The 72089-nt window shown below is 42.8% G+C and overlaps 1 protein-coding gene across 1 annotated transcript; it reads right to left on the bottom strand.

Moving 5' to 3' along the window:
* Positions 1 to 60075: 60075 nt before the first annotated feature.
* On the bottom strand, positions 60076 to 64394 carry LOC110625099. Its single transcript, XM_021770635.2, has 2 exons — positions 64115 to 64394; positions 60076 to 61960 (listed from the first exon to the last, which is right to left on the bottom strand). Exon 2 carries the CDS (start codon positions 61922 to 61924, stop codon positions 60329 to 60331), a length of 1596 nt encoding a protein of 531 aa, XP_021626327.1. The 5' UTR covers positions 61925 to 61960; positions 64115 to 64394; the 3' UTR covers positions 60076 to 60328.
* Positions 64395 to 72089: the final 7695 nt, after the last annotated feature.

The following is a 72089-nucleotide window of genomic DNA, read 5'->3' as shown; positions in this document are numbered from 1 at the left end:
TCCCTCTTCATAGATGGCATCCAATATACTTTCTTCAGATCTTGATACATTTTAGTGGCTCCAAGATGAGCATTGTACCTAGCATTATGAGCCTCTCTCATAATGTCTCCATTCAAGCCTATGTCATCTGATACACATAATCTATTCCCGTTACGAAGAATCCCTTTGTTGTCGAATTTAAAATCACCATGCTTGTCTTTCTGAACAGCTCTCGCTATTTTCACCAACTCGGGGTCCTCGTGCTGTTTATGTGCCACTTGCTCCAGAAACACGAGTGTCACCTTCATCTGTGCTACTAATGCGCCTGTACCAAACAACTCTAGCTGCAAACCTTCGTTAACAAGCCTGTAAAATTCTTTCACCACCGGTCTTCTCTCTACTGAGATGTGGGATAAATTGCCAAGTGATTTATAGCTAAGGGCATCTGCCACCACATTTGCTTTACCCAGATGATTTTGGATTTTACAATCATAAACGTTGAGCAGTTCTAACCATCTCCTCTGCCTCAAGTTTAACTCTTCCTGACTCAAGATGTATTGCAAACTCTTATGATCTGTAAAGATCTCACATTTTACCCCATACAGGTAATGCCTCCATATCTTGAGTGCAAAAATCACAGCTACCATCTCTAGATCATGCGTGGGTTAATTTAATTCATGCTTCTTCAACTGTCTAAAAGCATAAGCAATTACCCTTTCCTTCTGCATCAACACACAACCTAGTCCCACTCGGGATGCATCACAAAACACTGTGAAATCCTCATTACTTATAGGCAAAGCTAACACTGGTGCTGACGTCAGTCTTCTCTTTAGCTCTTCAAAACTTTTCTCACACTGGTGCTGACGTCACTGTAGTGGGTCTGGACTAGTTAGCCACAACTTCTAATTTCTTAGGGTCCACCTCGATTCCTTTTTCTGACACTACATGCCCCAAGAAAGAGATACTCCTCAACCAGAACTCACATTTAGAGAACTTGGCGTACAAACCGTGTTCTCTCAAGGTCTACAACACTCTCCTCATATGGTGGGCATGCTCGTCTGCGTTTCTGGAATACATCAAGATATCGTCAATGAAAACAATAACAAAGTGATCCAGAAACTGACTAAAAACTCTATTCATGAGATCCATGAATGTTGCAGGGGCATTGGTCAGCCCGAATGGCATCACTAGGAACTCATAATGCCCATATCTAGTCCTGAAATCTTAGGCACGTCTTCTTCTCTGACTCTTAACTGATGATACCTGGATCTCAAATCTATCTTGGAAAAAAATGGCTCCTGCTAGCTGGTCAAACAGATCATCAATCCTAGGAAACGAATACTTATTCTTGGTAGTGACTTTGTTCAACTGCCTGTAGTCAATACAAACTCTTAGAGATTGACTCGCGGTTGTCGAAGTCGGTCAAAAATAACCTTTTCGATTATCAACAATATTACTACTGTAGATAGTGGCAAAGGATCGTATCCACAGAGAATTGAAAACTTATCTATTTTTCTCAACAAGACCAAGAGACTTAACCGAATGAGAAACTGAAAGCAAGTAACTGAAAGCAGAATAAAAATAAAGTGCAATAAAAGTAAAATGGGGGGTTTTGAGATTGATTTGATTAAGCAACTACTGAAAGCAATTAAATAAGCGAATAATGAAAATAAAAGGGAAATCAAATATGAGAAAGGTCTAGTTGAAGAGTTGGATCCACTTCAGTTGTTTGGATTAATCATTGAAACTTATGTTCTTTTGATTGATTCAATAGATTAGTTATGGAGATGGAAAACGCTTCTCACCACCATGTCTCTCCTTATGATTAAACCAATTAGGGAACGTCCTCTAATTAATTACTAATTAACAAATTGCCAAGGAACGTCCTTGGGCCTTAGGCACCAAAAAAATCGTTAATTGCATGAAGAAATAGAGAGATCCAATCCTAGCTACTCAAACGCATGAGATGTTGCTAGATCATACAATTTCTTAGTTGTTACACCAAGTGTTCTTATGTTTGAACAATTCAAGTAATTACGGACTTAAAATTATTCAAACTAACAATTTACTACCTTGCAATCAAGAATCAAGTGGCCAATTTGATCAAAACAACAAAGTAATAATAGATTCAAGCATCAAATTGTATGAATATTGAACAAACAAAAGATAAACAGTTTATGTTCAGATCTCACAATCCATTAAACAACTTTAGTTTCAACCAATCTTCAACTAGAATAAAAGGTTTCAGCCACTCATGGCTGAACCCAAACCAAAAATAAAAGAAAATAAGAAAGGTAGACGAAGAAGGAGAGGTGGAGCGTCAGCTTTGTGCAAAGTGAGGCATGAAGATGTTCTAAAGATCGAAGAAGTGTCATTCGGTTGGTCAAGAGCTTCTTAAATAGGATTAGAGGCTGACCTTACTGCCCTAGAGGTACTTGCTGCCCAAGTTGTGTCTGAAAAGAAAAGAATCGCGTTGCAAATTATTCAGAAGGAAAGAGACACGCGGCATGCACTGCAGAAGGAAGCTGGCGCGCGCGGATGCTCTTTAGAGGGAAAGTGAGGCGCGCATGGATGCTCTACAGAGGAAAGATATCTGTCTAGTATTTCCTTTTTAGGTGGAGCCTTCGTTTGAATTTCGAATGCTGAATGCAGAAGAGGCAAGTACGTCTTCTTGAAATCTTGCTGCCTAAATAGGAAGATATGACTGCTGCAGTGTGTGCATATCATTGAACAAGGAAAGAAAGATTTGCATTTTGAATTTCAAATAATCTTTTGACTGAGCTTTCCTTATTTGCTTTTGCTTCTGCACTTTCCTTGTTTGAAAACTTTCCTTTTTTGGCACTTTCCATATTTAACACTTTTTGGCAGTTTTAAGAGCATTTTCTCCAGATTGTCTCTTTACACCTAATATCTGCAAAACATGATTAAAACCACAAAATTAGGCAGAAAAGATGTAAATAAACATCAATAAAATAATGATAAAATGGACTAAAATATGCTCTATCAAATACCCCCACACCTAGCCTTTTGCTTGTCCTCAAATAAATAAACATAGTCAAACAAGCTTTCTTTGCTACTTGATCCTTATTTCCACTTAAGCTCTTACTCAAGATACCTATTTTGAATCATTGCAGTGAAGAATATATGCATGAAGATTACTCACATTCTTTCCTTGTTTCCCCTCACATACCATGGCTAGGATTTGTTTTACTCAAGAGAGAGATTATACATGCACATGTTCTGTTCAGCTAAGACTTTTTCCTAGCTTTCAGAGTGACTTGCTCTTACCTTGAAGTACTATATTCAGCCTTTTGTACTTAAGTTTTGCTTGAAAAATTCACCAATCTTTTGATGTGAAGGTACATATTTGTGATACCTACCCCCAGTTACTCAGTTGGTCACCTGTCCAAGTGGCTACTAGCTCTGTTCATAGTCTTTCAACCATTAGAACAGTTTTCAATTTGTGCTCATGAAGTCTAAGCCTTTGCTGAATTTCTTTAATCAATGCATTGGGCAAATCAACACCAATTGCTAAAACAAGTCATGTTAAGTTCATTCACACAAATTTTAATTCATTCCCTCTAATGAGTGTCATCACTATATTTTTCACCATGGCAAGCTTAAAGATTCAATTCAAAAGATAATTCTCAAACATGAATATAACTCGCTGTAATTGATTCAACATAAGTTTAAAGAGTCATCACATCAATGGAGTCATGGAAAGAAAAATTCATTCAACATAGTCTATCAATTTGAGTAGAGCAAATAAAAAAGAAGAAGATTGTGGTTGTGTGTGTTATTGAAAGCATAAATGAAAACAAACTGAAAGGAAAAAAATCGCATAAATTGAAAGGAAAAAGAAAGAAAAATCGCAATTATGAAAGAAAAAATTTTCGCAAAAACTGAAAGGAAAAATTCACAGAACTGAAAGGAAAAGAAGAAGAAGAAGAAGAAGAAGAAGAAGAAGAGATTCAGAGATATGCACCCCCACACCTAATTCATGCATTGTCCTCAATGTATAAGAAACATAAAAGAGCAAAGGAAACTGAGTACTCCCCTGGGGTGTGGTGTGCATGGTGTGATCCACTTAAGCTGAATAAGTGACGAACAAATGTTTGTCTAGGAAGTCCTCCTTGATTGGACATGGCGCAGAGCTAGATGGAAGCTGGCTCAAATGATCAGCCACTAGATTCTCCTTTCCTTTATTGTCCCTTATTTCCATATCGAATTCTTGTAACAATAGAATCCACCGAATGAGTCTCGGTTTGGCCTCCTTTTTCTTGATCAGATATCACAAGGCTGCATGGTCAGAATAGATGATGACTTTAGTCCCCAGGAGGTATGGTCTGAACTTCTCTAAGGCAAATACAACAGCCAAGAGCTCCTTCTCTGTTGTTGAGTAGTTGCTTTGGGCAGCATTGTAACAGCCCGGCCCTTTCACCGGCACTGTTACCGTTCACGGCCCAGGGCTATCCCTCGCCTGGCCTCTTGCCACCTCGGGCTTTCCACTGGCGTCGTGAACAGCTCTTAACATCCATTCACCTTCACGGGTTCCTGGCAGGATTTGTCCCCTTGGGTTCTCGCATCGCATCCTTCCCCAAGTGGATTTGGCCCAAATTTCCCTTTGGAAATTAGGTCGCCTCCCCCACTACTCGAACCCTTGACCTCCCACTTTAAGGGAATAGTTTGGTGAGAGTCAGTACCAATTGTTCCATCTGGTACAGGTGCTTTGGTAGCCCAGATGAGAGTGGCACCTGTGTTTCTGGAGCAGGTGGCTCAGAAACAGCATGAGGACCCAGAGTTAGTGAAGATAATAAAAAGGCGCCTTTTTATGTAACAGCCCGGCCCTTTCACCGGCACTGTTACCGTTCACGGCCCAGGGCTATCCCTCGCCTGGCCTCTTGCCACCTCGGGCTTTCCACTGGCGTCGTGAACAGCTCTTAACATCCATTCACCCTCACGGGTTCCTGGCAGGATTTGTCCCCTTGGGTTCTCGCATCGCATCCTTCCCCAAGTGGATTTGGCCCAAATTTCTCTTTGGAAATTAGGTCGCCTCCCCCACTACTCGAACCCTTGACCTCCCACTTTAAGGGAATAGTCTGGTGAGAGTGAGTACCAATTGTTCCATTGGTACTCACTCTCACCAGACTATTCCCTTAAAGTGGGAGGTCAAGGGTTTGAGTAGTGGGGGAGGCGACCTAATTTCCAAAGGGAAATTTGGGCCAAATCCACTTGGGGAAGGATGCGATGCGAGAACCCAAGGGGACAAATCCTGCCAGGAACCCGTGAGGGTGAACATCCTATTCACCCTCACGGGTTCCTGGCAGGATTTGTCCCCTTGGGTTCTCGCATCGCATCCTTCCCCAAGTGGATTTGGCCCAAATTTCCCTTTGGAAATTAGGTCGCCTCCCCCACTACTCGAACCCTTGACCTCCCACTTTAAGGGAATAGTCTGGTGAGAGTGAGTACCAATGTTCATGACACCAGTGGAAAGCTCGAGGTGGCAAGAGGCCAGGCGAGGGATAGCCCTGGGCCGTGAATGGTAACAGTGCCGGTGAAAGGGCCGGGCTGTTACAAGCATCCAGTGTGCGAGATGCATAGTGGATCATATGGGGTGAGTTTCCCAGACGTTGCCCCAAGACTGCCCCCACTGCATAGTTGCTTGCATCACACATGATTTCAAAGGGCAAGTTCCAATTAGGTGTCTGAATGATTGGGGCAGTCACAAGTAATTCCTTTATCAGATCAAATGCTGTTTTGCAACCTGCATCAAAATTAAATGTCACATCTTGTTGGAGCAATTTACATAATGGCTGTGTGATTTTGGAGAAATCTTTTATGAATCTCCTGTAGAATCCTGCATGACCAAGGAAAGAACGGATTTCTTTAACATTTGTAGGATAAGGTAGATTTTTTATTGTGTCTACCTTAGCCTTGTCCACTTCAATTTCTTTAGCTGAAACTACATGCCCTAAAACCATACCTTGATTAACCATAAAATGACATTTTTCATAATTAAGTACAAGATTAGACTCAAGGCATCTCTGTTGGATCTTTTCCAAGTTGGCAAGGCATTCTTCAAAGGAGTTACCATGCACTGTGAAGTCATCCATGAACACTTCAATGGTTTTCCCCATATAGTCAGAGAATATGCTCATCATGCATCGTTGAAAGTTGGCAGGTGCATTGCATAGACCAAATGACATTCTTCTAAATGCAAAAGTGCCAAAAGGACAAGTGAAGGTGGTCTTCTCTTGGTCTTCTGGGGCTACTGGAATTTGGTAAAAACCTGAAAAACCATCAAGACAACAATAATGGGACTTACCTGCAAGCCTTTCCAGCATCTGATCAATGAAAGGTAGTGGGAAGTGGTCCTTCCTTGTGGCTGCATTCAGCTTCCTATAGTCCATACATACTCTCCACCCATTCTGAACTCTAATGGGAACAAGTTCTCCTTCAGCATTTGGAATAATGGTGATCCCAGTCTTTTTGGGAACTATATGCACAGGACTTACCCATTTGCTATCAGAGATTGGGTAGATGATACCTGCATCCAGAAGCTTGACTATCTCTTTCTTCACTATCTCCATCATAGGTGGATTCAGTCTTCTTTGAGCATCTCTGACTGGCTTGCATTCCTCTTCCATGTGTATTCTATGCATGCATGTGGAAGGTGAGATACCTTTTATGTCAACTATGGTCCATCCTATGGCTCCCTTGTGCTTCTTCAGTACTCTCAGGAGGCTTTCTTCTTCATGTTGGCTCAATTCATTAGACACTATTACTAGTAGTGTCTTGTAAGCTCCCAAGTACATGTATTTCAGATGACCTGGAAGAGGCTTTAGATTTGATTCTGAAATTTTCTGATCTGCAGTTTGCGATTTAGACGAGCAAGGAGGTGTCTGTGTTGACTGTCTCGCAGAACTGGATTCAGGGGCCTTCTTCTACGCAAGATCTGACTAGAAGGGGGGACTGGTCTGCGTTGGAAGCTGAAGAGGCATGCCTGAAAGACTTTCAGGTCCTCCTTCCTGCGCAGGAGTGGTCTGCGCACCATTCTGAAGTGGTGCGGTTGATTCCTGTTCTTTCTGCGGTTGTCGATAGTTCACCTGTTGGATGCTGCAGACTGTTTCCTTCAATTCTGTCTCTTTTTGGCTCTCCACAATTACCTGGTCAGTCTCCCTGCAAAGATCATAGGTTAGCATTTCATTTTGATCCTCATCAAAGATATCCTGACTCAAGCAATCAATAATATCAAGACCATAAACATGGGACATATCATGTGGATATTTCATAGCATCATAGACATTGAATTTGATTACTTCCCCTTCAAACTCCATAGTCAAGGTGCCATCATGCACATCAATCTTAGTGTTGGCAGTGCTCAAGAAAGGACGTCCAAGAAGGATGTCAGAAGAAGTGTTGCAACTGTCTTCCTTTGTATCAATCACATAAAAGTCTGCAGGAAAGACAAGTTCATCTACTTGAACTAGAACATCTTTTAGGACACCTATGGGGTAAACCACAGATCTATCAGCTAGTTGTATCACAACTCTTGTGTCTTTTAGTGTACCTGCATTCAAAGAATTATAAATGGCAAGGGGCATAACATTTATGGATGCACCAAGATCACACATAGCTTTCTTAATCCCAACATTCCCAATCTTACAAGAAATTGCAAACATGCCTTTTTCTTTGCACTTAGTAGGGAGTTCTCTTTTAATAACAGCAGTAACTACTTCACCTACACTTACTTTCTCTCTCTCAGCAAGCTTTCTTCTATTGGTACAAAGTTCTTTCAGAAATTTTGCATACCTGGGAATTTGCTTAACAGCATCTAGCAGAGGTATGTTGATTTCTACTTTCCTGAAAGACTCAAGGATCTCCTTTTCTTCTTTTTCTTTCTGTGTTCTTTCAAATCTTTTTGGAAAAGGAGGTGGAATTTGGAAACGTACCTGTTGATCAGCTTTTTGCGTAGGAATGGTGTCCGATGGAGTTCGGCCAGCTAGCTCAGGGAGGTGGTGTGCAGGAATGGTTTCAGTTTGCACAGGCTCCTGTGCAACTTGCTTCTCTTCCTCATATCTAGCATCTTGAAGCTCTTTTGCACTTCTCAAAGTAATAGCACTCACATTCTGTCTAGGATTAGTTTCAGTTTGAGAAGGGAGCTTACCTTGGTATTCAGACTTGTTCATGGATGCGGTCAGCTGTCCTAGGTGCTATTGGATGCTTTGCATGGAACTTACCATTGTCTCCATCATCTTCTCAAGGTGCTGGTTGGGACTTGGAGGTGCTGGTTGGGACTTGGAGGTGCTGGTTGGGCTTGATTTCTTTGGTAATTTTGGTAGTTCTGGTTGTGGTTAGCCCTTCCATAGCTGAAATTGGGGTGGTCTCTCCAACCTGGGTTATAAGTGTTAGAAAATGGATCATGTCTTACCTGGTTGTTGTATCCTCTAATGGCATTCACTTGCTGGCTGTCTTCTTGAAGAGTAGGACATTGATCAGTTGGACGTCCTACATATGCACAGATCCCACATGGCCTAGGTGGCTGGGATGCTTGAACCTGTTGAACTAGTCCTATGGCAAAATCTTTCATAAAAGATATCAGTTTAGAAAGTTGAGAAGAAATAGGAGGTGAACTTACCTCATTAACTCCTCTCTGCAGTTGCTTTTCTTCTCCATATTGCCTAGATGAGGCTACAAGTGTTGAGATCAACTCTCTCATCTCCCTAGGTGTCTTGTTTGCAATGGATCCTCCACAGGCTACATCAATGAATCTTCTTTCTGATGAAAGAAGTTCTCCATAGAAGAATTCTATGAGTGCCTTATCTGAAATATCATGTTGAGGACAACCTGTACACAACCTTTTAAACCTTTCCCAATAATCATATAAATCTTCAGTTGGTTTCTGTTTAATGCTACTGATTTCTCTTCTTATGCCAATGGCCTTAGAAGTTGGAAAATATTTGTTTAAGAAGGTTATTACCATGTCATCCCAAGAAGTGATAGATCCAGGTGGTAAGTAAAACAGTCAATCCTTAGCATAATCATAAAGTGAAAAAGGAAAAGCTCTTAACTTAACTGATCTTCGGATATACCTTGAGGTCTCATAGATGAATAGACAATATTGAACTCTTTCAAGTGCTTGTGTGGATTTTCATTTTCTAATCCTCTAAATTTAGGAAGAAGATGGATCAAACCTGTTTTCAGTTCAAAGGGAACTGTCAAAGGTGGATAGGTGATGCAAAGAGGTGCTTGATCACCTACAGGTGTTGCCAATTCTCTCATGGTACTTTCTCTTGGCATTAGGGCTCTCATGGCTGGATTTTGATGTATGATTTCCCTATGGACAGCATGTTGATTGTGGACAGCAGGTTGTGCCACGTTTTCTGCCATTTCAGGAGCTTGGTGGTGTGATGGAGGTGTTTCAGATGAAGCTTCTGCGCAAGGATGGTCTTCAGGCGCAGGTTCGGCTTCGGTTGGCTCTTCAGGCCGAATGGCTTGCTTCCCTAGTCTCTTGATGGTGCGTTCATGTAATACCCGGCTAGATTCAGACATCGGATCTGGTGGAATGCGAGGATGTCAGAGGTTTCTAGAAGGGTAAGAGAAAGGTTTTCTAAAATGTTTTCGAGTGTTTTAAAGGTTTAGAATGAAAATGGATTGAGTTTTGAAGAGAAAAGGCTAAGGAGGCATTTTGCCATGTTCGGCCGCCGAAGGTAATGTTCGGCCGCCGAAAGTGCCCGAGATTCGGCCCCCGAAAGTTTGAGTTCGGCCGCTGAATGTTGCATGGTTTTGCATGCGATTCGGCTGCCGAAGCTGAGGCGGTTGATCATCTATAAAGGGCACCGAGTCTAGAAAAAAGGAGGAGGATTCTTCTCTCTTTCTGGCCTAGGTGAGTTCTTGATCTCCTTGGATTGTTTTCATGGTTTTTCATTAAATCTTTCAAAGTTAAACAAGTTTTAAGTAAGTTTTATGTGTTTTTGAAGAGTTTGAAAGCTTGGAGGAGTTTGGAGCTTGGATCTCTATATCTTCGAGTTTGGATCACACCAGCTTTTGTTTTTCAAGAGGTAAGTGTTGAGCTATGGTTTTTATGATGTTTTAGATGAGTTTTATGAAGGGGAAAGCGAGTTTGCATGATTGTGCATCTTAGGGTTTATGTACCCTTTGTGCATGTTTGATGTGTATGTGGTTAGTTTTGGGGGTTTGGGCTTGTTTTCAGCCCCTATGAGCTAGTAGAAGTGTTTATGCATGATTTGGCGAGGTTAGATGCATGTGGTGAGAGCGTAGCAGGGGTTGGAGGGTCTGGAAGGCGTCCTTGTGCACGAAGCTGAGTTCTGGATGAACTCAGGTTCGGCAGCTGAAGGAGGATTCGGCCGCCGAACATGCCCGACTTTCGTCTCTGGAGGAGACATTCGGCCGCCGAAGGTGCTGGCGAAGGTGCCCTGTCCAACCTTCCTTTGCTTGTTTTGCATGCATGTCTTGAGGTGTTCTAGAGGGGTTTTAGGGAGTTGTTTGTCAGTTGCATAGAGTATGTTTGGTGCCTCATTTGAGTCCTCCATTGTAGGATTGGACCCGAGGAACCGAGGTGTGTAGCAGTAGTAGCTGCTTCCGAGTGAGAGGTAGCCCAGAGTTAGCCAAGCAGTGGCTACAGGTGAGTGGAACTAAACTTCATATTTTACTTGAGAAATGACACGTTTCTTGCATGATTCATGCATCATAAAATGCCATGTTATGTATTAGGTTGTATTGCATTAGAATTCACGAATATGATGCATTGCATAAGATGATATTTGTATGGATGAATGTTGTATGATCCTTAGCCCTTGATATATGCAGAGATACGATGAGATCAGATGAGATGTGGCATGAGGTAGCCATACCAGGTCGCTCCTGGATAGTCCAGGTCGCTCCTAGTACTATGAGTCAGACAGTCAGCCTGTCAGGTCAGACAGAGAAGTCCAGGTGAGGCCTAATCGCCCCTGGCACAGTTGGACATGTTATGATATGAGTCAGTTAAGAGAAGTCCAGGTGAGGCCTAATCGCCCCTAGCGCAGTTGGACATACTACTATGTATGTAGAGGGCTATGGTGACAAATTCATCCTTGAGATGATATGTTTATGATGTAACGCATTTCATGAAAGCATGTAATTAATGAACTGTTTTATTGTTCCTCCTCACTGGGCTGTAGTAGCTCATCCCACTCCCTTAACCCCAGTTTTGCAGATTCCGAGGTAGCTATGGGAAGTCAGAAGTCAGAGTCAGCAAGAGTAAAGAGGAAAGATATGCATGAATGTATGTTTGTCATAGAATAGTGGACATGATGTAATTAATGTATTAGTTGTAATGTAATGTATAGATATGTACTATCAGATCATGGATAGAATTGTGCTTTACCCTAGTGTCTTTGCCTTAGTATGGTGTATGATTCATCCCTTTGTACATGGATCCTGTTTTATGTTTCTTGAGGAGAAATGTGTGGAACCAAGGCTGACTTGTGATATGCTGACCCTATGAGAATGGGTTCTATGTTTTTAGACATAGTGCATGCAGGTCGAGCGTGGTAACGCTGAGGAGAGTTTACAGGATTGTTGAGTATTGTTGAATCATGTATGGGATTTATCAGGTACACAGAGAGTACAGTCGGCTTGCTACGGGTCCCGGCGGCCGTAAGCCGCTCTGGATCCTAGTGCCAGTGATGGTTCAGACCATTACAGAGGGGTACTGGTTTCCGGGCTGTTACAGATTGGTATCAGAGCATAGGGCCTCCTGAGTACGATGTGCTGAGTAAGTAGGCTCAGTGATTAGAGAGATCTCACATCGGAAAGAGGTTAAGATAGTAGAGCATAGAGCCTCAAGAGTACGGAGTGTTGAGCATCTTTGTTCACGGACTAGAGAAATCCCACATCGGAAAGAGGTGATGTCTTGTATAGGAAGGGTAAGCACAATAGGCAAAATCATGTCCACTAGGATAGGATGTGGAGTCCTGTCTTGCATGATGATGTGAAATGCCATGATGAGATGCATGTGCATTATTGATATGTGATATCTATATGTTGTGGCTTCATGTGTTCTCACATGGATCATTTGATGTTTTGTGTGATGTTGTGCTTTTCAGAGGCAGGATGAGAGGAACTCGTCGATCTGTTAGATTGACTGGAGCTCCGCCGGAGAATGAGGACATGGATGCCCATCACCCCGTTTTGCAAAGGGCAACATCAGATAGATTAAGCAGAGAAGGTACATCAAGGGACCCTAGAAGGTCTGTTGATGAGAGTAGAAGGGGAGTCGTTCAGAGTGGTGTGTCAGTGGATATGAGGGAATCAGAGGAGGATGAACAGAGGAGAGAAGATAGTTTGGGCATGAGTATGACAGGCGAGGATATGGGAGAGTTTCACGTAGACACCCAGGCCTCGGGTTTTGTTCCACCTCAGTATCCACCCTACCCGTGGGGGTCAGGGTACCCGATGAGTGGTACAGCGGGTTTCCCTAGGTATATCCCATATCCCACCTTTATGCCCTATCCTTCCTTTTACCCGCCATATCCACCGCCATATCCACAATATACCATGTTTCCACCCTTCTTTGGTTATCCAAGTTCAGCAAACCCTAACCTAGGGAATGTTGCACCTCCTCCACCACCAGTAGAACCAGTAGCCCCAGTTGTTCAAACACCTAAGCCTAGCTCATCTGGAGAAAGTAAGGTAAAGATAACAGACTATTTGAGGTTGGATGTTCCCAAGTTTGAGACTGGTGATGACCCTTTTGAGTATCTCAGAACGGTCAAGATGATAACTGATGAGTTGGGAGCCAGTGAGAGTAGAGCTATTCAGATGGCAGGGTTCACACTGAAATGTGAGAAGGCAAGGGAATGGTTTAAACATTATGTGGACCTGAGGATGGAAAGCTTATCCTGGGAGCAGTTTGCTCATGAGTTTGTAGGATGGGTTTTTCCAGACAGGTCAAGGGAGAGGTTCCATGATATAGTAGAGATGGCATAGAAGATGGAGGCTAGTGCCAAACTTGCAGGGACAAGTGATGTTAATCTCTCCCCTCTGCATGAGGCTGGTACAAAGAGTAAGAAGGGAGGCAAAGGCCGCAGAAAAGCAAAGAAGAACAAGTTCTGGAAGCAAATAAAGTCTGGTCTGGGAATAGGTGAGGGATCGAGCTCTGGTTTGAACAACTCCAAATGTCCGAGGTGCGGTAGGCCGCACAAGGGAGTCTGTCTAGTAGGGACAACAGCATGTTTCAGGTGTGGACAGGAGGGGCACATAGCACGTGAGTGTTCCACCGCGACTTTGATAATACAGTCCCAGCAGACAGCCTCAGACAGAGTGGCTCAGCCAGGAGCTCTACCCATGGCGTTGGGCAGAGGCAGAGGGAGTGAGATCACTCCTTCTTCCACAGGTTCCCCAGGTGAAGGTCCATCAGTACCAGCACGGATCTTTGCTTTGATGCAGCAGGAGGCTCACACATCGGACCTGGCGGTGACAGGTACTTTTCACTTCCATATGTTTTGATGTGTCTGCTATTAGAGGCTTTGATGTTTCGCTTTCCTTAGTGCGTTGAGAGCCATAGTGAGTAGGGGTTTGATAGGTTTTGGGATTAGAATGTCCTCTTTGGGTCAATAGACCCAAGTGTGATCCATCAGCGGCAGAGTCAATCTGCCAGTTGAGTTCAGTGCTAGTTATGAGTAGGTGCCTTCCAGCTGACCTAGTGGTTCTAGAGTGATGGTTTGATGTCATTCTAGGGGTGGATGGGCTAGCTACTCATAGTACTGCCTTAGATAGTAGAGATAGAGTAGTCAGGCTTAGAGATCAGGATGGATCATAGGTAGTTTGTTGAGGGGACAGTGTAGAGATGCTTGGAGTTTGATATCAGCCCTATAGGCTCTTAAGCTGGTCAGGCGAGATTATCCGAGGTTTCTTGCTTGTGTCAGAGAGCATAGCAGTTAGTCAGATCAGGAGGGGAACCAGTTTTAGTGCCCGCAGCTAGAGAAAAGTTTTAGATACTGACCCAGACAAGTCATTAGGTTTACCACCTGCTAAGAGAATGGGATATAGGAATGGTGTCTAGACCCAGAATCATTCCTAGTCTTCTCTGCAGGATGGCACCAGTAGAGTAAGAGAGATAGTAAAAGCCAAACGAGTAGTAGCTAGAGGTTAGTGAGCCAGGAAAGATGCTCGAAAGTGTTGCTATGAGAGGCTATGGCCTTGGATTTTATCCAGGTATAGGGAGAGTGATCTCTCATCTCTGAATGCAGTGAGAACAGAGTAAAAAGTATAAGAGTAAAAGTAAGTAAGATAGAGCAGGATAAGAGTAAGATAAAAGTAAGTAAACTAGAGCAGAATAGAGAAAGAAAAGAGTAAGAGAAAGAAAAGAGTACGAGAAGTGTAAGTTCAGGAGGAGACTTCAGTTTGGTCTGGGATTTGGTGGTGGTTGAGGCAGAGGAATGGGTTAGCCTTTTCTTTAGATTCCCGAGGGAAGTTTCGTTAGCCTTAGCTCGGATCTTCATCCTGACTCAGTAGAAGGCTATCACATCGAACACGGTGACGTCAGATACGTTCACGTAGAAGTGTTCGGATGTGTATGCTATTTGTGTTGAACCCGAGTGTTTCTCTTTCCTTGTTGCTTAGTGAGCTGTTGATAGAATGGGTTTGATGACTTCTAGGCTTAGAGTGTTTTCTCTGGGTTAGTGGACCCGAGTATGATCCATCTGAGGCAGAGTCAGTCAGTCAGATCAGGTTAGAGTTTGTAGTGAGTAGATGCTATCCCGCTGACCTTATGGTTCTAGAATTGACTACTTGACGTCATTCTAGGGCGGATTGGCTAATTACTCGTCTGCAGAGACAAGGTAGGAGAGTTCAGAGTGCTGGATGGATCAGAGATAGTCCTTGGAAGGGACAGAGTATAGGTGCCTAGAAGTTTGATGTCAACCCAGCAGGCTCCTAGTTTACACAGGAAAGGTTGTCAGAGGGTTCTAGCTCTTGTGAGCGAGTTTAGGAGTCAGATCAGGGAATCAGCCTCAATGCCTGTAACTAGTGAGTTCTAGCTATTTTTCCCAGACGAGCTGTCAGATTTACCATCTGTCAGGGAATTTGAGTTTGGAATAGGAGTGGTGTCTGGACGCGGAACCATTTCTTTCCTTCTACCCTACAGGATGGCACCTGCAGAGAGAGCATAGTCAGAGTAAGATAGAGAAGCTTGGTAGATAAAGGTTATATCCGACCTAGTACCTCACCCTGGAATGTTCCAGTGTCGGTGTGAGAAACGAAGGATGAAACCTTGAGATTTTGTAACGACTGTGAACAGTTGAACAAAATCACTACCAAGGACAGGTGTTCCCATGCAGACTGGATGATCTATAGGAATAGCTAGTAGAAGCTAGTTGTTTTCCAAGCTAGATCTGAAATCTGAGTGCTAGCTGTTGAGAGCTAGAGTTAGTCCAGTGTAGTAGGAAGGGATCAAAAGAGAAAAAAGCCAGTATAGTAAAGAAGAAGAAAGGCGGGTAAAGAGCAGAGTGCGCAGCAAAAGCGTAGGCATGCCCATTATCTACTAAGTGTTCTAGAGGCCAAGTTCTGTAATATGAGTTCAATTTCGGGGCATGTCTGTGTAAATCGTGATGTGTCACAATACGATTTCTAAAGTAAGTAGAGAGTTGAAGCTATAGGCAAAGCATCTAGCATTTTCTTAGAGTTATTGCTCTTTTGACCGGGTCGAGTAAAGAAAAGTAAAGGTTAGTGTAACCAGAGTAGTATGAATAAAACTGAGAAGAGCCAAAGAGAAAGGAAAGTCAGTAGTCAGATGAAAGAATCAAGTCAGTTGTGTACTGGCAGAAGTGATATACAGTCAGCGTAGAGTGTGGACACAAATTAAGCAGTTAAGAATCAGCAGAGTCAGGGAATGATTATATACGACTTAGGAGTGTTTACTCCAGTAATATCTGTGTCTCTTCTCTGAGGAAGGTGTTAGGCTTTCCTTAATTGCTTGTTTGCATGTTTGTTTGTTGTGTGAACATTCGAGGACGAATGTTCTTAAAGGGGGGAAGAATGTAATACCCAGCTAGATTCAGACATCGGATCCGGTGGAATGCGAGGATGTCAGAGGTTTCTAGAAGGGTAAGAGAAAGGTTTTCTAAAATGTTTTCGAGTGTTTTAAAGGTTTAGAATGAAAATGGATTGAGTTTTGAAGAGAAAAGGCCAAGCAGGCATTTTGCCATGTTCGGCCGCCGAAGGTAATGTTCGGCCGCCGAAAGTGCCCGAGATTCGGCCCCCGAAAGTCTGAGTTCGGCCGTCGAATGTTGCATAGTTTTGCATGCGATTCGGTTGCCGAAGCTGAGGCAGTTGATCATCTATAAAGGGCACCGAGTCCAGAAAAAAGGAGGAGGATTCTTCTCTCTTTCTGGCCTAGGTGAGTTCTTGATCTCCTTGGATTGTTTTCATGGTTTTTCATTAAATCTTTCAAAGTTAAACAAGTTTTAAGTAAGTTTTATGTGTTTTTGAAGAGTTTGAAAGCTTGGAGGAGTTTGGAGCTTGGATCTCCATATCTTCGAGTTTGGATCACACCAGCTTTTGTTTTTCAAGAGGTAAGTGTTGAGCTATGGTTTTTATGATGTTTTAGATGAGTTTTATGAAGGGGAAAGGGAGGTTGCATGATTGTGCATCTTAGGGTTTATGTACCCTTTGTGCATGTTTGATGTGTATGTGGTTAGTTTTGGGGGTTTGAGCTTGTTTTCAGCCCCTATGTGCTAGTAGAAGTGTTTATGCATGATTTGGCGAGGTTAGATGCATGTGGTGAGAACGTAGCAGGGGTTGGAGGGTCTGGAAGGCGTCCTTGTGCACGAAGCTGAGTTCTGGATGAACTCAGGTTCGGTAGCCGAAGGAGGATTCAGCCGCCGAACATGCCCGACTTTCGTCTCTGGAGGAGACATTCGGCCGCCGAAGGTGCTGCCGAAGGTGCCCTGTCCAGCCTTCCTTTGCTTGTTTTGCATGCATGTCTTGAGGTGTTCTAGAGGGGTTTTGGGGAGTTGTTTGTCAGTTGCATAGAGTATGTTTGGTGCCTCATTTGAGTCCTCCATTGTAGGATTGGACCCGAGGAACCGAGGTGTGTAGCAATAGTAGCTGCTTCCGAGTGAGAGGTAGCCCAGAGTTAGCCAAGCAGTGGCTACAGGTGAGTGGAACTAAACTTCATATTTTACTTGAGAAATGACACGTTTCTAGCATGATTCATGCATCATAAAATGCCATGTTATGTATTAGGTTGTATTGCATTAGAATTCACGAATATGATGCATTGCATAAGATGATATTTGTATGGATGAATGTTGGATGATCCTTAGCCCTTGATATACGCAGAGATACGATGAGATCAGATGAGATGTGGCATGAGGTAGCCATACCAGGTCGCTCCTGGATAGTCCAGGTCGCTCCTGGTACTATGAGTCAGACAGTCAGCCTGTCAGGTCAGACAGAGAAGTCCAGGTGAGGCCTAATCGCCCCTGGCACAGTTGGACATGTTATGATATGAGTCAGTTAAGAGAAGTCCAGGTGAGGCCTAATCGCCCCTGGCATAGTTGGACATACTACTATGTATGTAGAGGGCTATGGTGACAAATTCATCCTTGAGATGATATGTTTGTGATGTGACGCATTTCATGAAAGCATGTAATTAATGAACTGTTTTATTGTTCCTCCTCACTGGGCTGTAGTAGCTCATCCCACTCCCTTAACCCCAGTTTTGCAGATTCCGAGGTAGCTATGGGAAGTCAGAAGTCAGAGTCAGCAAGAGTAAAGAGGAAAGATATGCATGAATGTATGTTTGTCATAGAATAGTGGACATGATGTAATTAATGTATTAGTTGTAATGTAATGTATAGATATGTACTATCAGATCATGGATAGAATTATGCTTTACCCTAGTGTCTTTGCCTTAGTATGGTGTATGATTCATCCCTTTGTACATGGATCCTGTTTTACATTTCTTGATGAGAAATGTGTGGAACCAAGGCTGACTTGTGATATGCTAACCCTATGAGAATGGGTTCTATGTTTTTAGACATAGTGCATGCAGGTCGAGCGTGGTAACGCTGAGGAGAGTTTACAGGATTGTTGAGTATTGTTGAATCATGTATGGGATTTATCAAGTACACAGAGAGTACAGTCGGCTTGCTACGGGTCTCGGCGGCCGTAAGCCGCTCTGGATCCTAGTGCCAGTGATGGTTCGGACCGTTACTGAGGGGTACCGGTTTTCGGGCTGTTACAGTTCAATTTTCGGATCATAAGGCAGAGTGTCCCTACGTTCAGATTTGGTCATGAAAGAAAAAAAACAGATTAGTTAAATCAATTCCCTGGCAATGGCGCCAATTTTTGACTCGCGGTTGTCGAAGCCGGTAAAAAATAACCTTTCCGGTTATCAACAATATTACTACTATAGATAGTGGCAAAGGATCGTATCCATAGAGAATTGAAAACTTATCTATTTTTCTCAACAAGACCAAGAGACTTAGTCGAATGAGAAACTGAAAGCAAGTAACTGAAAGCAGAATAAAAATAAAGTGCAATAAAAGTAAAATGGGGGGTTTTGAGATTGATTTGATTAAGCAACTACTGAAAGCAATTGAATAAGCGAATAATTAAAATAAAAGGGAAATCAAATATGGGAAATGTAATACCCGGCTAGACCCCGGTATCGGAATTCCTACGTTCCGGCGGATTTTCCGTTGGAAGTCGGGATTCGAGGATGTCGGAGCTTGCCCTAAGGGTAGAAGAAAGGTTTTTAAGATTTTTTTAAGTGTTTTTATCATGTTTGCATGTTTTGAGTTAAGAAAATTGAGTTTTGGAAATGAAAAGGCCAAAGGGACAAAAGCCAGGTTCGGCCGCCGAAGGTGAAGTTCGGCCGCCGAAAGTTGCATGGTTTTGCATGCACGTTAGGCCGCCGAAGGAAGAGTCGGTTGGCCACCACAAAAGCCCCTTTGCCCGAGGCTTGAGTGTTAAACACTCTGTTTTTGGGTCAAAGGTAGGTTCAAGCTCTCCTTGGTGTGATTTCTCATGTTTTCCTCAAATCTTGCATGTTTTAACTTGATTTGAGTTTTGTTTTAGAGTTTTGAGCAAAAGGAAGCAAAGTTGAGCACTTGGAGATTTTGAGTGAGTTTTTCCCTATCTCCAAGCTTGGATCATCAATCCTCTAGTTCTTCAAGAGGTAAGCATGGATCCTCACCTCCCCTTATGTTTCAAGCAAGTTTTAAGAGTTTTAGAGAGTTTTATGGCATGTTGGGGGTATAAACATGAGTTTGAGCATATGTTGATCATATGAGTTTCTATGAGTTTTGTTGTTGTTTTTGAGGCTTGAGCTAGTTTTTAGGCCTCTATATGCATGAGTTATGTTCTTTGTGAGTTGAGAAGTGTTGGTATGCATGTTATGGGTGTTTGATAGGATTTTGGAGGCTGAGAGCATGAGTTGTGCTCGGATTCTGCCTTTCTGGAGAATCCAGGTTCGGCCGCCGAAGCAAGGTTCGGCCGCCGAACCCCTTGTGGAGGCAGTTTCGGCTGCCAAACCTTGCCCCCGAAAGCTAGGCTTTTGGGTGAGAAAGAGGCTTTCGGCCGCCGAAAGAGGGAGTTCGGCCGCCGAAAGTGCATGAGTTTCGTCTCTGGACGAGACTTTCGGCCGCCGAAGGTGCCGCCGAACATGCATGAGTTTCGTCTCTGGAGGGAGGTTTCGGCCGCCGAACCAGCCGCCGAAAGTGCCCAGTCCAGCCTTCTTTTGCCCATTTTTCCATGCATGCCTATGATGTTTTAGAGGGATTTTGGGGAGATATTAAGAGTTATGTTTAAGTAAGTTTGGTCCTCATTTGAGTCCACCTGTGTAGGTACGGACCCGAGAGACCAAGGAGGCCCACAGAGTTAGAGTTACAGAGACTGCCCAGCAGTTGACAGAGGTGAGTGGAACAGAACTTTATTTTAAAAGTTAAGAACTGTTTTAGCATGATTCATGCATCATTAATGCCATGTTTATGTAGGATGCTTTGCATTAGTATTCACCAAGTTGATGCATTGCATTATTACTTGTATATGTGGATTGGACCGAGGCGATCTCAATAGCCCATAAGTCTGTCATTATTGTATGTCCTGTGTGAGCTCCTTTGGGGGCCGGGCATTTACCTTGGATGAGTCCTGTGAGAGCCCTTATAGGGTCGGGCACCATGAGTAGTTAGTGAAAGACCTGTGTGAGCTCCTTTGGGGGCCGGGCACTGACAGAGGGAGTTTTGGGATCATGTCTAATCCGAGATGTGAAATGTTTGTGCAGTGATGCATCATATGATAGCATGTTTTAAATGTGATTTTTTATAGATTCCGCTCACTGGGCTTTAGCAGCTCATCCCTCTCCCTAACCCCATTTTTCAGGGCCTCAGAGAAGAGAAAGAGAAAGAGAAAGCAAGGGTAAAGGCATATGTAATAGTATAGAATAGTGGACATGATAATGATGTACAGTACAGAGTTTATGTTGTAATAGCAAGTTATGTATTGAGTTATAGAATTGTGCTTGGCCCTAGAGTATGTTTATCCCTTTGCACGTGATCATTGTATGATTGAGATAATGTTGTTATGATGCGCTAGGCTTGGTGCATGGTAGTCTTTCTATCTCTGTAGTTACTGTATGGTACCATAGCAGGTATCACTCTTCGAGTGCATACAGACAGAGCATGCATAGTCCAGGCTTAGTTGATGAGAAAAGTTTCAAGAAAAGAAAAAATAGTCAAGCAAAGAAAAAAAAAAGAAGAGTAAGTAACAGTTTTCAGCTTAAGTATGATCATGTATGGGTTTTATCAGGTACACAGAGTTAACAGTAGGCTTACTACGGGTCCCGGCGGCCTTAAGCCGATCTGGATCCTAGTGCCGGTGATGGTCCAGTAAGCGGGCTGTTACAGATTGGTATCAGAGCATAGGGCCTCTAGAGTACGGTGTGCTGAGCTAAGATGCTCAGGGATTAGAGATATCTCACATCGGAAAGAGGTTGTTTTAGAGGGCAAGCACAATAGGAAGATCATGTCCACTAGGATAGGATGTTGAGTCCTGTCTTGATGTGTAATGCCATGATTTTATGCATGTGCATTTAATGCTTGCTATGATATGCTATGCTATGAGTTGAGGGTTCATGTTTTTACATGGATCATATGATGCTAAAGTGTATGTTATGTTTTCAGAAGCTAAAATGAGAGGAACCCGTCGATCAGCTAGATTGACTGGAGCTCCGCCCGAGAATGAGGGTATGGAAGGGCGTCCCCCTGCTTTGCCAAGAGCTATGTCCCAAAGGGCAGGCAGAGAAAGATCATCAAGGGACCCTAGAAGGTCGTTTGATGAAAGCAGGAGGGAGACAGAACAGAGAAGAAGATCGAGTGATACAAGGGAAGAGATGGATGTGGATCCAAAAAGGGATGGAGGGTTAGGTGTTGGCACTACAGAGGAGGATGTGGGATCATCACAGGGAGGCGGTCAGGCCTCGGGGTATGGTTATCCACCCCACTATCAGCCCTACCCACAGGGCCCAGGATATTCGATGGGAGGTACATCGGATTATCCGAGTTTTCACCCATATCCCACATATATGCCTTATCCACCGTATTACCCCCCATATCCACCATATCCCATGTATCCACCCTCGCCTTTTTACCCCAGTCCAGCATACTCTACACCAGAAAGTTCTGCACCTCCCCCACCACCACCAGTGGTACAACCAGAAGCCCCAGTTATCCAAACACCTCAACCTGGCCCATCTGTGAGGAGCAAGGTAAAGATGACAGATTACCTAAAGTTAGATGCTCCTAAGTACCAATCAGGAGATGATCCGTTTGAGTACATTAAAGCAGTCAAGATGATAGCAGATGAGTTAGGGGCAGATGATACCAGAGCCATTCAGATGGCAGGGTTCACTTTAAAATGTAAGAAGGCGAAGGAATGGTTTGGCGTCTATGTGGACCCTAGGTTGGATAACATGTCTTGGGAGGAGTTTGCTAATGAGTTTGCCGGATGGGCATTCCCGGATAGCTCGAAAGAGCTAAAGATGATAGAGTTTGAGCAGCTCAAGCAGACAGAGGATATGAGTATTGATGAGTTTACTGACAGGTTTCTGGAGTTGCTGCGGTATGCAGGACAGGCCTATGATACGGAACAGAAAAAGGCCAGGAGGTATGCTATGAAATTGCATTCCAGGTATTCCTCTTTGATCCATGCAGCCGAGAGGGAGAGTTTCCACACCGTGGTGGATTTAGCACGGAGGATGGAGGCTAGTGCCATTATACAGGGTACAGTGAAACAGCAGCCGGCACAGTCTTCAGGTTCTAAGACCCCAGGTAGGGGTAAGTCCGATCCCTCTTCACAGGGTGCAGCAACTTCCAGTGGTAAGAAGTGGAGTGGTTCCACTCAGAAGTCGAGGAAGAATAAGTTCTGGAACAAGATTAAAGCAGGTCTGGGATTGGGCAGTGGCATGAGTTCAGGTTCAGAGGTTCCAGTGTGTAGTAGGTGCGGTAAAGCGCACAGAGGAGTTTGTCGCTTTGGGATTACAGGATGTTACAGGTGTGGCCAGGAGGGACACATGGCTCGTGAGTGCCCTCAGGCAGTTTTCATGGCACCATCCCAGCAGACAGCTCCAGCTAGCATGCCACAGCCACCAGTTTCAGTGATGACGCAGGGCAGAGGCAGAGGGAGAGGGTCAGCCTCTTCATCTGCAGGTCCCAGAGGTGGAGGTCCGTCAGCTCCGGCGCGGATTTTCACGATGACACAGCAAGAGGCAAACACTTCTAACACCGTGGTGTCAGGTAATCTCCTCATTGGGTGTTCTGAGGTGTATGCTTTGTTAGACCCTGGTGCTTCGCATTCCTTTGTTGCTCCCAGAGCCATAGAGAGAGTGGGTTTGATGACGTCTGGGTTAGAGTGTCCCCTATGGGTCAGTGGCCCTAAGTGTGATCCATCGTTGGCAGAGATAGTCTGTCGACATAGTCCAGTGTTTATAGATGGTAGATGCCTTCCAGCTGACCTTGTGGTTCTAGAGTTGACAGATTTTGACGTCATTCTAGGGATGGATTGGCTATCTGCATATGGTGCTACCTTGGACTGCAGAGACAAGGTAGTTAAGTTCAGAGATGAGGATGGATCTGAGTTTGTCTTCAGAGGAGACAGGAGGGGCACGCCTAGAGGTCTGATATCAGCCCTACAGGCTCGTAGGTTGCTCCGGAGGGGATGTCAGGGGTATCTAGCTCATGTGAGAGAGCTAGACAGTCAAGTTAGGGACCCCAGTTCAGTGCCCGTAGTCAGAGAGTTCCCAGATGTGTTTCCAGATGAGCTTCCAGGACTACCACCTGATAGGGAAATAGAGTTCGAGATTGAGTTAGTGCCTGGTACCAGACCGATCTCTATTCCTCCCTACAGGATGGCACCAGCAGAGCTAAAAGAGTTGAAAGAGCAGCTACAGGAGTTGGTAGAGAAGGGTTTCATCCGTCCAAGTACCTCACCCTGGGGTGCTCCAGTGTTGTTTGTCAAGAAGAAGGATGGATCCCTTAGACTTTGTATCGACTACAGGCAGTTGAACAAAGTCACTACCAAGAATAAGTATCCTCTACCCAGGATCGATGATCTATTCGACCAGCTAGCAGGAGCAGGTTGTTTTTCTAAGATAGATCTGAGATCGGGCTATCATCAGCTGAGAATCAGGGAAGAGGATGTACCTAAGACAGCGTTCAGGACCAGATATGGGCATTATGAGTTTTTAGTGATGCCGTTCGGGTTGACTAACGCCCCTGCAGCATTCATGGATCTCATGAATCGAGTTTTCAGAGAGTACCTGGATCACTTTGTTATTGTCTTCATAGATGATATCTTGGTGTATTCCAGGAATGCAGAGGAGCATGCCCATCATCTGCGGATAGTCCTGCAGACCTTGAGAGAGCATGGTTTATATGCCAAGTTCTCCAAGTGTGAGTTCTGGCTAAGGAGCATTTCATTCTTGGGGCATGTAGTGTCAGATCAAGGTATAGCAGTGGACCCCAAGAAGATAGAAGCTGTAGCCAATTGGCCTAGACCCACCACAGTGACAGAGGTCAAGAGTTTCTTGGGTTTGGCAGGCTACTACAGGAGGTTCGTTCAGGACTTCTCTAAGATAGCGGCTCCTATGACCAGATTAACCAGAAAGAACCAGAGATTCACATGGTCTGACCAATGTGAAGAGAGCTTTGAAGAGTTAAAGAGAAGATTAACTTCAGCACCGGTGTTAGCTCTGCCTACTAGTGATGAAGACTTCACAGTGTTCTGTGATGCGTCCCGAGTGGGATTAGGTTGTGTGTTAATGCAGAATGACAGAGTAATAGCTTATGCTTCTAGACAGCTGAAGAAGCACGAGCTGAACTATCCGACACACGATCTTGAGATGGCAGCTGTTATCTTTGCACTCAAGATGTGGAGGCATTACCTCTATGGGGTGAAATGTGAGATCTTTACAGATCATAAGAGCCTACAGCACATCCTGAGTCAGAGAGAGTTAAACTTGAGGCAGAGACGGTGGGTGGAATTGCTTAGTGATTATGATTGCAGGATCCAGTATCATCCGGGAAAGGCAAATGTTGTAGCCGATGCCTTGAGCCGGAAATCACTAGGCAGTTTATCTCACATTACAGCAGAGAGGAGGCCGGTGGTGAAGGACTTCTACAGGTTAGTCGAGGAAGGGCTACAGTTAGAGTTAACTGGTACAGGTGCTTTGATTGCACAGATGAAAGTTACACCCGTGTTTCTGGAGCAGGTGGCTCAGAAACAACATGAGGATCCAGTGTTGGTCAAGATTGCCAGGACTGTTCAGTCAGGCAAGAGCGAAGAGTTCAGATTCGACGACCAAGGGATTCTCCGCTACGGGCATAGACTATGTGTACCAGACGATATTAGTTTGAAAGGAGACATTATGAGAGAAGCTCATAATGCGAGATATAGCATTCACCCTGGAGCCACCAAGATGTATCAAGATCTGAAGAAAGTTTATTGGTGGCCAGCAATGAAGAGAGAAGTGGCACAGTTTGTGTCAGCCTGCGAGATATGTCAAAGGGTGAAGCTAGAGCACCAGAAGCCGGCTGGAATGCTTAACCCACTGCCGATTCCAGAATGGAAATGGGAGAACATAGCGATGGATTTTGTAGTGGGATTACCGGCGACGTCCAACAGACTAGACTCCATATGGGTGATTGTGGATAGACTGACTAAATCTGCTCACTTCATTCCTGTCAGGAGTGGCTACTCTGTGGACAAGCTAGCGCAGGTGTATCTTGAGGAAGTTGTGAGGTTGCATGGGGCTCCTGTTTCTATAGTGTCTGACAGAGGACCCCAGTTTACCTCCAGGTTTTGGCGAAGTCTGCAAGAGGCTATGGGCACAAGATTAGACTTCAGCACTGCTTTCCATCCACAGACTGACGGACAGTCAGAGAGGACCATCCAGACCATAGAAGATATGCTTCGAATGTGTGTGCTAGATTTTGGCGGATCTTGGAGGCAGCATCTACCCTTAGTGGAGTTTGCCTACAACAATAGTCATCATGCTAGCATAGGGATGGCCCCATATGAAGCTCTGTATGGGAGGAAGTGCAGGTCACCAGTTTGTTGGGAAGAGGTTGGAGAAAGGTCCCTAGCAGGGCCTGAGTTAGTAGAGATCACGAACAGGGTGGTGCCCATTATCAGAGAGAGGCTCAAGACTGCTGTTAGTCGGCAGAAGAGCTATGCAGACGTTCGCAGAAAGCACATAGAGTTTGAGGAGGGGGATCTGGTCTTGTTGAAGGTGTCTCCAATGAAAGGGGTGGTTCGTTTTGGGAGGAAAGGTAAGCTGGCTCCGCGGTACATTGGACCTTTTGAGATTTTGCAGAAGGTCGGAAATGTTTCGTATAAGCTTGATTTGCCTATGTCTATGGAAAGAATCCATCCAGTCTTCCATGTTTCGATGCTAAGGAAGTTTGTGTCAGATCCGAGTAAGGTTCTCAGTGAACCAGATGTGGAGATCCTAGGAGATCTCACGTATGTAGAACAACCAGTGCGGATCATTGACACCCAGATCAGAAAGCTAAGGAACAAGGAGATCCCGATGGTGAAAGTCCTCTGGAACCACCATAAAATCGAAGAGTGCACCTGGGAGACACGGGAGTCTATGCTCCAACAGTACCCCCATCTCTTTTGAGGTGAGTGTTAGCTTCTTTTGTTCTTTATGTGCTTTATGTTCTGTTCTGTTTGTACTTTGTTTTGAGTTAGAGAGGAACATTCGAGGAGGAATGTTCTTAAGGGGGGGAGAATGTAATACCCGGCTAGACCCCGGTATCGGAATTCCTACGTTCCGGCGGATTTTCCGTTGGAAGTCGGGATTCGAGGATGTCGGAGCTTGCCCTAAGGGTAGAAGAAAGGTTTTTAAGATGTTTTTTAAGTGTTTTTATCATGTTTGCATGTTTTGAGTTAAGAAAATTGAGTTTTGGAAATGAAAAGGCCAAGGGGACAAAAGCCAGGTTCGGCCGCCGAAAGTTGCATGGTTTTGCATGCACGTTAGGCCGCCGAAGGAAGAGTCGGTTGGCCACCACAAAAGCCCCTTTGCCCGAGACTTGAGTGTTAAACACTCTGTTTTTGGGTCAAAGGTAGGTTCAAGCTCTCCTTGGTGTGATTTCTCATGTTTTCCTCAAATCTTGCATGTTTTAACTTGATTTGAGTTTTGTTTTAGAGTTTTGAGCAAAAGGAAGCAAAGTTGAGCACTTGGAGATTTTGAGTGAGTTTTTCCCTATCTCCAAGCTTGGATCATCAATCCTCTAGTTCTTCAAGAGGTAAGCATGGATCCTCACCTCCCCTTATGTTTCAAGCAAGTTTTAAGAGTTTTAGAGAGTTTTATGGCATGTTTTGGGATCATGTCTAATCCGAGATGTGAAATGTTTGTGCAGTGATGCATCATATGATAGCATGTTTTAAATGTGATTTTTTATAGATTCCGCTCACTGGGCTTTAGCAGCTCATCCCTCTCCCTAACCCCATTTTTCAGGGCCTCAGAGAAGAGAAAGAGAAAGAGAAAGCAAGGGTAAAGGCATATGTAATAGTATAGAATAGTGGACATGATAATGATGTACAGTACAGAGTTTATGTTGTAATAGCAAGTTATGTATTGAGTTATAGAATTGTGCTTGGCCCTAGAGTATGTTTATCCCTTTGCACGTGATCATTGTATGATTGAGATAATGTTGTTATGATGCGCTAGGCTTGGTGCATGGTAGTCTTTCTATCTCTGTAGTTACTGTATGGTACCATAGCAGGTATCACTCTTCGAGTGCATACAGACAGAGCATGCATAGTCCAGGCTTAGTTGATGAGAAAAGTTTCAAGAAAAGAAAAAATAGTCAAGCAAAGAAAAAAAAAAGAAGAGTAAGTAACAGTTTTCAGCTTAAGTATGATCATGTATGGGTTTTATCAGGTACACAGAGTTAACAGTAGGCTTACTACGGGTCCCGGCGGCCTTAAGCCGATCTGGATCCTAGTGCCGGTGATGGTCCGATAAGCGGGCTGTTACAGGAAAGGTCTAGTTGAAGAATTGGATCCACTTCAGTTGTTTGGATTGATCATTGAAACTTATGTTCTTTTGATTGATTCAATAGATTAGTTATAGAGATGAAAAACGCTTCTCACCGCCATGTCTCTCCTTATGATTAAACCAATTAGGGAACGTTCTCTAATTAATTACTAATTAACAAATTGTCAAGGAACGTCCTTGGGCCTTAGACATCAAAACAATCGTTAATTGCATGAAAAAATAGAGAGATCCAATCCTAGCTTCTCAAACGCATGAGATGTTGCTAGATCATACAATTTCTTAGTTGTTACACTAAGTGTTCTTATGTTTGAACAATTCAAGTAATTACAAACTTAAAATTATTCAAACTAACAATTTACTACCTTGCAATCAAGAATCAAGTGGCCAATTTGATCAAAACAACAAAGTAATAATAGATTCAAGTATCAAATTGTATGAATATTGAACAAACAAAAGACAAACAGTTTATGTTCAGATCTCACAATCCATTAAACAACTTTAGTTTCAACCAATCTTCAACTAGAATAAAAGGTTTCAGCTACTCATGGCTGAACCAAAACCAAAAATAAAAGAAAATAAGAAAGGTAGATGAAGAAGGAGAAGTGGAGCGTCGGCCTTGTGCAAGGTGAGGCGTGAAGATGTTCTGAAGATCGAAGAAGTGTCATTCGGCTGGTCAAGAGCTTCTTAAATAGGATTAGAGGCTGACCTTACTGCCCTAGAGGTACTTGCTGCCTAAGTTGTGTCTGAAAAGGAAACAATCGCGTTGCAAATTATTCAGAAGAAAAGAGGCGCGCGGCATGCACTGCAGAAGGAAGGTGGCGCGCGCGAATGCTCTGCAGAGGGAAAGTGAGGCGCGCGCGGATGCTCTGCAGAAGAGAAAAGATATCTGTCCAGTCTTTCCTTTTTAGGTGGATCCTTCGTTTGAATTTTGAATGCTGAATGCAGGAAAGGCAAGTGCGTCTTCTTGAAATCTTGCTGCCTAAATAGGAAGATATGACTGCTGCAGTGTGTGCACATCATTGAACAAGGAAAGAAAGATCTACATTTTGAATTTTAAATAATCTTCTGACTGAGTTTTCCTTATTTGCTTTTGCTTCTTCACTTTCCTTATTTGAAAACTTTCCTTTTCTGAAAACTTTCCTTTTCTGAAAACTTTCCTTTTTTGAAAACTTTCCTTTTTTGGCACTTTCCATATTTGACACTTTTTGGCAGTTTTAAGAGCATTTTCTCCAGATTGTCTCTTTACACCCAATATCTGCAAAACATGATTAAAACCATAAAATTAGGCAGAAAAGATGTAAATAAACATCAAGAACTTAATGATAAAATGGACTAAAATATGCTCTATGAGAGATCCATCCTTCTTTTTCACAAACAAAACCGGAACACCCCAAGGTGAGGTACTAGGTCGGATGAAACCCTTATCTACCAATTCTTGTAACTGTTCTTTTAACTCTTTCAACTCGGCAGGTGCCATCCTATAAGGAGGAATAGAGATGGGTCTGGTTTTTGGCATTACTTCAATTTCAAACTCTATTTCCCTAACAGGTGGTAAACCTAGTAGCTCGTATGGAAAAACATCGAGAAACTCTCTTACCATGGGCACTGAAACTTGTTCCCTAACCTGACCATTAAACTCTCTGACATGAGTAAGAAATCCCTGACAACCCCTCTTAAGCAACCTATGAGCCTGTAGGCCGATATCAAACCTATAGGCATACCTATTTTGTCTCCTCGAAAGACAACTTCCATCCATCTTGTTCTCTGAACCTTACTACCTTGTCTCTGCAGTCCAAGGTAGCACCATGAATAGAGAGCCAATCTATCCCCAGAATGACGTCAAAATCAGTTAAATCTAGAACCACAAAGTCGGTTGGAAGGCACCTATCCTTAACTATAACTGGGCTGAACCGGTAGACTGTCTCTGCCACAGATGGATGACACTTGGGCCCACTAACCTAAAAAGGACACCCTAGCCTGGAAGCTATCAAACCCAAACTGTCTATGGCTCTCAGAGAAACAAAAGAATGAGAGGCACCAGGGTCCATAAGAGTATACACATTAGAACACCCAATAGTGAGTTTACCTGACACCACTGTGTTTGATGTGTTGGCCTCCTGCTGTGTCATGGTGAAGACCCGTGCTGGAGCTGAAGAACCTTCCCCTTGGGAATTTTTTGAAGAAGAGGCTGTCCCTCTCCCTCTCCCTTGCCCTCTGCCCTGAGATGTGGCTAAAGCTGCTGGCTGAGCCATACTGCCAAAAGCCGTCTGTTGGGACTGTGTCATTCTAGCTGCATTGGGACACTCACGTGCCATGTGCCCCTTTTGACCATGTAACAAGTTGTAGTCCCAAACCGACAAAGCTCATTGTGCGGCTTACCGCACCTTACACATCCAGAGCTATCTGAACCAGAGCTTGAACCACTACCCATTCTCAGACCAGACTTCAAGCTGTTCCAAAACTTGTTCTTCTTAGTCTTCCTAGTGGATTTGTTCCACTTTTTACTCCCCGTGGCGGCTGCGCCCAGAGAAGAGAGATCAAATCTTCCTGTACTCGAGGTCTTGGAACCTGAGGACTGTGCCACCTGTTGTTTTACTGTTCCCTGTATGATGGCACTAGCCTCCATTTTTCTAGTTGCATCCACTATAGTGTGGAAACTCTCTCTCTCTGCTGCTAAGATCTGGGAGGAATACCTAGAGTGGAGTCTCATGGTATATCTCCTAGCCTTCTTCTAATCAGTGTCATAAGCCTGACCCACAAACTGAAGCAACTCCAGAAATTTATCTGTGTACTCATCCACACTCATTTCTTTAGTCTGCAGTAGTTGTTCAAACTCTATTACCTTCAACTCCCTCGAACTGTCTGGGAAGGCCCATCCTGCAAACTCATTTGCAAACTGTTCCCAGGATAAGCCGTCCAGTTTTGGGTCCACATAATTCTTGAACCACTCCTTTGCCTTCTTGCACTTTAGAGTGAACCCCGCCATCTGAATGGCTCTGCTGTCACTGGCCCTTAGCTCATCAGCTATCATTTTCACTACTTTAATGTACTCGAACGGGTCATCCCCCTCTTTATACTTAGGAGTATCCAACTTTAGATAATCTTTCATTTTAACCTTGCTCCCTGCTGATGGGCTAGGTTTGGGTGGTTGAGCTTCAGGAATTATTGGTTCTGCTGGTGGGGGAGGAGGTGGTGCAGCACTCCCTGGATTAGGGTTTGCCGAATTCTGGTAAAAGGGTGGAGGTGAAAACATGGGGTACGGTAGATATGGTGGGTAGTAGAGAGGATAGGGCATGTGTGAGGGGGTACGGGTGGTAGCTAGAGTAATCCGATGTGCCTCCCATCGAATACTCGGGTCCCTGTGGGTAAGGTTGGTACTGCGGTGGGTAGGCAAATCCTGAGGCATGAGTGCCTCCTTCAGACTCTCCCATACCCTCTCCTGAGAAACTCACATCCAGACTTCCATCTCTCCTCTGATCATCCCCCACTGTTTCCCTGACATCTGCTGACATTCTTCCCGGATTTGTTCTTCTTTGGTTTACATTAAAAGACCTTTTAGGGTCCCTTGACGTTTCACCCCTATTAGTCCTACTTGACCGTGCTCTTGACGGAGCAGCAGGGGAGAGCGTATCCATACCCTCATTTTCAGGTGGAACTCCAGTCAACCGTACAGATCGACGTGAGCCTCACATCCTGTCTTCTGAAAAGAAATAGTCATCATAAATACATTAGCATCATATGATTCATGTGGATACACATGAACCCTCATCATACATAACATAACAAGAATGCACATGCATATAATCATGGCATTACACACCATCATATATTCATCAAGACAGGACTCTACATCCTATCCTAGTGGACATGATTTTTCCTAATGTGCTTGCCTTTCTAAAACATCTATGAGCCCAACACTCTAGGTTCGACTATATGAACCTAGGGCTCTGATACCACTCTGTAACGACCTAGGAACCGGACCGCTACCAGCGGTAGGCTTCAAATCGACTTAAGGTCATCGGAACCTGTAGCAAGCCTATTGTACATCCTGCTACACCTGATAAAATCACATACATGATCACACGATAACAAAACTTAAACATTTTGTAATACCCGGCTATACTCCGGTATCGGAATTCCTACCGTCCGGTGGAATCTCGGATGTCGGAAGCCTCTAGTAGGGTAGAAACATGTTTTCATAAAATGTTTTAAGGTATTTCATGGTTTTAAGTATGAAAATTAAATGAGTTTTTGCATGAAAAGTCTTTGGAGGAAAACCCAGGTTCGGCCGCCGAAAGTCAAGTTCGGCCGCCGAACATGCATGCGTTTTGGAGGCACGTTAGGCCCCCGAAAGCATGAGTGAGGGAAGTCCAGGTTCGGCCGCCGAAACCCAAGTTCGGCCGCCGAACATGGCATGCATGCGGAGGCACTTTCAGCCCCCGAACGTGGCCTGGCCGGCCACCTATAAAAGGGTCACTTAGCTGAAATGGGCGAGCTTTCTCCCATTTTCGGCCACAGCTAGCTTCCGACCTCCCTCTCCCCAAATCTTGTGTTCTTTCTCCAAATCTCCTCCATTTTTCTTGAGTTTTCACCTCTCATTGCAAGTTTTGAGCATTTAAGACAAGTTTTGGAGCTTTGGGAACTCAGGAGCTCATTTGCCTGGATCTCCGAGTTTAGGTCGTCTCTCTCTCTATCATCAAGAGGTAAGAACCGATCTTAAGCTCATTGTATGTTTTAAGTAAGTTTTAAGTTGTTTTATGGGGTAGAATGGCATGTATAGGGTTGTATGAGTTTTTAAGCAAATGTTATGTTTTTGAACAATGTGGCATGTTTGAAGTGTTGTAGTTGGGGTATTTGATAGTTTGAGACCCCTAGGTGTGATGTATGATGTGTATGCATGTTTTAGAACAGGTTTATGCATGATTTGAGGCTTTGGGAGGCAAGAGGTTCATTTGAGCCAAGTTTCTGCCCATTTGGGAGAAACCAGGTTCGGCAGCCGAAGGAACTTTCGGCCGCCGAACCCCCTTGTGGAGGCAGCATTCGGCTGCCGAAGCTTGCCCCCGAAAAGAGACTTTCGTCTCTGTCTGGGACTTTTGGCCGCCGAAAGTGCCTGACTTTCGGCTCTGGAGGGACTTTCGGCCGCCGAACCTGCCGCCGAAAGTGCCCTGTCCAGCCATTTCTTGCATGTTTTTATGTAATTGTTTTATGATGTTTTAGGGGGTTTTTGGGGAGTATATTAGAGTTATGTTCATGTATGTTTGGTCCCTCATTGGAGTCCACCTGTGTAGGTTCGGACCCGAGGAACCGAGGACCCCAGCAGTGAGCCAGCTGCTACAGAGTTTGTCAGAGCTAGCCAGAGGTGAGTGGAACAAACCTTAAGTTTTAAATTAAATGAAATATGAATTTTGAGCATGATCCATGCATCATGAATGCTATGATATGTACAGGTTATGCTTGGTTGATATGTGAGAGAGACTACAGGTGTAACAGCCCGGAAACCGAACTGCCACCGGCACTAGGATCCAGATCGACTTAAGGTCGCCGGGACGCGTAGTGAGCCTGCTATCCTGTCTGTATACCTGTGAAATCCCATACATGATCATACATTTTCTGTAAAACATAAAACTTTTCTTCATTCCAAGGCTTAACCTGTGCATGCACTCTCTCTGTTCTCTACTAATCCCTACTAGAGCTCCTCATGACTCTAGGCGGATCAAACTCAGAATGTTAAGCCTGGTGTTTCCATATATACAACACATATATGTAAACATAAACTGATCATGTGAAAAGAACAAGGGATTACAACTCTTATAGTCAAGCACCATTCTATACACTATACATAAACCTTATCTCTTTACATTTACATGTCCACACTAGCTATTACAATACTCTGTACTCTTCCTGTACCCTGCTGAGTTCTCTCTGACCTCTGAACCTGCACAACTGGAGTTAGGGGAGAGGGATGAGCTACTATAGCCCAGTGAGTAGAATAGTAATAAAATAACAGGTGATAAAACATGCTCTCATGGAATGCATCACATCACAAGTAATCACATCACCTCGGCCGGACGGATCAAAACTCCCTCTATCTCATCTGGGGTACCGGAGTACCATGTGCCTGGTCCCCGTAGGGCTGTTCCAGGTCTTTGTGCCTGGTCCCCGTAGGGCTGTTCCAGGTCTTTCCTCTGAGGGCTAATGAATCCTCACGAAGTCCGTGCCGTCTCATAGAAACAATGTACAAGGAGCCATGCCAAGTACAAGGATTAATGCAATGCATCATATTCGTGTATACTAATGCACTCACCCTATAGCATATTCATGATGCATGAAGCATGATAAAATACTCATTTCTCATATTAAAACATTAAGTTAAGTTCCACTCACCTGTAGTTCTCTCTGAACTGACTCTGCAGGTTCTAACACTGGACTCACTGCTGACCTCCCTGATTCCTCTGGTCCGTACCTACACAGGTGGACTCAAATGAGGGACCAAACTCACTCAAGCATATCTCTCAGAAACTCCCCAAAACCCCTCTAAACAATCCTCAAACCATCACATAAAACATGCTAAAGAAAGCTGGACAGGGCACTTTCGGAGGCAAGTTCGGCGGCCGAAACCCCTCTCCAGAGACGAAACTCATGCATGTTCGGCGGCACCTTCGGCGGCCGAAGGTCTCGTCCAGAGACGAAACTCACACACTTTCGGCGGCCGAACTCCCTCTTTCGGCGGCCGAAAGTCTCTGTCTAAACCGAAAGCCTAGCTTTCGGGGGCAACCTTTGGCAGCCGAAACTGCCTCCACAAGGGGTTCGGCGGCCGAACCTGGTTTTGCCCGAAGGGCAGAACCCTGCTCTGTTTCATGCAAACTTTGCCCAAAAACCTACAAACATGCATATCAACTACTCCCAACGAGCATATACACATATATATGCATAAGGGGTCTAAACCTACCCTAAAACCCCAAACAAACATAGCACATAACACTGAAACATGTTGGAACACCACAAATCACCAAAAACCTCACCTAAACCTAAACATGCATACTACCCATACAAACTTCCTAAAACCTTTCAAAATCATCAAAGAAGCTCAGGATCTTCACTTACCTCTTACACAACTTGAGGATGAAGGATCCTAACGTGGAGATATGAAGAAAAGCTCTTCCAAAGCTCCAAGCTTCAAAACTTGGTTCTTTTGCTCAAAACCTTCATAAGTCACCAAAACTCTTAAAACTCTTAAAACTCTTGAAAGATTTGATGAAAATCATGGAAAACATGAAAGTCAACGTGGGAGAGGCTGAAACTCACCTCTGGCTGCAAGTGGAGGAGAAATAACCTCCTTCCACCGACCCTTGGCCCTTTTATAGGTGGCTGGCCAGACCACCTTCGGCAGCCGAACGTGAAGCCGCAACCATGCAATGTTCGGCGGCCGAAAGTGACCTTCGGCGGCCGAACCTTTGCAGTTCTCCCTTGTTGCTTTTCTTTCAAAACTCAAGTCTTTTAACACTTCAAAACATGAAAACAAGTGAAAATACCTTGGAAAACATATGCATTACCCTTGTCGAGGGTTCCGACACCCGAGATTCCACCGGACGACAGGAATGCCGATGCTGGACTCGAGCCGGGTATTACAACAGGTTTATGTTATGTATGATCATGTATGGGGTTCAACAGGTTTACAGGTTATATGTCAGGCTTGCTACGGGTCCCGGCAGCCTTAAGCCGATCTGGATCCTAGCGCCGGTAGCGGTCCGATTTTCGGGTCGTTACAGAATGGTATCAGAGCCCTAGGTTCATAGGATTGGACCTAGAGTGTCGGGCTCATAGATGTTATAGAAGGTCAAGCACAATAGGAAGATCATGTCCACTAGGATAGGATGTGGAGTCCTGTCTTGCATGATGGTGTGAATTGCCATGACTTTATGCATGTGCATTAATGATATGCTATGCTATGTGATGTATGTGATGAGGGTTCATGTGTGCCCACATGAACCATATGATGCTAATGCTTGCTTGATGTGTGCTGTTTTTCAGAAAACAGGATGAGAGGAACTCGTCGATCTGCACGATTGACTGGAGTGCCACCTGAGGATGAGGGCACGAGCGCCCGTCCTCCTACATTGCCTAGGGCAATGTCTTGTAGAGCCAACAGAGAAAGAGTGTCAAGGGACCCTAGAAGGTCTTTTGATGCTAGCAGAAGGGGGACAGATAGGGGAGGAAGTTCTTCAGATGTGAGGGAGGTTATGGAAGAGGATCAGAGGAGGGATGGGAACCTGGATGTGAGCATGGAGGAAGAAGGGACAGGGGAGTCACAGGGAGGCGTTCAGGCCTCGGGGTATGGTTTTCCACCCCATTATCCACCCTTCCCACAGGGTTCAGGGTATCCGATGGGAGGTACATCGGATTACTCCAGCTTTAACCCCTACCCTACCTACATGCCTTATCCACCTTACACACAGTACCCAGCTTATCCACCCTCACCCTTCTATCCTAACCCGGCAAACCCCACCTCGGGGAATGCTGCACCTCCACCTCCACCACCTACAGAACCAGCAGCCCCAGTTACTCAACCTCCTAGACCTAGCTCAGCTGATGGGAGCAAGGTAAAGATGACATATTACCTCAAGCTGGATGCTCCCAAATACAAGTCAGGGGATGACCCCTTTGAGTATCTGAGAGTGGTGAAGACAATAACTGATGAGCTAGGGGCAAGTGACAGCAGGGCCATTCAGATGGCAGGGTTCACTTTAAAGTGCAAGAAGGCACGGGAATGGTTCAAGTGTTATGTGGACCCAAGACTAGACGGCATGACATGGGAGGAATTTGCGAATGAGTTCGCTGGATGGGCTTTTCCAGACAGTTCCAGAGAACTGAGAATGATTGAGTTTGAGCAACTGAGGCAGTCAGAGCACATGGGTGTAGAGGAGTTCACGGATAAATTCTTGGAGCTATTGCCTTTTTCAAGGCAAGCTCTAGATACGGATACGAAGAAAGCCAAGAGGTATGTTATGAAGCTGCATTCCAGGTACTCTTCGTTGATTCAGTCAGCTGAGAGAGAAAGTTTCCACATTGTGGTGGATATGGCTCGAAGAATGGAGGCAAGTGCTATAGTTGAGGGGTCAGTGAAGCAGTCAGTGACCCAGTCTTCAGGGGTTAAGACCCCAAGCAGAGGAGGGCCAGGTCTCTCTTCTCAGAGCTCAGGTAAGAAGAGGTGGGATAACACCACCAGGAAGCCGAAGAAGAATAAGTTTTGGAACAAGTTGAAATCCGGTCTGGGATTTGGCGGTGGCTCGAGCTCAGGCTCAGATGGTACAGAATGCCAGAGATGTGGAAGACCGCACAGGGGAGTGTGTCGAGCTGGGACTAATACATGTTTCAGATGTGGACAGGAGGGACACATAGCTCGGGAGTGTCCTAGAGCGCCTTTTATGGGCCAGCCCCAGCAGACAGCTTCTGGTAGTGTGGCACAGCCAGCAGTTCCAGCCACAACTCAGGGCAGTGGCAGAGGTAGAGGGAGAGGGGCAGCCTCTTCTTTTGGTTCCCGAGGTGAAGGTCCATCAGCTCCAGCCAGGATCTTCACCATGACACAGCAGGAGGCTATCACATCCAACACCGTGGTGTCAGGTAATCTCGTCATTGGGTGTTCTGATGTGTATGCATTAATGGACCCGGGTGCATCTCATTCATTTATTGCTCCGAGAGCCGTTGAGAGGTTGGGTCTGATAGTCTCTGGGTTTAGAGTGTCCCCTATGGGTCAGTGGACCCAAGTGTGACCCGTCAGTGGCAGTGTCAGTCTGCCAGTACAGTCCAGTTTTTGTTGAGGGAAGATGCCTCTCCGCCGACCTTGTGGTTCTAGATTTGACAGACTTTGACGTCATTCTAGGGATGGATTGGCTATCTACCCATGGTGCTACCTTGGACTGCAGGGACAAGGTAGTCAGGTTCAGAGATCAGAACGGGTCAGAGGTCGTCTTCAGAGGAGACATGAGGGGCACACCTAGAGGTCTGATATCAGCTCTTCAGGCTCGTAGGTTGCTTAGGAAGCGATGTCAGGGGTACTTAGCTCATGTGAGAGAGCTAGACAGTCAGGTCAGGGAGCCGGCCTCGGTGCCAGTTGTCAGAGAGTTTCAGGATGTTTTTCCGGATGAGCTTCCAGGTTTACCACCTGCTAGGGAGATAGAGTTCGAGATAGATTTGGTGCCTGGAACTAGACCGATCTCTATCCCTCCCTACAGGATGGCCCCAGCCGAGTTAAAGGAGTTGAAAGAACAGTTGCAAGAGCTGGTAGAGAAGGGCTTCATCCGAAAGAGTACCTCACCTTGGGGTGCTCCGGTCTTGTTTGTGAGGAAGAAGGATGGATCCCTTAGACTTTGTATCGACTACAGGCAGTTGAACAAAGTCACTACCAAAAATAGGTACCCTCTGCCAAGGATCGATGATCTATTCGACCAGCTAGCAGGAGCGGGTTGTTTCTCCAAAATAGATCTAAGATCGGGGTACCATCAGCTAAGGATAAGGGATGAAGATGTGCCGAAGACAGCTTTCAGGACCAGATATGGGCATTTTGAGTTCCTTGTGATGCCGTTCGGGTTAACCAACGCCCCTGCAGCATTCATGGACCTCATGAACAGAGTATTTAGCCAATACCTGGATCACTTTGTTATTGTCTTCATAGATGATATCTTAGTGTATTCCAGGAATGCAGAGGAGCATGCCCATCATCTGCGGTTGGTTTTGCAAACTTTGAGGGAACATGGCTTGTATGCCAAGTTCTCTAAATGTGAGTTCTGGCTGAGGAGCATTTTGTTGTTGGGGCATGTAGTGTCAGAGAATGGGATTGAGGTGGACCCCAAGAAGACAGAAACTGTGGCTAACTGGCCTAGACCCACTTCAGTGACAGAGATTAGAAGTTTCTTGGGTTTGGCAGGTTACTACAGGAGGTTCGTTCAGGACTTCTCAAAGATAGCAGCTCCTCTGACCAGGTTAACTAGGAAGAATCAGAAGTTTGTGTGGACCGACCAGTGCGAAGAGAGTTTTGAAGAGCTTAAGAAGAGATTGACTTCAGCACCAGTTTTAGCTCTGCCATCTAGTGATGAAGGCTTTACAGTCTTTTGTGATGCGTCCCGTGTGGGACTAGGTTGTGTACTAATGCAGAATGAAAAGGTGATCGCTTATGCTTCTAGGCAGCTGAAGAAGCATGAGTTGAATTACCCCACACATGACCTGGAGATGGCAGCAGTAATCTTTGCACTCAAGATGTGGAGGCACTACCTCTATGGGGTAAAATGTGAGATCTTCACAGTTCATAAAAGCCTGCAGTACATCCTGAGTCAAAGAGATTTGAACTTGAGACAGAGGAGATGGGTGGAGCTGCTGAGTGACTATGATTGCAAGATTCAGTATCATCCGGGTAAGGCGAATGTCGTAGCAGACGCCCTAAGCCGGAAGTCACTAGGCAGTTTATCCCACATATCGGCAGAGAGGAGGCCAGTGGTGAAGGAGTTTTACAAGCTCATTGAGGAAAGTCTACAAATGGAGTTATCTGGTACAGGTGCCTTGGTGGCCCAGATGAGAGTGGCACCCGTGTTTCTGGGGCAGGTGGCTCAGAAACAGCATGAGGACCCGGAGTTAGTGAAGATTGCCAGGACTATTCAGTCAGGCAAAGACAGCGAGTTCAGATTTGACAGTAAAGGGATCCTCCGCTATGGGAGTCGATTATGTGTACCAGATGACATAGGGCTAAAAGGAGACATTATGAGAGAGGCTCATAATGCAAGATACAGCGTTCACCCCGGAGCCACCAAGATGTATCAAGATCTGAAGAAGGTTTATTGGTGGCCAGCGATGAAGAAAGAAGTGGCACAGTTTGTGTCCGCCTGCGAAGTGTGTCAGAGGGTGAAACTGGAACATCAGAAGCCGGCTGGAATGCTTAACCCGCTACCTATTTCAGAGTGGAAATGGGAGAATATAGCTATGGACTTCGTAGTGGGGTTACCGGCGGCGTCCAACAGAGTGGACTCCATATGGGTGATTGTGGACAGACTCACAAAATCTGCTCACTTCATTCCTGTCAGGAGTGGCTACTCTGTGGACAAGTTGGCGCAGGTATATGTGGACGAGATCGTCAGGCTGCATGGGGTTCCTGTTTCGATAGTGTCAGATAGAGGGCCCCAGTTCACCTCCAGGTTTTGGCGGAGTCTGCAGAATGCCATGGGTACTAGGTTGGATTTCAGTACTGCCTTCCACCCCCAGACGGACGGACAGTCCGAAAGGACCATCCAGACTATCGAGGATATGCTTAGAATGTGTGTGCTGGACTTTGGCGGTTCTTGGAGGCAGCATCTACCTTTGGTGGAGTTTGCCTACAACAACAGCCATCATGCTAGCATCGGGATGGCTCCATATGAAGCTTTGTACGGAAGGAAGTGCAGATCACCTGTTTGCTGGGAGGAAGTTGGAGAAAAGGCCTTGGCAGGGCCTGAGCTAGTAGAGATCACCAGCAGGGTGGTACCCATAATCAGAGAGAGAATCAAGACTGCTGCCAGCAGACAGAAGAGCTATGCAGACGTCCGCAGGAGACAATTAGAGTTTCAGGAGGGGGATCTGGTATTGCTTAAGGTGTCTCCAATGAAAGGAGTGGTTTGGTTCGGGAAGAAAGGTAAGCTGGCTCCACGGTACATCGGACCCTTCGAAGTCTTGCAAAAGATTGGGAATGTATCGTACAAGCTGGACTTACCTGCTTCTATGGCAAGAATCCATCCGGTTTTCCATGTTTCTATGTTGAGGAAATTTGTGTCAGATCCGAGCAAGGTTCTTAGTGAGCTTGATGTGGAGATCCAAGAGGATCTCACCTATGTTGAGCAGCCAGTGCGGATCATAGACACCCAGATCAGAAAGCTGAGAAACAAGGAAATCCCGATGGTGAAAGTCCTTTGGAACCACCACAATATGGAAGAGTGCACTTGGGAGACACGGGAGTCCATGCTCCAGCAATACCCTTATCTTTTCTGAGGTTAGTTCCCTGTGAGTTTTATGTGCTATGTATGTATGTTATGTTTTATGCCATGCTATGTGTGCTAGTTGAGGTACATTCGGGGACGAATGTTCTTAAGGGGGGGAGAATGTAATACCCGGCTAGACTCCGGTATCGGAATTCCTACCGTCCGGTGGAATCTCGGATGTCGGAAGCCTCTAGTAGGGTAGAAACATGTTTTCATAAAATGTTTTAAGGTATTTCATGGTTTTAAGTATGAAAATTAAATGAGTTTTTGCATGAAAAGTCTTTGGAGGAAAACCAAGGTTCGGCCGCCGAAAGTCAAGTTCGGCCGCCGAACATGCATGAGTTTTGAGGCACGTTAGGCCCCCGAAAGCATGAGTGAGGGAAGTCCAGGTTCGGCCGCCGAAATCCAAGTTCGGCCGCCGAACATGGCATGCATGCGGAGGCACTTTCGGCCCCCGAACGTGGCCTGGCCAGCCACCTATAAAAGGGTCACTTAGCCGAAATGGGCGAGCTTTCTCCCATTTTCGGCCACAGCTAGCTTCCGACCTCCCTCTCCCCAAATCTTGTGTTCTTTCTCCAAATCTCCTCCATTTTTCTTGAGTTTTCACCTCTCATTGCAAGTTTTGAGCATTTAAGACAAGTTTTGGAGCTTTGGGAACTCAGGAGCTCATTTGCTTGGATCTCCGAGTTTAGGTCGTCTCTCTCTCTATCATCAAGAGGTAAGAACCGATCTTAAGCTCATTGTATGTTTTAAGTAAGTTTTAAGTTGTTTTATGGGGTAAAATGGCATGTATAGGGTTGTATGAGTTTTTAAGCAAATGTTATGTTTTTGAACAATGTGGCATGTTTGAAGTGTTGTAGTTGGGGTATTTGATAGTTTGAGACCCCTAGGTGTGATGTATGATGTGTATGCATGTTTTAGAACAGGTTTATGCATGATTTGAGGCTTTGGGAGGCAAGAGGTTCATTTGAGCCAAGTTTCTGCCCATTTGGGAGAAACCAGGTTCGGCAGCCGAAGGAACTTTCGGCCGCCGAACCCCCTTGTGGAGGCAGCATTCGGCTGCCGAAGCTTGCCCCCGAAAAGAGACTTTCGTCTCTGTCTGGGACTTTTGGCCGCCGAAGGTGCCGCCGAAGGTGCCGCCGAAAGTGCCTGACTTTCGGCTCTGGAGGGACTTTCGGCCGCCGAACCTACCGCCGAAAGTGCCCTGTCCAGCCATTTCTTGCATGTTTTTATGTAATTGTTTTATGATGTTTTAGGGGGTTTTTGGGGAGTATATTAGAGTTATGTTCATGTATGTTTGGTCCCTCATTGGAAATGTAATACCCGGCTAGAATCCGGCACCAGAATTTCTATTGTCTGGTGGAATCCGGGGTGTTTGGATTCTATATAAGGGTAGGAGTTATGGTTTCTAAGTGTTATGATGTGTTTTATGGTTTTACAGTTCGATAGTTTTGAGTTGAAATGAACCAAGGCAGAGGAGCCAAGTTCGGCCGCCGAAGATAAGTTCGGCCGCCGAAAGTGCTCAATATTCGGCTTCCGAATTCAGGTTCGGCCCCCGAATGTTGCATGGTTTTGCATGCGATTCGGCAGCCGAAGCTGAGTTGCTTAGCCAGCAGTTTTGTATCCCTTAGTCAGCATTTTGGACAGGTGTTATCACCAGCTCATGTCCAGAAGTTGGCCACGTCTCCCCTGGTTTATTTGCTGAGTTTGAGCAGCTCATGCAGAGTGTTTTGATCGCTCACAAGGGTTTGAATGTTTTGAAGCAAAAAGCTCCGTTTGTGCGAGTTTGAGAGTGTGAGGAGAGTTAATCCGTTTTCCTTCGTTCAGAGTGTTCAGCTTCTTGTTACAGGAGGTAAGTAATGCTCTTGAACATGTTTATGTGTTTTCTGAAGGTTTTTATGGGATTTGTGGAAGGAGATGCATGTTTAGGTTATTAATGATAGTTTTGATGAGTTATGCATGTATACATGTTTCTGTGTTTGTTTGATTTGTTGTTTGGGGTTATTAGATAGTTTTGGACCCCTGTGATCATATACATGCGTATATGTGTGTTGAGGAGTTGGAGTATATCTGGTTTGAGTGGTTGAAGAGAAGGAGAAGATGGTTTGCCGTTGAAGCTGAGTTCTGGATGAACTCAGGTTCGGCAGCCGAAGGTTCATTCGGCCGCCGAACCTCTTGCATGGTGGCTTGGCTGCCACAGCCTGTTTTGCATGTTCGGCTCTGTTTGGGGGATTCGGCAGCCGAAGGTGCCGCCGAAGGTGCTTGAGTTTTGTCTCTGGAGAGGACTTTCGACCGCCGAACCTGCCGCCGAAAGTGTCCTGTCCAGCTTTCTTTTGCATGCTTTGCATGGATAGTTGAGTGAGTTTAAGGGGATTCTTGGGGAAGTTTAAGAGAGTTATTCTACGCTTGTTTGGTCCCTCATTTGAGTCCATCTGTATAGGTACAGACCAGAGGAACCAGAGAGAGCAGCAGTGAGTACTGCTCCAGAGGTTCAGAGCCTGCAGAGTCAGTCAGTCTAGATAGCCAGAGGTGAGTGGAACTAAACTTATGACTTTTAATTGAACCACAAACTGCTTTTAGCATATCTCATGCATCATGTTTATGCCATAGGTTGATTGCATTAGTATTCACGAATATGTTGCATTGAATGCATCGTTATTTGTTGATGTGGGTAAATGCTGAATGATCCCATAGTCACAGACAGGAAGTCCAGGAGCCTTTGACTACGCCCTGGCAGGTATAGTGAAGTCCAGGAGCCTTTGACTACGCCCTGGCAGGTATAGCAAAGTCCAGGAGCCTTTGACTACGCCCTGGCAATGGTAAGTACAGAGGTGTTATATACACATATACATATATGACAGGAAGACCAGGTGCTCGATTCTACGCCCTGGCACAGAGTTACTGGGACTATGTGGTGACAGGTTTACTCTTGATGTGGCTTGTCTGTGATATGGTGCATTCCATGAGATCATATTTTACTGAGATGTTTTATTGTTCTACTCACTGGGCTATAGAGCTCATCCCACTCCCTTAACCCCAGTTTTGCAGGTTCAGTGTACAGTGTACAGGGACAGTCCAGCAGAGTGCAGGAAAAGTAAAGAGATCTGTAATAGCTTAGAGTGGACATGTAATATTAAAGAGATGTAATAGTTGTTGCTTGACCTAGTGATGTATGTTTTGTCCATGATCTATATATGTATATATGTTTTCCTGTATGTGAAAACCAGGCTTAACAGGTATGAGTTAACCCTTCTAGAGCAAGCTCTAGTCAGGGATACAGAGTACAGAGTACATGAGTACAGAGTACAGAGACAGTGCATGCACAGGTTAAGCCTTGGTTCAGAAAAGAGTTTTATTTTCACAGAAAATGTATGATCATGTATGAGGTTTACAGGTACACAGAGAGTATAGCAGGCTTGCTACGGGTTCTGGCGGCCTTAAGCCGACCTGAATCCTAGCGCCGGTGACGGTCCATTTTGGGGTCGTTACAGATTGGTATCAGAGCCCTAGGTTCACATGATCGGACCTATAGAGACAGTGTTGGGCTCAGACAGGTTAGAAGTGGTCAAGCACAATAGGAAATCATGTCCACTAGGATAGGGTCTTGAGTCCTATCTGCTATGATATGCCATGAGTGTATGATTGATATGTGATGTTTATGTGCTAAAGTGGTATGTTATATGTTGTGTTTCCAGAATAAAGATGCGAGGAACTCGTCGATCAGCTCGATTGACTGGAGTCCCACCAGAGAATGAGAGACCAGCTGCTCGTCCTCCTGCGTTGCCAAGGGCAAGGTCTTAGAGATCTAGCAGGGAAGGTACGTCAATAGACCCTAGAAGGTCTGTCGACGAGAGCAGAAGAGGAACAGCTAGGGGAGGAAGATCAGAGGAAAGGAGGGAAGCTATGGAGATTGATCAGTCTAGAGATGACAGCATGGGTATAGGCAGTTTTGAGGAAGGTATGGGAGAGTCGCAGGGAGGTGCTCAGACCTCAGGTTTTGGCTATCCAGAGTATCCGATGGGAGGTATGTCGGAGTACTCGAGTTTTGTGCCATATCCTCCTTATATGCCTTATATGCCTTATCCTCCTTATTACCCACCATATCCGATGTATCCATCTTCCCCTACCCATCCAAGTGCAGCACACCTAGAGCCAAATGAACCAGTACTACCACCAGAACCAGTAGCCCCTGTTGTTGACAGACATGAACCTAGCTCATCTGGAGGTAAAGTCCAAATGACGGAGTACTTGAAATTGGATGCTCCTAAATACAACACGGGAGATGATCCATTTGATTACCTCAGAGCAGTTAGGATGATAACCAGTGAATTGGGAGTAGATGATAGGAGAGCCATTGAAATGGCAGGTTTCACATTAAAATGCAAGAAAGCCAGAGAATGGTTTAAGAATTATGTGGAGCCTAGAATGGACAGCATGTCATGGGGAGAGTTCGCCAATGAGTTTGCAGGGTGGGCTTTTCCTGACAGTTCGAGGGAGATGAAAGTAATTGAATTTGAACAGTTGAGACAGACAGATGAGATGAGTGTTGATGAATTCACAGATAAGTTCCTGGATTTGCTTCAGTACGTGGGTCAAGCCTATGATACTGATCAGAAGAAAGCAAGGAGATATACTATGAGACTGCATCCCAGGTATGCTTCCTTGATTCTTCCAGCAGAAAAGGAGAGTTTCCACACGATAGTAGACGCAGCCAGGAAAATGGAAGCTAGTGCCAATATTCAGAAACAGTCAAAGGCACAGGCTTCGGGTTCTAAAGCCCCCACACCAAGCAGTAAAAGATGGGATAGAGCAAAGGGAACAAAGAGTAAGTTATGGAGTAAAGTCAAGTCAGGTCTGGGAATAGGTAGTGGCTCAAGCTCTGGCACAGCTCCAGTCTGCAGACGATGCGGAAAACCACATGGAGGAGTTTGTCGGTTGGGATCTACAGCTTGTTTTCGATGTGGACAGGAAGGGCATATTGCTCGGGATTGTCCGCAGATGACTTTTGCACCATCCCAGCAGATGAGTTCAGGCAGTGTGGTACAGCCAGTTGTACGGCCAGCAGCTCCAGTCATGCCTCAGACTAGTCGCAGAGGTAGAGGGAGAGGGGTAGCCTCTACTTCAGCAGCAGGTTCCCGAGGTGGAAATCCGGTAGCCCCAGCACGGATTTTCACAGTGACACAGGAGGAGGCTAACACGTCGAACACAGTGGTGTCAGGTAATCTCATCATTGGGTGTTCAGATGTGTATGTTTTGATGGACCCCGGTGCTTCTCATTCCTTTATTGCTTCGCGAGCCATAGAGCGATTGGGTTTGATCAGTTCTGAGTTAGAGTATCCTCTCTGGGTCAGTGGACCTAGATGTGACCCATCAGTGGCAGTGTCAGTCTGTCGTTTCAGTCCAGTATTCATAGAGGGTAGATGCCTTCCAGCTGACCTTGTGGTTCTAGACTTGACAGATTTTGATGTCATTCTAGGGATGGATTGGCTATCTGCATATAGTGCTACGTTGGACTGTCGAGAGAAGCTAGTGAGTCTCAGAGACCAGGATGGGTCAGAGTGTGTCTTCAGAGGAGACAGGAGAGGTACACCCAGAGGTATGATTTCAGCCCTTCAGGCTCGTCGTTTGCTTAGGAGGGGTTGTCAGGGGTTTCTAGCTCATGTGAGAGAGCTAGACAGTCAGGTTAGGGAACCAGCCACAGTACCAGTAGTCTGAGAGTTTCTCGATGTGTTCCCAGACGATTTGCCAGGACTACCACCTGATAGGGAGATAGGGTTTGAAATTGAATTACTGCCAGGTACCAGACCTATCTCTATACCTCCCTACAAGATGGCGCCAGCTGAGTTAACAGAGTTGAAAGAACAGTTGCAGGACTTGGTAGATAAGGGTTTCATCCGCCCTAGTACCTCACCTTGGGGTGCTCCAGTACTCTTTGTCAGAAAGAAGGATGGATCCCTTAGACTTTGTATCGACTACAGACAGTTGAACAAGGTCACTATCAAGAATAGGTATCCCTTACCTCGGATTGATGATCTATTTGACCAGCTAGCTGGAGCAGGTTGTTTCTCGAAAATAGATCTGAGATCTGGATATCATCAGTTGAGAGTCAGAGAGGCAGATGTGCCTAAGACAGCTTTCCGGACCAGATATGGGCATTATGAGTTCTTAGTGATGCCGTTCGGGTTGACTAACGCCCCTGCAGCATTTATGGATCTCATGAACAGGGTATTTAGTGAGTTTCTGAATCACTTTGTCATTGTGTTTATCGATGATATCTTAGTGTATTCCAGAGATGCAGAGGAGCATGCCCAGCATCTGAGGATTGTTCTGCAGACACTGAGAGAGCATGGTTTATATGCCAAGTTCTCGAAGTGTGAGTTTTGGTTACGGAGCATTGCCTTCTTGGGACATGTGGTATCAGCAGAGGGTATTGAGGTAGACCCCAAGAAGATAGAGGCTGTAGCTAACTGGCCCAGACCCACGACAGTGACTGAGATTAAAAGCTTTTTGGGACTGGCAGGTTACTACAGGAGGTTCGTTCAGAACTTCTCAAAGATAGCAGCTCCTATGACCAAATTGACTCAGAAGAACCAGAAGTTTATCTGGTCAGACCAGTGTGAAGAGAGCTTTGAGGAGCTCAAGAGGAGCTTGACAACAGCACCAGTGTTAGCTCTGCCGGTCAGGAATGAAGAGTTCACAGTGTTCTGTGATGCATCTCGAGTGGGATTGGATTGTGTATTGATGCAGAGGGATAGAGTAATAGCTTATGCTTCTAGACAGTTGAAGAAGCACGAGTTGAATTACCCTACCCATGACCTGGAGATGGCAGCAGTTATCTTTGCACTTAAGATGTGGCGGCATTACCTCTACGGGGTTAAATGCGAGATCTTCACCGATCACAAGAGTTTACAGTACATCTTAAGTCAGAGAGAGCTGAATTTGCGGCAAAGAAGGTGGGTCGAATTGCTCAGTGATTATGATTGTAAAATCCAGTATCATCCGGGTAAGGCGAATGTTGTCGCAGACGCCCTAAGCCGGAAGTCACTAGGCAGTTTATCCCATATAGCAGCAGAGCGGAGACCAGTTGTAATGGAGCTTTATAAGCTCTTTGACGAGGGATTACAGCTAGAGTTGTCTGGTACAGGTGCGTTGATAGCACAGATGAGAGTGACACCTGTGTTTCTGGAGCAGATAGCTCAGAGACAGCACGAGGACCCTGAGTTGATGAAAATTGCCAGGACTGTTCAGTCAGGCAATAATGCAGAGTTCAGATTTGACAGCAAAGGGATCCTTCGCTATGGGAGTCGACTTTGTGTACCAGATAGGGGCAGTGTGAAGGAAGGCATTATGAGGGAAGCTCATAATGCAAGGTATAGTGTTCACCCAGGAGCCACCAAGATGTATCAGGATTTGAAAAGGATTTATTGGTGGCCAGCCATGAAGAAGGAAGTGGCGCAGTTCGTGACAGCCTGTGAGGTTTGTCAGAGGGTGAAATTAGAGCATCAGAAACCAGCCGGAATGCTTAACCCATTACCGATTCCAGAGTGGAAATGGGAGAACATAGCCATGGATTTTGTAGTGGGGTTACCAGTAGCGTCCAACAGGATAGACTCGATATGGGTGATTGTGGACAGACTCACGAAATCTGCTCATTTTCTTCCAGTACGGAGTAACTATTCTGTGGATAAGTTGGCACAGGTCTATCTGGATGAGATAGTGAGATTACATGGAGTTCCAGTGTCTATAGTTTCAGACAGAGGACCTCAGTTTACCTCCCGCTTTTGGCGGAGTCTGCAAAGTGCGATGGGCACGAGATTGGATTTTAGTACTGCCTTCCACCCACAGACTGATGGACAGTCAGAAAGGACCATCCAGACCATAGAGGATATGCTTCGCCTATGTGTGTTAGACTTTGGCGGTTCTTGGAGGCAGCATCTACCTTTGGTGGAGTTTGCCTACAATAACAGCCATCATGCGAGCATCGGGATGGCTCCTTATGAAGCTTTGTATGGGAGGAAGTGCAGATCCCCTGTTTGCTGGGAAGAGGTAGGAGAGAAGGCTCTTGCAGGGCCAGAGTTAGTAGACATTACCAGTAGAATGGTGCCCATGATCAGAGAGAGAATCAAAACAGCTCAGAGTAGACAGAAAAGTTATGCAGACGTTCGCAGAAAGCAGTTAGAGTTTCAAGAGGGTAATTGGGTATTGCTAAAAGTGTCTCCAATGAAAGGAGTGGTTCGTTTTGGAAAGAAAGGTAAATTGACTCCACGGTACATTGGACCCTTTGAGGTGTTGCAGAGGATCGGAAATGTGTCGTATAAGCTGGATTTACCTACTTCTATGGAGAGAATTCACCCGGTATTTCATGTTTCTATGCTACGACAGTTTGTGTCAGATCCAAATCAGGTTCTGAGTGAGCCTGAGGTGGAGATTCATACGGATCTCACCTATATAGAGCAGCCAGTGCGGATTCTGGACACGCAGATCAGACAGCTAAGGAACAAGGAGATTCCGATGGTGAAAGTTTTATGGAACCACCATAATCTAGAAGAGTGCACCTGGGAGACGCGGGAGTCTATGCTCCAGCAGTATCCACATCTGTTTTGAGGTTAGTTTCCTCCTTGTGTTTTGTTTTTGTTGTTTTAGGAACATTCGAGGACGAATGTTCTTAAGGAGGGGAGAATGTAATACCCGGCTAGAATCCGGCACCGGAATTTCTATTGTCTGGTGGAATCCGGGGTGTTGGGATTCTATATAAGGGTAGGAGTTATGGTTTCTAAGTGTTATGATGTGTTTTATGGTTTTACAGTTCGATAGTTTTGAGTTGAAATGAACCAAGGCAGAGGAGCCAAGTTCGGCCGCCGAAGATAAGTTCGGCCGCCGAAAGTGCTCAATATTCGGCTTCCGAATTCAGGTTCGGCCCCCGAATGTTGCATGGTTTTGCATGCGATTCGGCAGCCGAAGCTGAGTTGCTTAGCCAGCAGTTTTGTATCCCTTAGTCAGCATTTTGGACAGGTGTTATCACCAGCTCATGTCCAGAAGTTGGCCACGTCTCCCCTGGTTTATTTGCTGAGTTTGAGCAGCTCATGCAGAGTGTTTTGATCGCTCACAAGGGTTTGAATGTTTTGAAGCAAAAAGCTCCGTTTGTGCGAGTTTGAGAGTGTGAGGAGAGTTAATCCGTTTTCCTTCGTTCAGAGTGTTCAGCTTCTTGTTACAGGAGGTAAGTAATGCTCTTGAACATGTTTATGTGTTTTCTGAAGGTTTTTATGGGATTTGTGGAAGGAGATGCATGTTTAGGTTATTAATGATAGTTTTGATGAGTTATGCATGTATACATGTTTCTGTGTTTGTTTGATTTGTTGTTTGGGGTTATTAGATAGTTTTGGACCCCTGTGATCATATACATGCGTATATGTGTGTTGAGGAGTTGGAGTATATCTGGTTTGAGTGGTTGAAGAGAAGGAGAAGATGGTTTGCCGTTGAAGCTGAGTTCTGGATGAACTCAGGTTCGGCAGCCGAAGGTTCATTCGGCCGCCGAACCTCTTGCATGGTGGCTTGGCTGCCACAGCCTGTTTTGCATGTTCGGCTCTGTTTGGGGGATTCGGCCGCCGAAGGTGCCGCCGAAGGTGCTTGAGTTTCGTCTCTGGAGAGGACTTTCGACCGCCGAACCTGCCGCCGAAAGTGTCCTGTCCAGCTTTCTTTTGCATGCTTTGCATGGATAGTTGAGTGAGTTTAAGGGGATTCTTGGGGAAGTTTAAGAGAGTTATTCTACGCTTGTTTGGTCCCTCATTTGAGTCCATCTGTATAGGTACAGACCAGAGGAACCAGAGAGAGCAGCAGTGAGTACTGCTCCAGAGGTTCAGAGCCTGCAGAGTCAGTCAGTCCAGATAGCCAGAGGTGAGTGGAACTAAACTTATGACTTTTAATTGAACCACAAACTGCTTTTAGCATATCTCATGCATCATGTTTATGCCATAGGTTGATTGCATTAGTATTCACGAATATGTTGCATTGAATGCATCGTTATTTGTTGATGTGGGTAAATGCTGAATGATCCCATAGTCACAGACAGGAAGTCCAGGAGCCTTTGACTACGCCCTGGCAGGTATAGTGAAGTCCAGGAGCCTTTGACTACGCCCTGGCAGGTATAGCAAAGTCCAGGAGCCTTTGACTACGCCCTGGCAATGGTAAGTACAGAGGTGTTATATACACATATACATATATGACAGGAAGACCAGGTGCTCGATTCTACGCCCTGGCACAGAGTTACTGGGACTATGTGGTGACAGGTTTACTCTTGATGTGGCTTGTCTGTGATATGGTGCATTCCATGAGATCATATTTTACTGAGATGTTTTATTGTTCTACTCACTGGGCTATAGAGCTCATCCCACTCCCTTAACCCCAGTTTTGCAGGTTCAGTGTACAGTGTACAGGGACAGTCCAGCAGAGTGCAGGAAAAGTAAAGAGATCTGTAATAGCTTAGAGTGGACATGTAATATTAAAGAGATGTAATAGTTGTTGCTTGACCTAGTGATGTATGTTTTGTCCATGATCTATATATGTATATATGTTTTCCTGTATGTGAAAACCAGGCTTAACAGGTATGAGTTAACCCTTCTAGAGCAAGCTCTAGTCAGGGATACAGAGTACAGAGTACATGAGTACAGAGTACAGAGACAGTGCATGCACAGGTTAAGCCTTGGTTCAGAAAAGAGTTTTATTTTCACAGAAAATGTATGATCATGTATGAGGTTTACAGGTACACAGAGAGTATAGCAGGCTTGCTACGGGTTCTGGCGGCCTTAAGCCGACCTGAATCCTAGCGCCGATGACGGTCCATTTTGGGGTCGTTACAGGAGTCTACCTGTGTAGGTTCGGACCCGAGGAACCGAGGACCCCAGCAGTGAGCCAGCTGCTACAGAGTTTGTCAGAGCTAGCCAGAGGTGAGTGGAACAAACCTTAAGTTTTAAATTAAATGAAATATGAATTTTGAGCATGATCCATGCATCATGAATGCTATGAGATGTACAGGTTATGCTTGGTTGATATGTGAGAGAGACTACAGGTTTATGTTATGTATGATCATGTATGGGATTGAACAGGTTTACAGGTTATATGTCAGGCTTGCTACGGGTCCCGGCGGCCTTAAACCGATATGGATCCTAACGCCGGTAGCGGTCCGATTTTCGGGTCGTTACACATTTCATGAATCAAGGCTCGACCTGTGCATGTATCAAAACTGAAATCATAAAACCCATACTAGAGCCCTCATCAAATGCTCGAGCATGGTCAACAAAACATGCCTCAAGCTCAGTTCAAACATAAACTCATACATAAAACTTTTACATAAGAATCATGTAAACAGGGATTACAAGGACGAAAACTAGGGCAAAGCACAATTCTAAAACCATAAAGCAATACATTTCCATATCTATACTATTACAAAAGCTATACCAGTAACTCAGCCGATCTCCCCGAGCTAACTGTGATCCTGCAAACCTGGGGTTAGGGGAAAGAGATAAGCTACAAGAGCCTAGTGAGTAGAACATAAAAATAGTTCAATAAATATATGATTGAATGAAATGCGTCACAACACAAACAATTCACATCAAGATGGATTTGTCACCAGTAACCCTCTACAATTTCCAATAGTGTCCGGCCCACGACAGGTGCTCCTCATGACTTCCTCTTAAACATAACATAATATAATAAATCCAAAGTGCCCGGAGCGTAGAATGGGCCTCGACCTAGACTTTCTCTTACATATTGCCAGGGGTGTAGAATGAGCTTTGACCTGGACTTCTGTATACATCATAACATATCATACTCGAGGGCTAGTGGGTCATCCAACATCCATCCACAACAATAGTAAATTATGCCATGCATCATATTCGTGAATTCTAATACAAACAACCTAATACATATACATAGCATTCGTGATGCATGAGCATGCTTAAAAGGCTTGATTACTTTAAGATAATAGATTAGTTCAGTTCTACTCACCTCTGGCTGACGCTCGCCTAATACTGACACAGTTATCTCATTGCAAGACTCAACGGTCTCTCAAGTCCGATCCTACACAAATGAACTCAAATGAGGGACCAAACATAACTTTTACAAGACTCTAAACAACTCCCCAAGAACCCCTAAAAACATACTAGAACATGCATAGAAAATAAGTAGAAAAAGGCTAGGTAGGGGACTTTCGGCGGTAGGTTCGGCGACCGAAGGTCCCTCACAGATTCGAAAGTCGATAACTTTCGGGGGCAGGTTCGGCGGCCTAAACCCTTCACAGATTCGAAAGTCAATAACTTTCGGGGGCAGGTTCGATGGCCTAAAACCCTTCATAGATCCGAAAGTCAATACTTTCGGGGGCAGTTTAGGCGGCCAAAAGGCTACCTCTACCTGCAGGTTCGGCGGCCAAACCTTGCTTCGGCGGCCAAACCTGGGTTCTCCAGTTTAGGCAGAACCTGATTCTGTCCTAGCATTCAGCCTCCCAAAACACCACAAAACTCACATGCAAGGACCCCACAGCGACCAAAACTATTTAACATACCTAAGAGACCTCAAGGACTGCCTCTAACCCAACATGCAACAACATAAACACAAGAGGAAGCATGCATAAAGTACATTTAACTCAAACCCTACAACAAACAACAAGGGCAAACATGCAACTAAAACCATTAAACCCTCAAAAACACAAGATGAAAACCTTTCAAAAACAAAAGAAAAGCAAGAGTTTACGCTTACCTCTTGGAGACTAGGGGTGAGCATTCGTTCGGTTCGATTGACAATTGAATCGAACCGAATAAACCGAAAACTGAAATTTTAGTGTTTATGAAAATCGAACCGAACCAATTTTGGTCAGAAATCGAATCGAACCGAACCGATCTGATTCGGTTCGATTCAGTTCGATTTGATTGGTTTCGATTTTTAATATTTTTTTATTTTTTACACTTTATTTTTAGTATTTACAAATTTAATTAAAATATTTTAATCTTAATATGATTCAATTTCTCTATATTATTGAAAAAACATATTATTATCACTAATCGGTTCGGTTCGGTTTTTTTGGTTTTTTTCTAATCAAAACTAAATCGAATCGAAATAACCGAAATTTCTAAAATTAAAAACCGAACCAAACCGAAATGTATAAAAAATCGAACCAAATTTTTAAATCGATTCGGTTCGGTCGGTTTTTTCGGTTTGAATCGAATACTGCTCACCCCTATTGGAGACAACTATGGTTATAGCAACCCAAACTTGAGAAAAGAGGCAAATCGATCTCCGGAGGTCTCCAAGTTTTAAAACTTGAAATGCAACTCGGATCTTCAAAACCATAGTTAAAAACTTATGAATTCTCCAGAAATTGAAGTAAAACGGCAAGAAAAACCAAAGAAGCGCATGAAATTATATCTGCCCGAAAATGGAGAAGAGTTTCTCTCGATTTTCAGGCTGAAGGCCCTTTAGCCACCTTTGGTGACCGGACCTTCTTGCCAAACCTCAAATTTTCAAATTTTCATTTTTTGAAGACCCTATTTTACCCTTCTAAAGATTCCAGCTTCGAGATTCTGTATTTCGAAGGAAGTTCCATCGGAAAGTGTGGAATTCCGACGCCGAAATTTAGTCGGGTATTACAAGTACAATATGATGATTGTATTATTTATGATCAAGTAAACAAAGTTTGCAAGTTTCTTAAATTTTCATAAGGTTTAAAACAAGCACCCAAACAGTAGTATAAGAAATTTGATAAAGTTTTGATGAATGATGGTTTTTTCTCTGTTAAAAATGATAAGTATGTGTATACAAAACTTATAAATGGTGAATATATGATTATTTGTTTATATATGTATAATATGCTTATCTTTGGTACGAGTTATTATATAGTATGTGAAATAAAAAATTTTCTTGCTTCTAAATTTGATATAAAAGACATGGGTGAAACAAATGTGATTTTAGTTATTAGACACAAAAGCATTATGTTAAGTGATGCGAAACCCTATGGCACAAGTCTCAAACCCACACGCACAAGTAGATTTGATAAACCCACCTCCTATGGCACCCCGCACTTAGAGAAGCTGAAACACCAATGATTGAAAGATTTAGATGAGAATCCGACAAACGCCACAATGAATAGTTGATAAGTTAGCTAAGATTCCTGGTGCAATTAATGAAAGCAAATCCTCACTCTCACTCAAAGCAATAAACGCCAAAGGCATGAAAAGAATTCTAAAAATTTTGATTCAAAGCTGCCTCTTACAAGTGTTTCTTATCCTTATATAGTAAGGAGAAAACAAATAAAACCCTAAGACACTCTTCTTAGGCCTAGCCGAACCACACAGAAGACCCAAGCCCAATCACACTCTAAAATAAAACATCAAATACATAAGTATTAAAACATGGCCCAACACTCTAAAACTCAAAAGATAAAATATGGCCAGAATACAAGCTCAAACAAAGCTAAAATAAAATAAGTGTTTAAATAATAAAACCTAGCAAGCCTATCATAACAAAACTAAATCTTCGCAAAAGCCTTTCTTGATCTTCACTTTAGGCTTCCCTTTGTGTAGTTTTAGCACATAGGTTTGATTAGGCTCCCTAAGCCTATGATTGCAAGTGTTGCACCAAATCTGCCCCATATGAGTTGAAGCATGCCCCAAATATATATGGATCATATGAATATGATTTTAAACTCCTTTTAGATCCATTTGAATGACATAAGTTTGCTCCACACCATTGTTGCCCTATTGGATCTGTATCATTTCCTCCTTCTTTAGAAAAGATTCGTCCTCGAATCTTGCTGATATTTATGTCAAGAAGGGAAGCTTTAGGAACCCATGTATTTTCAAGGACCTCCTCTTGAATAGGTGGAAATAGCATAAAACTTTCATCATGGATATTTTCATCAACAACCTGCACATCAAGAACAAATGAACTAGGCATAAAAATATTAGTCATAGAAAGATCATGTGGATGTGACCCATTCTCCTTTACAACTTCCAAAGCAGTCTCATTCGCCTCCTCCACCTCATCAATCATGTGCTCCCCATGTCCATCATCATTCACAACCTCTTCTATAAGCTCACTGATGGAATTTTCAACAACAACTACATTAGATTCATGCATTACAACTTCCTCTTCAATTTCAATCTCTATGGAAGTTGAGATTGAAACTTTAGCCTCTTCTTTCTCCTTTTCTTTCTCCATATTCCCTCCTTGAACTAGTGTTGATTCTTTTCCAGCCTCTTTACCCTCAGACTCACTCTTTTCTCTCATTTTTTTCGTAGAACTCAAGCTCTCATTCCCCTTCGTAGCCAAGGCCAAAGCCTCCCTCTCCCTCTCCAACATCTTTATTTGATCAGCATATACCTCTTGAGGTGATAAAGGAGCGAGTATAACCTTCTGTCCTTCATGAGTGAAGGAGTACTTGTTATTGAACCCATCATGTTGTACCTTTCTATCATATTTCTATGGTCTATCCAACAACATATGGCTTGCCTGCATAGGTACCACATCACACAAAATCTCATCCTTGTACTTACCAATAGAAAATGATATAACCACCTGGCGTGTAACCCTAACCTCACCACAATCATTCAACCATTGCAATATGTATGGCTTAGGGTATTTAATAGAAGGCAAGCCCAATTTCTCCACCATATACACACTAGCCACATTTGTGCAACTACCTCCATTAATAATGAGAGTACACACTTTTCCATTAACCAAACCCTAGTGCGAAATATGTTTTTCCGTTGTTCTAGGCTTTCTTCCTTAACCTGCATATTCAAAGCACACCTAGCAACAAGCATCTCACCATGTTCAGCAAGCAATACATTATCAACAAACACATCCGAATCATCACAATCATTATTGCAATTAAGAGTTCTTTGAGGTATTCTTGTAGAAGTGGAAGCTTGTGAGACATTTAAACTCTCCATAGTTTCAGTCAACCTCTCAACAGTCTTATAAACCTTCTAAACTCACCACTAACTGACATTTTGAAGAGCTTATAATCACTAGCCATGTCCCATTCAATTTCATCATCACTATCCACCACATTTTTATTTTTATTCATCCTGCCTTAAATCAATAAAGACCAAAGAGAACTAGCAAATATGGTGTTAACAATAAAAGCACTCAAGTGTTTGCACTCTTACCACTCTTTTGCTAAATTTCCAATTACACTTCAGAAACTAAGGTTAACTAACCAACCACAAGGTGCGTTTAATAAAACAAAGAAGAAAATCTAAAGAAAGAAGGAAGCACGCAAAAACTAGAAAGAAGAACTGACAATTTGGAAAGTAACACAAGAACTAGGTTTTATACTACTTGAAAATATTACCTAGAGTATAGACAAAAACAAACAATACTCCAGCAACGTCAAAGAAGTAAAAGCAAGCTTAAACCAAAAAAAGAAACTTAAAATTCAAATAGAAACGGACCTAGACAAAAGTTTGAATTTAATCACTTCAACGCAAATTAAATATGGATCTATTTAAATCTACCCAAAAAGGCAAGTATCAAAACCCCAGAAATAGAATCAGAAAAAAAAAAATTAAATTTCAGTCAATTCAGCATGATGGACTAAAATTCTAGTATTAAAAGAAGGATTTGACATCAAATCAATTTAAATGCAATTGCCTTAAATGTACACTTTAGGAAATAGATAGAATTTCTTTTGTCTCCTAATCTGGATTCAACCCAATTCAAAATTCAAAATTGATTCCATAAATTACAGCCATCAATTGAGATAAGTAAGGCAATATAGATGAAAAAGAAAGTATATCATAATTTTGGCCAGATCAAGATAAATAAAACAAAGGCAACTTTTTTATTTCTTTATTTTTTATTTTTTTATGGATTTTGAATTTTTCTTCCAAAAGAGATTATGTGATGATTAATAATCAAGAAGGTACAGCCATGGACACACAAGCTTTCACCGAAATCAACAAGGAAGAAAAGGAAAACTCAAAAACGCTAGATCCTAAGATAAATCAGAACTTACCTCACTTTGGCTCTGATACCAACTAACGCGGAACCCTATGGCACGAGCCTCAAACCCACACGCACAAGTAGATATAGAATCCAAAGATTTGATAAACCCATTTCCTATGGCACCTCACACTTAGAAAAGCTGAAACACCAATGATTGAAGAATTTAGATGAGAATCTGACAAACGCCACAACGAATAGTTGATAAGTTAGCCAAGATTCCTGGTGCAATTAATGAAAGCAAATCCTCACTCTCACTCAAAGCAATAAACGCCAAAGGCATGAAAAAAATTCTGAAAATTTTGATTCAAAACTGCCTCTTACAAGTGTTTCTTATCTTTATATAGTAAGGAGAAAACAAATAAAACTCTAAGACACTCTTCTTAGGCCTGACCAAACCACACACAAGATCCAAGCCCAATCACACTCTAAAATAACACATCAAACACATAAGTATTAAAATATAAACCCAAAACATGGCCAAACACTCTAAAACTTAAAAGATAAAATATGGTCAGAATACAAGCCCAAACAAAACTAAAATAAAACAAGTGTTTAAATAATAAAACCTAGCAAGTCCATCATAAGAAAGCTGAATTTTCGCAAAAGCCTTTCTTGATCTTCACTTTAGGCTTCTCTTTGTGTAGTTTTAGCCCATAGGTTTGATTAGGCTCCCTAAGCCTATGATTGCAAGTGTTGCACCAAATCTATCCCATATGAGTTGAAGCATACCCCAAATATATATGGATCATATGAATATGATTTTAAACTCCTTTTAGATCCATTTGAATGACATAAGTTTGCTCCACACCATTATTAGAAAATTACCCTATTGGATCCGTATCATTAAGAAACTTCTAAAACAGTTTGAACATTTCGACGTTAAAGCAGTACCTGCCCTTTATGATCCTAACTTTATTAAAGAAAAGTAGAGGTGACCCTGTTGCTCATATGGATATGCATAGATCATTGGAAGTTTATTGCATTTAATGGATTTTTCATTTTCCGATATAGCTTATGTTGTATGTAGATAGAGTGAGTATACACATAATCTCAATCACGGTTATTGGATTGCATTAGTTAGACTAAAGAAATATTTAAGATGTACCACGAACTATGATATTTTATAAAGTGTATTTTTCATTGTATTAGAAAGATATAATGATACTAACTGAATTTTAAATTTAGATGAGATAAATTCCACTGTGGTTCTATATTCACTCTAGGAGGTGATGTAGTTACTTGAAAATTAACTAAACAAACTATTATTATTAAATTCACCATGTAATTGTCATTTATTGCTTTAAAATTAGTTGGAAATGAGGCTGAGTCGTTAAGAAACTTCTCAGCAAATATTCTGTTGGGAACAAAATAAACACAATTTGTGTTAATGCATTATGATTGCATCATTCTTATTATTTTTTAAATTAAATACAAATATTTATTCTTCTAAATAATGATCATTTTTATCATAATAATTTTTTAAAAAATTATTTTCATAATATTTAAATATAAATTTTGCATAATTTTTTACTTAAAAATATAAATTATGATGAACTTTTTTTTCAAAAATTAACAAAATAATATAATAAATTTTTAATATTAATTATAAATACATTAAATATTAATAATTAACATTAAATTAAATTAATTTTTAAGAGCACTTATTAATTAAAAAATAAAAAAATTTAAAATTCAAACAAATAAAAAAAAAGGTGAAAGAAAAAAATAATTTTCATAAATTAATTAAGTAATTTTAATATAAATAACCTTTTATTTATTGTAAAATCTTAACAACTTTAATTAAATTTATTTTCAATTAAAATTAATTCTCATAAAAATTTAATAAAATTGAATTTTTATATCATTAATTTTATCAAATATAAATTAAAATATATTTTTTTTTAAATTAACCATTGCAAATAAGGGCTAAAAGGATATACATCAGACCTGTTAAAAACTTAATTTTTTCTCTCTTATAGGGTTTTGCTTTCTTCAGTTTTGATGTTCTTTTCCCCTGTATATTAATAAGATTCGGCTTGTCTATTATATAACTATTTAATAGCACTTGCCTTTTTTTTTTTCATCAATGAAATCTGATAACATGGCCCAATTTCCATTAATGTTTGGTGATTTTCCATCAGATTTTCTCTCCATGTTAAAATTAAAAGCAAGCTTCAAGAGATCAAAATTATTGAAACTGATATTACCTACTTTCCAATTCCAAGTTGCTTTTTATATATATAATTATTTTGTGTTTATATATATATATATATATATATATATATACAAAAGGAAATTATCAAACCATCAACAAATTTTACCATAATACTATTGAAATTGTCTCCAAAACAATGAGATTTCAAATAATCCTGAATTTTAAGTTCAGGTCCCAAAGATATTCCCAAACAAAAACATAAGCAAGAACTTCAGTTCATGTAAAAGTTAACATTCCAACATAATCAAAAAGTATATAAAAAATGAATGGAACTCTAAGTATACAAGAAAGTGAAAATGATACAAAACGCAGCGTTAAACACTAAGCATTAGTAGTTTGATTAGTTACTATGACAAAGGCACAGATGAATACATGGTGAACTTCAAAATCAACATCCAAACCATGCAGGACACATATTTTATAAAAACAACAAAATGTGATCCCAGCCCCTCCCACCATTTATGAAACAAGGGAAATTTTTTTGAAGTTATACAGGTCTGCAATATGCAATAGAAAAAAAAAATCCCAGATAGATTTCCTTTCTTTTTTTTTCTTTTTTTGCTCTTACTAACCACCAACAGCAGCCAGAAATTTCCTCTTGCTTACTGGTTCTTCATGCAACACAACAACATCACTTACCTTATTAAAAAGCTCTTCCAGCTGATCCACACCAAACCTATGATAGTCTAGTGATTTCTTGTATCGTTGCTGATATATTTCCTCAAAACATCCCAGGAAAATCCGACAAGAATAACTCACTAGAATTTCCTGCAACTCATGTTTGAATTGCTCAAGGTTTTGGTTAGCTTCACATCCGGCTGTTGTCCCTGTGCTTGCCTTTCCTTGGTTCCTTCTCTCCTCATGTTCCTCAACTACCACCCTTTCCTCATCTGAGAGCTCATCTGACGAGCCACCACCTCCCATAACATCCAAACTATCCTCCTGAGTCCCCTTTCCTTTCTTATCCTTTCGTGCCAGAGCTAAAGGAGGGGCACTTGGGCTTGCTTTCCAGTTTCTAAGGTAGACAAACTTCTTTTGGCCCTTGCCATCTATTGCCAATGCATCATTCATTTTCTTGAAAAGATTAACCAGCTTGAATGCCCCATATTCCGACACATAAAGAGGCCGTCCATAGAGCTTCTGGTACTCGGCAGGAACACGAGTAATAGGCAAACACCCACCTGAAAGTTCAAGCAGCTTCACAAGCTGCAACTTCAGACCATTTATATCCCCAGGCTGTACCCACATGGTAGAATGATATTGGTCATCGTAGAAAATAGGACCAGCTGAAACTTCATTCAAACCAGATGGGAGACTCTGTGACCTTGTACTCGTGGGGAAACAAGGCATACTTATTGAAGAACTACAGTTGTATTCAGACAGCGACCGTGACACTACAGAAAAATCTCTCGAATTGTAATAGCTTTGTGAGATTCCTCTGTATACGATTGCCTCTTCTTCATTTTGACCATCAAAGTTGTCATTTATATGACACCCCATGAAATACCCAGCAATGTCAGCTGGTCCAGCATAAGGAGGCATTAAACCCTTTGAAGGGGGTACAAAGCCTTCCCCACGAGCCACACTAGGCCAGTCCCACACAAACTTACCAGCATTGCTCAAAGCAGATGAGACACCCACCCCAGCAGGGATAACAAGGATCACAGTATAACCGCGTTGACCAAGTATGTGAAGTGCTGGAGAAAAATCAACATCCCCAGAAATAAGCATGATGGAGGAAGGTGGTGGGTTGTCGAGGGCAAAAAGAAACATATCAACTAAAATAGCTTTGTCAGCAGCATCCTTTCTACCATTAGGAACATCAATAAGTTTAACACCAGTTCTCTGGCAACCCTCTCTAAGTCGCCTAGGGAAGGCATTAAAATCCCCATATGCAGAAAACATCATAACAGCACCTTTAATTATAGGATGAACACGTAAAGCCATTCTAATATTACCAGCTACATCTTCAGGGCGAACATCACTGGGAACAGGGCAATTCTCAATGTCCCAGAGGATAGCCACAGGACCATCTAAAGAGCTTCGGTTTTGCTGGTTTGAAGGAGGTTGAACTGTGTGCATGTTTGATTCTGCCGAATTTATTCCCCTCTGTTCGGATGAATCAGAAAGCACCACTGAAGCTGATGTATTTGCATTAGCCATAACTTCTTTATTATGTTTTTTAAAATTTAAAGGATCCTGTAGATGTCCAAGAGAAAATAATTACTAAAAGAATACTAGGCTAACTTGAGGTAAGACTGATGCAAGCTGTGTAAAGTAGGAACAATGGAGGACCTGGCCATCCTAAGTCCTAACATTCTAAGATGCATGTTGCTGAACATGTCAATTTATTTACAACTGTGGGATGCTTCATACATGGGTTCACCATTTTTTTTAACATATAACTGGCTGCCAAACTGGAATTCATAAGTTAGCATGAGAGAATTGGAAACAAAGGATTCAGCACCTTGCACTATAAAGCTGGTAAGAACACAGAGATGACAACTAAATTCAGTCAAATATCATTTCACAGCTTATAATTTAGTCCAGCATCATCTTGCTAGACCTCACAATCTTTTTTTGAAAAGAAAAAAAGGGAATTGTATTGGGCATCAATGCATAAGTTCAAATCTACATCCAAAACCATGGCCTACTTCAAAGAGCACTGAGTACAGCAAGGGCTCCTTTATTCTACAATATCAACTTGAGAAACCCAATAATCTTTTTTCTCATTTCTTTATTTACATATTGGCCTACTGGGACATACCTATTGCCCTTTGGACTTTATTCCAAGAGCTTTACTAATAAAAAGGCTTCAACAAGAAACATTATAATATAGCTTTATAAGCTAGGGCACACTGGATACACAGATCATGTTTGGCAACCATCATTGAGCATAGTTGAATTTAATAATTGGAAATGTAATGATACAATATATAGGAAATTAAAATATATGTGCATATCTTCAAAATATGCGTCCAAATAAATACCAGATACCAGTTGATTACATTCTAAATGTGTTATTGATACATGCACATTCCTTTAATCCAACTTTCCACATTCTGTAGTACATTGCTCATCACATTCCAACTACACACTCAACGCTCCACATATTTAGGTGAAGCTACGATAGCTGGAATAGTTCACCAACAATAGCTGGTTGAATGTTCCAGTTTGACAAGAACTGCTTGTTTGATATTGAATTCCAATCAACAAGTCCATGAAAATTTAACTATAATCCTGCTAAAACCTAACGTTTATCATCACCCAACATGAGTTATTAAATATTTCAGTCAGGACCTTCAAACACTTTAATTAAGCAATAGAATACAATTTCAATTGATGCTCCTGCTCCGAAAGCTTCAACAGATGTAAATCTCAGCTAGCATCTATGAAATTTCACAGAATTTATTAAAACACAATTGTATACTGGCAAATTTTCATTGAATTTCTTTTCTACTATTTTGATTAAACGTTCTTAAAACCCAATTTATAATATAGAGAAAGCAGATTTTTTATTTTTCTTTGGAAGGGGCAGAGGTGATAATGGATTTCAGCACCCTGCGTGCAAGAACTGTTGTGTACACACTAGTTCTATGTATGCATTACCTAGTAAACTATTGATCTCCAATATCATGCAGATACACATCATGACATCATTTGGCCTTCTCTCAGTCAATAAGTAACCAGAAAGTAATGTGCTCTATAACATATACAGAACACAGAATGAAGAAGCATCTTATGTCCACTGTAACAAGATGTTGATATAATCAACTTGCATCAGATCATAAAAATAAAAGAAGAAGAACTGGGCATACAAAGATATGGAAAAAAAAATAAAAAAAATAGCTCTATATAATAACAAAATGTAGTTCTAAACAATTGGAGTGTTGATGGCATGAGTGCAAGTAAAGAATTCAAATCCCATATGTAAACACAAGATACCTTAGCTAAGAGATTGAAATCTCAAACCTAATCATGGGACAGTAAAAGCTAACAATTTCAGTTGAGGCTAAAGTGAAATAAATAATTTAGCAAAATTATAAAAACTAAACAAAGCTCCAAAATATTTACTTATCCTGTGTTTTCAGAGCTACAAAAGCAAAACCCACTAAAGAACAAAATAAGGGGACACTAAATTCGCATTGGATTAACAGAATTGAACATAATAACAAGCAGAAACGGCAGAAACGAAAAAAAGGTTGTGTTTTCAGAGCTAGAAAAGCAAAACCCACTAAATAATATAATAAGGGGACCCTAAATTTCGCATTCGATTAACAGAATTGAACATAAAAACAAGCAGAAACAGCAAAAAAAAAATAAAAATAAAAATAAATAAAAGGGAAATGGTACCTCAAACTAAGAGTCTCAGATCGTGAAGAAGAAGCAGAAGTTTGAAAGATCGAATAAGCATCCAATCCAAGAAAGATCAAAGAGAAAAAAAAAAAAAAAAAAAAACCCAGATGATTACTTGCGGGATTGAGGATTGAGGACAGAGAAGCGAGAGAGACCTGGAAAGGGGGAAAGGAATTTTGGTAATCGGGTTTTATTTTCTTTCGTTTTTGTTATTATGTGTTTTGTTTGGGGGGATTATAAAAAACCGACAGAGAAAGTCTCTCACTCTCGCGTCAAAGTCTTTTCCACAGGCTTAGATTGCTCCTCAGCATAACTAGGAGGCGTTTTGGGCATTTCAGATTGTTTTTGGTAAAATACTAAATAGTCTTTATTTTTTTAATGATTAATTATTTAGTCCTATTGTTATTTGAAGGACTAAATAATTATATATTAAATAGAAACAATGGTATTTTAGTTATTGTATATCTACAAATGATTAAAATAGATGAAATAATTAAATAATTAATAATTAAAAAAAACTGTTTAGTTATGTTTTTGAAAGTAGGGGACTAAATGATTAATTTACTAAATTACAACAATTAAATAATAAAATTTTATTTTTTAAAATCCCTATTGAAAAATATATATTCAAAATGTTAAACGTATTTAAAATGAAATTTGACAAATTTTAGTTCATTTTAATAAAATAAAACAATAAAATAAGTTTTAGCTAAATATATATCTACACTCTTATTATCATTTGAGATTAATCCTAATAAATTCATGAATTAAAGTTATAACTCATTAAATATCTAAATGCTTTAAAAAAATTATAATAATTAAACATAAATTGATTATATTATTAATGAATTGTCAAAAAAAATCTACTTATTACTAATTATATTATTACTTATTATATTAAGAATCTCAATAACTTACTTTAATTTTCATAAAATAATAAAATTATTTCTGTCTAATTTTATAAATTTATAAAATTTTAAAATTACAAATTTATAAAATTTTAAAAGTAAATTTAATAAAATTTAAACTGTAATTAATAATATATGTGATGAATTTTTATTTTTTTCTAAACTAAATACATAATTTAACTTTTGGCCTTTATACAAAAGTTAGTTCTCACTCTAATTTTTTTATTGTTAACTTTTGATTACTAAATTTTATAAATAGAAAACTACAATGGATTCTTAGATTTTAGTAAAATGAACTAGTTGATCCTTATAATTTTTAGAGTCAATTAAAATATTTCCATTATCTTAAAATACAACTGTTTGGTTATTTTGTTAATAATTGTTAACATATTCTATTAGTTTTGAATAAAAAGTCATAACTGCTTAATGACTGCTGGGCTATTGGTATACACAGGCCGTAGTCGAGCCCTTATAGGAAAGTCAGGCCCAAAAACCATCAGATCCTACTACGCAGACTGATCCATTAGCGCCCAACCCATATCACAATTGAGCAGGCCGGACTAACTGGGACCCGAGCTCATCAAAGAGGAACCCAACTCACCTGACGTGATGGGTCAGTGGGGAAGAATCCAGTTACACCATGACCTTATCAGCACGAGTGCCAGAGGAGAATTAAATAGCCACCTGACGATGGAGAGAAGGGGGTATATCCGTACGTACGACTCTGTATGATAGCAACAGGTGGCACTGTAGCAGGGTGGTGGTTATACATCACTAGAGGACAAAGGAAAAAGGAATAAAAGAGAAAGGCGTAAACCATTCAGGCTAAGCTCACTCAAACATACCAAAACCCTACCTTCTTCTGGATCTTAGATCATCAATTGGCACTGTCTGTGGAAACAAAAGGAGATCTTTTCATCACCGGAGTTCTCATGTTTATCACACCCACTGAGATCCACATGGCAAACCACGGCGAAAACCACACTGGAAATACCCCAAAATGACCTAAGGTCCACCTATGAAAGGCATCAGTTTTCATTCTCTAGTCCTACAGCCCCATCTAGTCAACCACCTGCGTTGCTCAATTCTTCACCGAGCTCGGCAAGGAACATGTCCAGAATCACCCTTTCCGACCAAGAACTACAAAGCTTGGCTATCCAACTACAAAATACCGCCCACTGGCTAGGACAAATATTGCAATAAAGGGGACTTAGCACCTCGTTGAGTGTACTATCTATGGCTGAGGGCTTCAACATTAATGAGCCTCAGCCTACCTTGAACCACCAAGTCCCTCAGCAAAGCAGCAGGAGGATCAGCGAAGGAGGTGAAGAAGCCTGCAGAAGAAATGAGCCAGCAGCCAAAGTAAGGGGCATAATGGTTAGAGAGCTCATCAAGAACGACGAAGTTGAGAGTTATTCCTCTAAATTGATGCGAGGATCGAGAGGCGAGGAGCTGGAGGGAGGATACCGCCCAAAAAAGAAAAGCAGGAGTGGAGAAGGAAGAATGATCATAAAGGGATCTGGAGGAAGAATGAGCAGGAAAGAAGAGAAGCAGGATTGGAGAAGGAAGCAATGTTGAAGTTATGCAGATAGCAGAACATTCTCCAATGACCATCTCTTTCTCTCCAGAAGATGCTCATGGGATCTAAATGCCTCATGACGACACCCTGGTCATAGAGGCCGTCATTCACAACTTTCAAATCCGCAAAGTCTTGGTGGATGATGGAAGTAAAGTGAATCTACTACCCTACCGGGTCTTTCAACAAATGAATATACCTGAAGAATAGCTTATCGGAGATCAAGCCCAGGTTAAAGGGATAGGTGAAACCCCTGTGGTAGTAGAAGGGAAAGTGAAAGTAGCCCTGACACTAGGAGGGCCACCCCTGGCCCGCACTCATTATGCAATATTCCTCGTGGTAAAGTTGCCCTTGAACAACAATGCTATTTTGGAAGGCCGGTGTTGTACGACTTTGAGGCAGTGACCAGCATCCGGTACTTAACCATGAAATTCCCCATTGAGTCAGGGGTAGGTATAGCGCGAGGAAGGCAGGAGGCGGCCCGAGCTGTATACTTGGCTACTATGGAAGAACCGAGCACTCTGCCAGGAGAAATAAACTAGGAGGTCATGGAGGTTCGGGATGAGAAGAAGGAGGCCAGGACAAAGCCAGTTGATAGGCTAAAGACATTCCCTTTATCTGAAGAGGAAAGTGACAAAGTCTTCAGCATCAACGAGAACCTTGGAAAGGACTAGAAGGAGACAGCAAAGGCTCTTATTAGGAGGCACGCCTTAAGCTTCGCCTGGAAGCCTTCGGACATGCCAGGGATAGACTCTGAAGTGATGACCCACAAACTGAATGTTTTCCTTGGAGCTAAACCAATAAAACAGAAGAAGAGAGTGTTCGGAAAGGAGAAGCAACAGGCCACCAGGGAAGAGGTACAAAAACTGGAAGAGGCAGGATTTATTGGGAAATTCATGTACCCACAGTGGTTAGCCAACCCTTTGCTAGTTAAAAAGGCCAATGGAAAATATAGAATGTGTATAAACTTTATCGACTAAATCAGGCCTGTCCAAAAGATTGTTATCCCCTTCATGATATTAATAAAAGAATCGATTCTACAGCCGGTTTCAATTATCTATCATCTTTAGATGCAATGTCGAGTATCACCAGATCCCCATGGACAGGTCGGATGAAGGAAAACCTCCTTTATAACCAAAGACGGGACGTATTGTTATAAAGCTATGCCATTTAGACTAACAAACACCGAGGCAACATACCAGCGATTGATGAATAAAATCTTTAAAGAACATATAGGGAAGAATGAAGAGGTATACATGGATGACATAATAGTAAAAAGCCAGTGTAATACCCGGCTAGACTCCGGTATCGGAATTCCTACTGTCCGGTGGAATCTTGAGTGTCAGAAACCTCTAGAAGGGTAAAATCATGTTTTCATAAAATTTTTTAATGTATTTTATAGTTTTAAGTAAGAAAGAAATTGAGTTTTGAATGAAAAAAACCATGGAGGCATCTCCAGGTTCGGCCGCCGAACGTGGGATAGTTTAGGGGGGCACGTTAGGCTTCCGAATGTGGCTCATGTTCGGCCGCTGAACCTCATGTTCGGCCGCCGAACCTCATGTTCGGCCGCCGAACATGCATGCATTTTGGAGTCGCCTTCGGCTTCCGAAGGTGGCCTGGCTTGCCACCCATAAAAGGACCCATGGCCGAAAATGGGCGAGCTTTCTCCCCTATTTTCGGCCAACAGTGAGTCCATGCCCTCCCATGGTTGGTTTTGATATTCTTCCTCAAATCTTTCGAGTTTTAACAAGTTTTAACTTGGTTTTGAAGATTTTTGAAGTTTAGAGCAAGTTTTGGAGCTTGAAGGTCCAATGAGCTAGATTTCTCCCATCTCCAAGTTAGGATCGACTTTCCTCTCGATCTTCAAGAGGTAAGCCTAGATCCTACCTTTCTTGTATGTTTTAAACAAGTTTTATGAAGTTTATGGGGTTGAAATGCATGTGTAAGTTAGTTGATTGCATGTTAGGGTTAATGTTGAGTTTATGAGCAATGTATGTTGTTTGAGTTGCTTTTGTATTTGTGTTGGGGTTTAGGATAGTTTGAGATCCCTAAATGCTGATTTGCTTGTGTATGCATGTTGTAGAATAGGTAAATGCATGTTTGAATGGTTTGGGAGGCAAAATGTGCATGTGGAGGCTGAGTTCTGCCCTTTGGAAGAACTCAAGTTCGGCAGCCGAAGGACTTTCGGCCGTCGAACCTGCTTGTGTAGGTAAGCCTTTGGCTGCCGAATCCTGCCCCCGAAAGTGGACTTTCGGCTCTGGAGGGGAGTTTCGGCCGCCAAAGGTGCCGCCGAACATGCATGAGTTTCGTCTCTGGAAGGAACTTTCGGCCGCCGAAAGTGCTGCTGAAGGTGCATGACTTTCGGCCGCCGAAAGTGCCGCTGAAGGTGCATGACTTTCGGCTCTGGAGGGACTTTCGGCCGCCGAACCTGCCGCCGAAAGTGCCCTGTTCAGCCTTCTTTTGCATGATTTCTATGATTGTTTTAAGGTGTTTTAGGGGGTTTTTGGGGAGTATTTTAGAGTCATGTTCATGTATGTTTGATCCCTCATTTGAGTCCACCTGTGTAGGTTCGGACCCGAGGAACCGAGGACCCCAGCAGTGAGTCAGCTGCTTTAGTGTCTTGTCAGAGCTAGCCAGAGGTGAGTAGAATAACTCTTTACGTTTCAAAGTAAATAATGAAAGTTTTAGCATGATTCACGCATCATGAATGCCATGAGATATATTAGGGTGCTTGCATTAGAATTCATGAATATCTTGCATTGCATATTATGTTGTTGATGTGGATGAATGTTGGATGATCCTTTAGCCCGCACTATGATATGATATGATATGAGATAGTGATGATACGGTATGAAAGACCAGTGAGGCCCATTCTACGCCCCTGGCACTATGTAAGAGAAAGACCGGTGAGGCCCATTCTACGCCCCTGGCATATTGGAATGTTATGTTATGTTAATGTAAGAGAAAGACCAGTGAGGCCCAGTCTACGCTCCTGGCACTAATGGAATGTGTAGTGGGCTATTGGTGACAAGTTCATTCTTGTTGTGATTTGTCTGTGATGTGATGCATTTCATGATAGCATATGTTTTAAATGTTTTACTATTCTGCTCACTGGGCTCTAGTAGCTCACCCCATTCCCTTAATCCCCCAGGTTTGCAGGTACGGGATAGATCAGGAAGTCGTCAAGAGTAAAGTCATGTTTTTATGTAATAGTTAGCTGTGGACATGAGAAAGACATTGTAATGTAAAGTATAGTAATGAGATGTAATGTAAAGAATTGTATTGAGAATAGAATTGTGCTTGGCCCTAGAGAATTGTTAATCCCTTTTTGATAAATGATCTTTTAATGAAATGTTTTAATGATGTTAATGTAAACCAAGCTTAATGTATTATATGTTACCCCATTGGAGCATTTGATGAGGGCTTCAGTGTGAGATTTTATGTTTTTTTGAGTTGTACATGCACAGGTTGAGCTTGGTAAATGAAAGAATAAGTTCAAGGTTTTATGTATATGTTTGATCATGTATAGGATTTACAGGTATATAGGATGTATGTTAGGCTTGCTACGGGTCCCGGCGGCCTTAAGCCGATCTGGATCCTAGCGCCGGTAGCGGTCCGGTTTTCGGGTCGTTACAGCCAGACCTTCCAACAACACTTAGTCGACCTAGAGGAGGTATTCGGGATACTTCAGTGATACAGAATGAGATTGAACCCAACAAAGTGTGCCTTCTTTATCAGGGGAGAAAAATTCCTAGGCTATATGGTCAGCAGAAAGGGTATAGAGCCAAATCCAAAAAGAGTAGAGGCCATATTGAGGATGCCTGAGCCGACCTATGTAAGAGCTGTGCAAAAACTTACATGAAGAGTGGTAGCGCTCAATCGGTTTATGTCGAAGTTAGCTGAAAGATGCTTACTGTTCTTCAAAAAGCTGAGGAAGGTTCTGAACTTTGAATGGACTGAAGACTGCCAATAAGCCTTTAGAAATCTCAAGCAATACCTCAGTTCTCCACATGTGCTCAGTAGTCCTTTAGCGGGGGAGGAACTTCTAATATACTTAGCCGCCTCTGAACAAGCTATAAAGTGCATTACTAGTGAGGGACAAAGCTGGGATGCAGAAGCCTGTCTTCTACGTCAGTAAGGTGCTTAAGGATGCCAAGGTCAGGTATATAGACATTGAGAAGTTGGCGTTCACTTTGTTGTTGGCGGTAAGAAAGTTTAGAGTGTACTTGGAATGCCACCAAGGGGTAGTAATGACTGACCAACTCCTAAATAGAATCTTGCATAGACCCAAAACCTCAGGGCGGATGCTAGCTTAGTCCGTGGAAATTAGCCCATATTGCCTCATTTATCGACCTTGGATAGCCATCAAGGCCCAATCCTTAGTTGACTTCATAGCTGAGTGCTCTTTCAGCTCGGATCAACATAAATAGAGTGAGGGGCTACCAAACACAACCAAAGAGAAGGACAGGGACCAACAACCGTGTGAGTTCAGTTGGAACCTATTTGTGGATAGAGCATCCAGTGCCGCGGGCAGCGAGGCAGGGGTACTTCTGAAAGGACCAGAGGGGTTCAGGGTGTGCTATGCTTTGCGCCTAGAGTTCTCAACGTCCAATAATATGGTCGAGTATGAAGCCCTCATAAATGAGATGCAGATAGCATTAGAAATGGGGGCAACCGACCTCAAGATAAATAGTGACTCCCAACTGGTAATCAACCAGATAATAGGGGCATACCAATCAAAAGATCCCGTCATGCAAAAGTATCTAGACAAGATATGAACCGTATAAATCAAGCTTAGCGAGCAAAGGATTATCGTGCAATATCAAAGGATACCTCGGGAAGAAAATGAAGAAGCAGAACTGCTACGTAGACTGTCTGAAGAAGAATTAGAATAGCTCCCCGACGAGGTATACATACAGCACATTAATACCTCTACTTTTAAGAAACCAGCCCCTGTAATGCAGATAGAAGAAGAACGAAGCTGGACCCCATATTTGGAGTACCTAGAAATAGGAAAGTTGCCCGAAGATAAGGCAGAAGCCAGAAAAATTGCAACTAAAGCTACCAACTACCAAGAAGTAAGGGGAACATTGTACCGAAGAGGGAAGTCCAGCCCGTGGCTGAGATGTGTGAGTCTTGAGGAGGCTGCCAGGGTAGTTCAGGAAGTACACCAGGGAATTTATGGGGTTCATGAAGGAGCAACCACATTGGCAAACAAGATTTTCAAGTAAGGGTACTATTGGCCTACGGTTAAAAAAAAAGCAGAAGAGTTCGTCAGAAGTTTGCCAACGCCATTAACAACCCGGGCACACCAAGTGTATTAAAACGGGTAAGCCAACGAGTTGATAGGACCTGCTGGCCGTATGTGTAGAAATAACCTAAGTAAATAGGATCAAGCAAGCTAAGAGGCTCGGCCGAGCTCGTAGGAGGAAGATTACTTAAATCCGAAAGGGGCACAAATATAAATAAACCAAGATCAAAGAGGTTG

Source organism: Manihot esculenta, chromosome 10 (genome assembly GCF_001659605.2).
Source record: "Manihot esculenta cultivar AM560-2 chromosome 10, M.esculenta_v8, whole genome shotgun sequence".
In the NCBI taxonomy this organism is placed as follows: domain Eukaryota; kingdom Viridiplantae; phylum Streptophyta; class Magnoliopsida; order Malpighiales; family Euphorbiaceae; genus Manihot; species Manihot esculenta.
The sequence above is the reverse complement of the archived record's forward strand: the minus strand, read 5'-3'. Positions and strand labels throughout refer to the sequence as shown.

Bases quoted from the DNA above. Each gene is read 5' to 3' on its own strand.
- LOC110625099 (XM_021770635.2), bottom strand. From the start codon at position 61,924: ATGGCTAATGCAAATACATCAGCTTCAGTGGTGCTTTCTGATTCATCC.